Source organism: Folsomia candida, unplaced genomic scaffold (genome assembly GCF_002217175.1).
Source record: "Folsomia candida strain VU population unplaced genomic scaffold, ASM221717v1 Fcan01_Sc030, whole genome shotgun sequence".
Taxonomy (NCBI): Eukaryota; Metazoa; Arthropoda; class Collembola; order Entomobryomorpha; family Isotomidae; genus Folsomia; species Folsomia candida.
Window position 1 is genome coordinate 1,127,292 of NW_019091222.1, and position 70,996 is coordinate 1,198,287.

The 70,996-nt window shown below is 39.3% G+C and overlaps 6 protein-coding genes and 2 long non-coding RNA genes across 9 annotated transcripts; 4 read left to right on the forward strand and 4 right to left on the reverse strand.

Annotated features, from left to right (window-relative positions):
- The first annotated feature begins 11,827 nt into the window (after positions 1-11,827).
- LOC110860239 lies at positions 11,828-14,819 on the forward strand. Of its 2 annotated transcripts, XR_004837210.1 has the most exons (3): positions 11,828-13,415; positions 13,865-14,314; positions 14,379-14,819. It is a non-coding gene; the product is annotated as an uncharacterized LOC110860239 (long non-coding RNA). The 2 variants fall into 2 exon arrangements; XR_004837209.1 differs by lacking the exon at positions 11,828-13,415 and having other exon boundaries at positions 13,437-14,314.
- LOC110860238 lies at positions 14,700-16,159 on the reverse strand. Its single transcript, XM_022109292.2, has 4 exons — positions 15,933-16,159; positions 15,519-15,619; positions 15,188-15,458; positions 14,700-14,960 (listed from the first exon to the last, which is right to left on the reverse strand). Exons 1-4 carry the CDS (start codon positions 16,123-16,125, stop codon positions 14,887-14,889), a joined length of 639 nt encoding a protein of 212 aa, XP_021964984.1. The 5' UTR covers positions 16,126-16,159; the 3' UTR covers positions 14,700-14,886.
- A 3,863-nt stretch (positions 16,160-20,022) lies between these two features.
- Positions 20,023-21,103, forward strand: LOC118439065. Its single transcript, XR_004837211.1, has 2 exons — positions 20,023-20,505; positions 20,783-21,103. It is a non-coding gene; the product is annotated as an uncharacterized LOC118439065 (long non-coding RNA).
- Positions 21,104-23,893: 2,790 nt separating this feature from the next.
- On the reverse strand, positions 23,894-28,676 carry LOC110860220. The gene is made up of 8 exons (XM_022109273.1): positions 28,134-28,676; positions 27,607-28,070; positions 27,202-27,400; positions 26,903-27,127; positions 25,813-26,791; positions 24,453-24,632; positions 24,021-24,138; positions 23,894-23,951 (listed from the first exon to the last, which is right to left on the reverse strand). The coding sequence occupies exons 1-8, from the start codon at positions 28,674-28,676 to the stop codon at positions 23,894-23,896; spliced, it is 2,766 nt and encodes a 921-aa protein (XP_021964965.1).
- A 7,540-nt stretch (positions 28,677-36,216) lies between these two features.
- Positions 36,217-38,028, forward strand: LOC110860221 (insulin-degrading enzyme). The gene is made up of 9 exons (XM_022109274.2): positions 36,217-36,257; positions 36,315-36,484; positions 36,546-36,828; positions 36,921-37,113; positions 37,168-37,305; positions 37,378-37,596; positions 37,680-37,775; positions 37,862-37,954; positions 38,017-38,028. The coding sequence occupies exons 1-9, from the start codon at positions 36,217-36,219 to the stop codon at positions 38,026-38,028; spliced, it is 1,245 nt and encodes a 414-aa protein (XP_021964966.2).
- Positions 38,029-46,644: 8,616 nt separating this feature from the next.
- LOC110860231 lies at positions 46,645-48,336 on the reverse strand. Its single transcript, XM_022109286.2, has 2 exons — positions 47,804-48,336; positions 46,645-47,705 (listed from the first exon to the last, which is right to left on the reverse strand). Exons 1-2 carry the CDS (start codon positions 48,114-48,116, stop codon positions 47,200-47,202), a joined length of 819 nt encoding a protein of 272 aa, XP_021964978.1. The 5' UTR covers positions 48,117-48,336; the 3' UTR covers positions 46,645-47,199.
- Positions 48,337-51,461: 3,125 nt separating this feature from the next.
- On the forward strand, positions 51,462-52,576 carry LOC110860252 (protein D2). Its single transcript, XM_022109306.2, has 5 exons — positions 51,462-51,621; positions 51,692-51,791; positions 51,868-52,023; positions 52,088-52,228; positions 52,314-52,576. Exons 1-5 carry the CDS (start codon positions 51,604-51,606, stop codon positions 52,517-52,519), a joined length of 621 nt encoding a protein of 206 aa, XP_021964998.1. The 5' UTR covers positions 51,462-51,603; the 3' UTR covers positions 52,520-52,576.
- Positions 52,577-67,847: 15,271 nt separating this feature from the next.
- LOC110860222 (synaptotagmin 1) lies at positions 67,848-70,842 on the reverse strand. The gene is made up of 10 exons (XM_022109275.2): positions 70,493-70,842; positions 70,285-70,419; positions 70,113-70,207; positions 69,981-70,050; positions 69,877-69,915; positions 69,242-69,302; positions 69,123-69,175; positions 68,778-68,878; positions 68,387-68,517; positions 67,848-68,309 (listed from the first exon to the last, which is right to left on the reverse strand). The coding sequence occupies exons 1-10, from the start codon at positions 70,559-70,561 to the stop codon at positions 68,233-68,235; spliced, it is 831 nt and encodes a 276-aa protein (XP_021964967.1). The 5' UTR covers positions 70,562-70,842; the 3' UTR covers positions 67,848-68,232.
- Between the last annotated feature and the right edge of the window lie 154 nt (positions 70,843-70,996).

Genomic DNA, 70,996 nt, shown 5'->3' on the forward strand with positions numbered 1-70,996 from the left:
TCCACAGATGATGGCCCTTACAAACAATGAGGGGCCCTCCGACATTGTCATTCTTCGCCCTAAGGACAACCCAAGGGTCGACGCTTGGTTCGAAATTGCCAGGGAGGCGCATGCTGAGGAGGTCAGGAAAGCAGTGGAAAAGGAATTTAATCCCCAGGGTGGCAACGCTGCGGACATGGATAACCAAATAAACTCCAAACTAGAGGAACGGATGAAGAAGTACGATGCAGACATGGAAATTAATCGAGCAACTTACAAAGAAGCTCTTTACCACTCAGAAGTTCAGCAGTTACAGTTTGTCCGAGACTCGGTAATGTCATAAAAGTTCACAATCAACCATTCTCGGGAGTCGTCACTTTGCCCCAATAATAGTTAATTTTGCCCCGTTTTTTTCGAAGGATGGTATCAGGAAATCCACAGTTTTCGGGGTCAATAAGCCTCTTTGTGAAATGTGTCGAGATTACGTAAATTGGAAGACGAAGCCTGACAACGACCTAGTTATTGTTGACCCGCTGGATCAGAGCCTGGTTCGACATCAGGTCACCTTCGAACAGCAGGAGGGGATGGCCGTTACGAAGAAGGCAACGACTACAAACTGGGCAGAAACTTCGGGCGTGACGGCCGTTCGATTGGAAGATTTGGAACGTCGGACGGGATCGAATGTGGGGAACAAGAATAACAATTATGCTTCAAACATTTGCTCGTCACCGGGGAAATCTAGGAAAAGGAGGGGACTTCAAGGGAGCGGTTGTGCATTTAAACCGGTAGACTTGGACGAGAAGCAACCTCACATTTCTGATATAGATGAGGGTTCTTCTTCAAATAAGCGACATAGACCGGGGGAAACCGATATACAGAAGAGGCCGCAAAAATTATCTAAAGTCGACCCTGAAGTGGATGAATCCTTGGTTAAAAAGTTCCAGGACTTTAACCTCTACCGGGAAAAACTAGGTCCGAAAGTAAGGGACGTTGACGTTGTAAGGGCTTCCGTAGGTCATGGCGGAAAATATGCGTCAGTTCAACCCGTAGTTTCTCGGAAATATGTTATTGAGTCCGACCACGCGCCTCACTTTTCCATCCTCAACTACATCGACCCGAACACTCCAGGCCTGCCACCGAAGCTTAGAGACGTACTCCAAAATCGAGCCAAGCTCCAGGCCGACTTGCCCGAAAAGTATCACGAGAATTCGGCGGAGATAAAAAAGCTAAAGGTCGAAATGGACACGATAGATTTACAACGTCCACAACATTTGCCGGTCAGTAAATGGAAAGATGCCGAGATGCAAAAGCAGTACTACAAAAACAAAATGGACATCACCAAGATCAACACCGAGGCAAAGGAATTACTTAAGAAAATAGAAACGTCGACCGACCCTGTCGCAATTGCAGATGTAAAACAAAAGGTTGCCGCTTCGAACGACGCCGTAAACAAATTGATTGAGTCTAACCGCGACTTGAGGGCGAAGGCTAAGGCGGACGCTGGCATCGTTGAACAAACGGGTTTAAAACAGAAAACATTTAACGAAATGCACAAACGGGTCGAGGTTCTCCAAGCTGAGAACAGTGCATGGGGGAAGCAGTTGGCATCCTATGATGCCAAAGTGAAGGGCGCCATGTCGGTTCTGAGTATCCCTTATGGTACCCATCGAAATTTTCCAACGACGGGTTTCAATGGTTTAGATGAGGACATTGTCAAACTTAAGAAGGCTTCTGCCGCCGACGCCATGACAGAAATGGAGTCGAGGCAGAAAGCGTTCGAGTCTAACATGAAGGAAGGTGTGAAGAAGGGTTATATCAAACAATCGGACATTGCTCGAAACCCTGATAACACCGTGGACGTGGAGAAGACGTGGGTGAAGATTGGTAAAAAGACATCCACTGCCAAATCTCCACCAGCTGACTCGGCAAATATTGACCGAAACTACCGTCAGAAAGAATTTTTCGCGAGACTGAAAAAGACACACGCAAATTACTTTATGGCGACAGCAATCTATTATGCCAAGACGCCAACTGCTGGTTACGACCGATTGATGAGTCTCTACATCAAGCAATACAAAGTTGTTATACCTGACTTTGATGCCAACTACAAGGCGGGCGCCGCTTCCTGGGTGAAAGCGAATCAGGACTTTGGGTTCCTTTCGGAAACGGAGGTGAAGAAAATCAGTCACGATTTTGGACTAAATGACCAACTGAAACGAGTCACCGTTCCGGACGAGACCACGTTCAAAATGGTTCAAGGGAAAATCGACGAAAAGGCGGACAAAATAGCGACGCAGAACGAAAAGAAAAAGCAAAGCATTTACACTCCTTTCGTATGCAGTAGCGGAGGCCGTACCCGACGGGCCACTGGGGGAGACTGCATTATCTCCTTCGACAAAAAGACGCCTGCCGTTATCGATGAACCTGACAAGGCGGGTAAACTAACCCCTGGTGAAGGCGACATAGAGGGAAATTGGCGCCCACCCATAATCGACGACGGTGACCAGCGAGCCCCGAGACCACCGCCGGACGTTGATGTGAATCATAAACCCGGGGGAGAATCGGGTGTCGATGTCGAACAAAGGCTAAAAACACATTTAGATATCGATGGCAAATCTTCAACTTCTAAGGTCCCCGATGGTAACACCGATCAGCGGCCGAAGATTCTTTATGACACCGACGACATTGGTCACAAGCCAAAAATCATTAATCCCGCGTCCTCTTGGCAAGGGGCTACCGTGGATAGCAAAAAGCTTATAAACCTTCTGAACAACCCAGATACAGCTGACGTCAAAACACGGGAAGCCGTAATTGACTTTGCAAGGCAGAACAAAAATTCCCTTGTTGGCACCCCAGAGGAGGTCTCGGCAGCAAAGGCATTGCTAAAGCGAGAATCCCTTGAATCTACCGCGAAAACAAAAGACCTTGCAAACGAAGTGGCGTCAACAGCAAAACATAAAACCGTCAGAGGTGGCCCAGAAGGCCATTCCAGCAAACCGCTTTCGAGATATGGAAAGATGAAAGTATCTGCCACTAAAATGTCCCAAAAGGTGGAAAAGTTTGTCGGTGGAAGCGACAAGATTGGAGGAGCCTACGGAAAGATAATGCTGGCAAAAACAGTAGTCACCTCCTTGAGGCATGGAGACTACACAGGGCTCGCCATTGTCGGTGGGAAAATGTCACTAGATTACGGACTGGCGGGCGTTAGGAAGTTTGGGGAGCACTTGGTGAAAAAGGCGGCCATGAAAGCAACCTCAAAGTTGGGAGGAAAATTGCTGGGGAAAATTACCGGTCCAATAGGAGCAATTGTGGATATTGGCCTAAATGTTTGGAGCATCACAAAATCTGTGAACGTTCTCAATGATCCCAATGCGTCCAAGTACGACCGAAACGACGCCATTGCAGATATTGTGGCGGACTCAATCGATATCGCAGTTACGGCCGCTGCTACTGTACTGTCTCTCGTCTTCCCTCCGCTTGCCCCACTCTTTAGTGCTGTCGCCTTTGTTGTAAACGTAGTCGTAACATTGGTCGTGGGCGTCTTCAAAGCGGCTAATCACATAAACCGACTGAACGACCAGATTCCTCTCCTGGACTACGAAAAGGTCAATGAGGTTGGCCGATTCCTCACATTGCAAGACGTCAGTGGTTATCTGCAGGACCTGATTGACACCAAAAAAGCAAACAACATTGAGGTTAACCGAACCGTACAATTTCTAAAGGACAACCCAGACTTCATTGGTAAAGTGGCGCCCTCAAGGACCTTGTATGACCCCGAGGCGCCTTGCTATCTGCAGTCGCGCACCTGCCATAAGGTCTTTTTTATACAGGTCAGTTGACAAATTCCTTCCATTTGACGGATGAGGAAAACACCTTTCTCTCGTAAATTGTAGGTGAAATGTAGCAGTTGGACAGATGTAGTCAAATGTTATGGGGATAACGGTTACTGTCCCGGATATCAGCAAACATGTGGCCACGAAACCGGGGGTTACATACCCTACGGTCTATTTGTTTATGGCAACAACAAAGAGTACAAATGTCGCTGTGGGGACAAACCACCGCCCGAATGGGGTCATGAAATTCTCGACAGTGAAGTTGACTTTTCACGGAAACGGAGTGTCCATCTACAGCGGGCGGCGCCGGATTTTCTACTGCCATCTGGATTCTACTATATGTGCAAACCCTCATCCGAGACCTTCGAAGGAGACCGTGTATCCAGGAGAGATACAGAGAACGACTACCTCTGCAAAGGAGCCTATGGGGTGAGAAGATACTCAGGGAAATTTATGCTTTACGACCTGGGCAACGGGACAGATTCCGTTAAACTGAACGAGGATGACCCAACAAATAACGTCTTCATTGTCAAAAAAGGACACAAACAATTTGAAGGAAACGCGGGTGAGGATACATTCCATGTCGACGCGTCATGCTCAGACATTTCTGGGTCACTGGATGGAGGAGGATACACTGACCAGGGCAACACATTGGTCTTGGGTGACAAATGTGGGGGAGGCGTTATAGTTGACTTTATCCAGGGGGTTTTAACTTCCCCGTGGAGGCAATTGCGAATTAAAAACATAAATCGAATAATCGGCCAAAGAGGAGAGTCCGAAGTAGTATGCGCCTCCTGTTCTACTAAATTCATTTCCGGGGGCGGCGGTGGTGATCAGATTGTTCTTCCCTCCTGTCCCGGCGGTAGGGAAAATCTAGTCGTGCTAGCGGAAGGGACCACAACGGTCGAGACCAAAGCCTTTGATTTCGGAGAAGTTTTTATCGTTGTGCAAAAGCCTGTCAAGTTTAATTTAAGGGCACGTGAAAGACTACGCACGAATGGGAAGCTAATGGTAAAATTCGACGAGGAGTTATCAAATGTTTGGATGGAAAGTGGTAGCTCGACGGTTAGAATGTGGTTTGCGAACGGAGGGGAGGCCCGACTAGACTTTGAAAAAGGTTCAAATCAAAAACGATCATGGGACTCAAAGTGTGGGCAAGTTGATCAACCTAAGAACGCACCTTCTATTGTGCTAGGAGGAACAGATGGAACGACAAAACAGCTTTCGTACGATATCCAAAGTGGTTCCCTCACCTCGGTGATACCAATTACCAAATGCGACGGACTTGCAACAAGGGGATATGACTTTATCAGCAACATTTTTCATATCACCTGTAAATCCACTGAAGTTCGGCTTTTCGGAGGAAGCAAAGATGATCGCTTCATTTTGACAGAAGGTTGGGTCATTGGTAGCATTGATGGGGGTGGTGGGACTAATACACTTGTACTGCCACCTTCAAATTTAGAGTTTGTTGTAAATCTTAATCAAGGAACTACACAAGGCAGACTCTCGGTTAAATCCATACAACAGATCTCGGGGAACGCGAAAAGTAGCGAACATTTTATAGTGGGTTGCGAGACGAAGTTGCTGATTGCAGGTGGCAGTTCCCAATTCGCGGACAGGGTGGACATCGCGAACCAAGTGGTTTGCAGTAATCCGCTAACATTGCAAGTACAGAGCGGAAACGTAGCAATTTTTCAACAGACTGCAAAGAGAGACGTAACAATCCATGCCAGTTTTGGCGGGGGCTGTGATAATACAAATCCCATGCCACCCCTCGACCTCACGCTTTCCACTATCAACGCCACTCTTGTTACCGTGGCGATTAATCATCAGTCGAAGCACATATCTTCGGCAACACTATTGCCAAATTCAGAATTTCGACTGACCTTTGAAGGTGAGCACAAGCTAACGACAACCGCCAACAGGCATAACCATCCAACCATCCGACTCCAAGAATCTAATTCACTTCAGAGCTCTGTAGAAGTTAAGAACGGCACTAAGGTGACGATCAGTCACTTCTTGTCGGCGACAGGCAATAACGGCGATAGGTATGGAGCGAGGATGGTGGCTAACATATTTCATCTAGCCAAGGGGACATGGAATGTACACGGTGGCAACTTGGATGACACTTTTGTATTGCAGTCGATTCAGGATATCAGCGGATCGTTCCTTGATGGAAAAGACGGGGACAATTCGCTTTATCTTCTGCCAGAGATATCTGGACGAATAGAGACAGACTTAAGCTCCATCCCTGGGAAAATCAATAACAATTTGCGGGTGTATAACACTGACACAATTTACGGCCGGGCAAAGGATCAGGACGTCGTTCAGATCAGCTGTAGAACTAAACTCCTTTCATTGGCCGGAGGTTCGCCGGGGTCGCCGGATATTATCCGGTCTCCTCTAAATTTTCGATGCAGCAACAGTCCTTTCCCTACCTTTGTGGCTACAGGTGTCACCACTCTCGAACTGTCCACTTTCTATGGGACGGCCCAAATCTACGTATTTCCTGAAACCGATCGCAGTCTTATACAAACCAGCATGACCCTCGGTCTATCTAACGAAAATACCCGATATGCGGTTCCCATCAGAAGAGACGCATTCAGCTTGAAAAGCTACACCTTCTCACTCGGTCCCACAGATGGCGTTATACAGCTTCGGCTAGAATTGGATGGGGACAATTTTCTGCAATTGGGAACCACGGAAAGAGTTGGAACGAACCTAAATGAGGAAATTAGTATGATGTTCGTCGATCAAGATTTCAATTCCCAGGGAAATGTCATTTTCAATCAAGCGGTGGGAAAAATTTATGTGCTTCATGTACTAGACGACACCGCGAAGTCGCTAAATCGAATGAGGCGAGGGGCCGTAGGAGCAGCGAATATTTTTAGAATCGAAGCGGGTAATTGGGATGCTAAGGGTGGACAGCAAGACGATTCGTTCATAGTTAAGACTGGCACGGGTAGCGGCGGAAGTCTTGATGGGCTCGGAGGCATTGACACTTTGGTACTTGACGAAGGAATTAAATGGAGCATAGACGTGAACCTTAACGAAGGATACATGCTGTTCAAAGAGACCAACACCCGGTTAGGGTTAAGTGGAATTGAAATAATAAAAGGGGCGCCTGACAGGGTGGAATATATCACAACCGGGTGTCATACAAAGTTTATCACTTCCGAGGGAGGTACGTCGGACGTGTGGGATCGAATTGTAATTCCTTACCTTTACTGCACACCGCAAATGGACGTTTTCGTCAGTGCAAATACTCAAGTGCAAAACTTTGCGCAGAGAGGAAACTTTTCATACCACATTCAAACAACTGAGGATTTCACCCTAGTGTATCCCCCAGCTAGTTCTACTTCAGCAGCGCAACACCTCCTTAACTTTTCCATTCCTTTCCAAAGCGTTCAGCGGCTCGTCCAAGTAGACTCAAGGGATGCTTTGAATATGACCTTTGAAACATCTTCTCACATTTTACCCTTCAGCCCTGAGAAGACAAAAATCTACATTCACGAAAGCCCCAACTTGATTGCGGAAATTGTGACAAGAGCTGAGGGAGATATTCAGGCCGAAATTTTTGTGAAAGAAGGACACTCGGGAAGCGTCAATAGGTTGAATGGTGTTCCTAATTTGTTTGTAATTCAATCTCTAAACACTCTTGACACCATCCATGGTGGAGACATGGACGATAACTTTTTACTAAAAAGCAGTTTCCCCAGGGTAACGAAATTAGATGGTGGTGAAGGGGTTAACAAACTGTCCTTACTAAATGGATTCTATCCTCAAAATCATCTTCTGGTCGACCTAAATGTTGGGAAGGTTCAAATAGGTACAAATTCCAATCCATCGGTTACGCTGATAGAGGAAATGAGGAAAATTCAGGAGTTCATCGGAAGGGAGCACCAGACCGATGAGGTAGTTTTAGGCTGCGATACAAAATGGGTGACAAAGGCGGAAGTCATTTTGATTACAAATGCCGTTTGCAAAGATGGGTACCGGGTGAAAATGGAGATTGGTGCGACAACACGTGTTAGGTTTGAAGTGGATGATGAAGTTTTAGAGTTGGAGAGTGGGGTAGAAGAAGGGGAAACGGTTGAGGAGGATATTGAGGAAGACGCAGAGGGTGAAATTCTGGAACCGGAAGGGGATGAAAGTATGGAGAATGCTGTGGATGAAGGGTCTGGAGATCCTATGGGTGAAGGGGCAGAAGATAATTCGACCGACTGGGATGGTGTCAACACATATAGGCACGTGGTTTTGGACGCCGATGAGGATGAAGAATACATCGAGGAAGACGAATATTCCCTACCACCCCCGGAATCTGTAACCATCCTTCCCCCCTCTTCCTTCCACTACCACTTTACCGACGTACGTTCATTTGATGTGGAGGTGGACTTGTGGCACCGCCTGTGGAAAACGCGACACTTCTTTTACCTCAACTTAACCGTTTCTCAATTTACCCTTATGAAGTTTGATCCCGACTCATCGCGGCTGGTTTATCAAGTTGGAGGAAGCTCTTTAGAGTATTCCCATTTGTTGGCACCTCCGCTTCCCGAAGATTTGTACTACTCCACCCCGCAGATATTTACCAAAGACGGGTTCCTCGTAAGGATATCTCGCTACGGGGAAATCGTGCTGGTGTACGGAAATCTCGAGCAAACTGTGGAGCTGCAAACGATGGTTCCCGCGATCGCATATTTTTCCGTCTTACTAAGAGTCCCTTTCTTAATTCAGACTGCTACCGACTTTCTGTATTCCTCGGTGCCAGGAGAGATTGGCGTATTAGAAAATCTCCCAAACACAACTTCACACCTCATTGGGTTCAACCAGACGACGTACTCCATTGTCAGTCTCGATACTGACGTTTTCATCTACACCCAGAAGAACACTGGCGACACCGATGATGAAAACAGACTCCAAGTTGTTGATTTGTCTGAAATTATCACCCAAATAAGAAACCAAACGGGAACAAAATACAAACCACCAGTTGTAGAGGCTGAGGGTGGCGATTTTGTTTTAACAATGACCGGATTTGAGGCCCAGTTTCCAGGGAGGTTGACTATAGTAAACAGTACGGGCACCGGGCTGCGTATACTTTTGGGAAGCGTCGCTATGACGATTGAAGAACAACAAGCCTCCCGAGAAAAACGAAGCGTTGAGGAAGTACAATATGTTCTTACCCCAATACCAATAGAGATACCAAGTGGGCACACCTACCTGCTCTCAAGCGAGGATATGGAGGACGGCCAGGTGATCAAAGATGAGGACTCCTTGACACAATTTTCATACACCCGGGACAATGATGACCTTGTGGTTACGAATATGGTCAACCAGGGTAACGCTTCCGAGTCGGAGGATGAGCCGACCATTCTCATTATTTCGGATTATTTTATTCCACCACCGCCGCCAGAATGGTCCAATAGTGGAAGTATGGGTGCGAATTCTACATCGGCTTTGTCCAGTTTTGACGGCACATTGTTGGCATTTAACAATGCATCCGTGAGGCTCCTTTCTAATGGGACTCTTCTGAACATGTCAAACGCAGAACCCCTCCTTCAGGTGGAATACTACGAAGACATTCTGGAACAAGCCGAAGAGACAATTCTACAACAACATCCCGAAATCCAAAGAATATTCCAAGTCCCTCTAACCAGGAAAATTATGCGTGATCCAATTTTAAAGCAGATATTCTACGTCGCGGTTATCATCCTTGTAACCTTGTCGGCCCTTTTGACGTGGACCTTATGTCGAAGAAAAGCAGCCAAGGGAAAATACGTCATCGTGGGAGACCCAAAGGAGTCTCTAAATAAGCCAAAACTAATGCCGAAGATAACAGGACTGCTGAAAAGGAAAAGAAAAGGGCCGAGACGGCAATCCGCCGTTAGTTTGCCTTTGACAATGTTTGTCTCCTCCACCGATGATAGTTTTAGAGAATGTCGTCCTACAACTAAAACTGATTTGAAGGAGGAAGAACCGCATTTGTCATATACCTACTTTGACGGGACTATGAAATGTATTTGTGACTGCGATGACGATAGTTGTTGTGAGACAAGAAGTACCGTTTCCTGCCAAGATTATTAATTTGTGCCATTTTAGATCTTATTGGGTGCTAGAAGTACGATAGACGCACACTGGTCGACGTATTAGCTGAAGGCAGCTTTTCCCTGTTAATAATTTAATAGACATAAGTAAACTAATTTGTGACTAATATGTAGAATATTCCGCACCCTGATTTTAATTTACATTGAAAGGAGTTATTTGCATAGCAAATTCAAGATTCATTTCACTTAAATTCAATGACTTGACTTAACAGCAGCCTTCCCCCTTAACTTTAATATCGGCATGAATAATATGCATATTTTCAAGAAGGCCGAGGGAAAAGCTGAAGTGCCTCAAAGTCTTCTAAATTAGTTTAATACTTCTTCCAAGTTAAAATGAACCGTCTTGTGTATTTCTGGTTTTGTATTCTCAATTTACATTCACAAGTTACGAGGGGAAATCACTAATAACTTTACCTAGGGTACTTCCAACCATATTTTTCCAACCTTCTTTATTGTTTTTCAATGTAGTCACCCTCAAGGGCTACACACTTAGTCCACTTATGGTATAGGGAACAGGATTCTCGTCCCAACCACGAGCCAGGGTGGTTGTGCATCACTCTCTCTCTGTCTCTCTCTCTCTCACTCTCTGTTTCTCATTTCTGCATTAATTACATACGTATTAATAATTTTGTAATATTTCTGAAGTTCTAAACACTTGTTGTCAAAGAGTTATATATAGTGTTAAAGGTCGGTAATAGCCGACGACTATTTTATATAATTGTGAGTTGTGAAATTTTGAAATTTTGTAAATGTCTGAAAATGTATCGCCCTTACTTGTGATTGTAATAATAGTGAATTTAATCTGCTGTGTGGCTAAATACGGTAAAGAGTTAAATCCAAACCCCTCCTCGCACGACGCTCTTGCCCGACACGATTTCCCCCTTGACAAATGCCCGACAGACGTACAGACAGACGGCTCGCCGGAGGGTTCTGACCCGCCAAGGACCACGTTTGTGGTGCCGCTTAGCATATGGGGGAACCTGAAACGGTAGGATTGGCAGCCTGGAAAATAATCAGAGATTCTTGTAGAACATTTTCGTTATAAAATTGTTACGGATTTGATATTTACAAACTCACCCCCGCAGTTGTACATGTCATTAATCTTTTCCGCGTCCAAGATGGAGAGACCATCTCGTGACTCGCATTGATCCAGAGACACCCCTTCCCTCGTCGGGGCGATGCATGACCAACACCCATATTGCATTATGCTCATATACACTGGAGAGCAAATGTGAACGCCCAAAACCACAAGCACAATTTAAATCATAGTTTCTCAGTAAGTACGGGGAATTTTTGAAAGGTCGTTATCTCATTTTGAAGACAAATTAGTACACAAACATTCACCAAGGAAAATTTGTTGTAAGATTTTTTTTCACTCCGTACGGACCCATAGCGTGAAGTTAAGAAATGAGCACCGGTGCAAAAGTCATCGCCACAAACAATTAAAATGATAGCACTTTTAAAATTACTAAAGTAGGATAACAACTTTTTTAATTTTTAAGTACACCTACTATTGATGTATATATAAAATAATTCCACTTCAATTAAAAAAATATATCCCAGAAGAAAATGCCCAATAATGAAACAACAGTCGCTATTCAAGATTTGGTCATTCATCACTACGAAAATGGGGGGAAGACGCAACAAGAAATTGCTGAGTTGGTCAAAAAATCTCGTCAACTGTCCGTGACATGATTTCACGTTACAAATTAACGGGATCAATTGAAAATAGGCGACGAGCAGGACGTCCACCAAGTTTCATCACAGGCGAGTAGAAAATATTTGCTCGAAAAGTGACCAATAATCCAAAACTTTCGTCTCCCAAAATTTCTGGTGAAGTAGAAAATGATGTTAGAAAAGTATCAAGTGGTTGGGCAAGCTGGGGAATATCGAAACTCAGTGCTCAAAAAATTATAGAGCCAGGAGGAAGCCTACATATCAAAAACGCACCAATAGAAAATATTAAAATTTGCAAGGCAACACACAAATAAAGATTAAAATTTTTGCGAATCACTCTCCTGTGTGTTTAGAGTAAATTTAGTGTTTTATGGTCGGATGGAAGGGTTTGAGTATGGAGAGAAGTCGGAGAATCTGTCAAACTAAAAAATCTCAACACCATCTTAAATTATGGCGGAGGACGCGTCATGATATCTGGGTGTTCAGCTTCGCGGGGGCTGGTACGCACGAATTCATCAATTCTACCAAGCACCAAATTTTGTACCAGAACCTACTAAAGAGAAATGTTTAACAATCAGCAGCAAAACTTCCCTTTGCAGGGTGCTACACCTTTCAGCAGGAGCGCGAACATAAACGGACGGCCAAGTCCACCTGTGAATTCTTGTGGCCAACAAGATTAATGTTCTCGAATCGCATCAGGAAAGACTGAATCTCAATCCTACTGAGCAGAGGTGGGGAGCACATATATTTAGACATCCGAAAACGCTCAATTTCGAGCATAGCTGACGTGAAAGCAGAAATCTAAGCCCCTTTGAGTGACGTCGACCCTGATATCCCTCAGACATTGGTTGCGTCCATGTAACGTCGCTGATAGGCTGTCATATTTTCAAATAGAGGTCCAACAACGTACTAAGTGTTAATGCTTTCATTTAAAACTTAAAATTGTAGAAATATTAAATGTTTTATTCGTTTTGGCGATCACTTTTGCACCTGCCGTTTTTACTTTTTATCTAATCTACTCACTTGTGATGAAAACTATAAACTTTTAAGAAGACTCTTTGATACTTAGTTGGATATTAAATTGTCTACAAAACGCAGAAAAAAATTCTGGAAAATCTGTTATTTTCAAAAAGTTATGAGAAATCAAACGGCAAACTTTCCCTTGGGCGATGACATCTGCTCTCCAGTGTAGTCGTATAAATGACCAAAGTTCAAATGGTCATATTTTTCCGTGCTACAATCATAGATCCACCCCGCTTTGTCATTCCTATTCTGCTCATGGCCAAAACATAGGACGTGGCCCATTTCATGAACCATTTTTTCTCGACTGACACACGTTTCAAATGTCGCAGTCGTTCTCCCCCCTGTGTAACAGCTAGCAGTACACTCTAAAAAATATCGAGTAAAATTCACTCAATTTTGAGCGAAATTGCCACCAAGACAAGTATTGAGTAAAAGTTATCCAATAAAAGTTAAACTTTATCCAACTTTGAAAGATTTTTGCTCAACCTTGACTAAATTTTAACTTTGGCGCGGTAAATTTTACTCAATAGTTGCCTTGGTGGCAATTTGACTCACCTTTTTTTACAGTGTAGAATGGTAGAATTGAATAGAATCTATGTAGATATGTAGATCTTTTTGGCAAAGGTTTCTACTGAATTATTAATTCATAATATAATTTATTTTAAATTAATCAGAAGTGTCATTCTTCACACAAGTTAATTTATTTTATAGTGTGTGACTTAAATTACAGAGAAGAAGATTAAACCGACTTCCGGCCTGGCTTGGTGTGATCATCGTTACAAAACTTCTTTTTTCTTAGGTGAGGCCATAGTTACGAAAAAAACACCTTTTTTGAGTAATACTAGTGTATTACTCAAAATAATACGCAACTATTACGCATGCATAATACGAAGTGTAAAATTTGCATATTACTCAAAATATTACGTAATTATTATGCAAGCGTAATACGCATTGTAAACTGTGCATATTATTTGAGTAAAATATTTTAGTATTCCGTTGTGGAAACGTGGTGTGCTAAAACGCAAGTAAAACGCGTGTGTATGATTTTACTCAAATAATATGCACAGTTTACAATGCGTATTATGCTTGTTTCTGCTTTCGTATTATTTTGAGTAACACATTACAGACAGACAGACAGACTGGACAAATATTATAATTAACGGGTGCCAGTTGCACTCTCCAACTGCCTAGACATGTCATACTCTTCCAATTTTTTTTGTTTTTAATATAATCTCCTCCTCCATATAGTTTATGTAGATCTTTCGTCTTAAACCAAGTTCACCATAATTAAATACGCCATTTTGACCCTCACCAAATAAATGGCAAAACTACGCAAATGATATTAAATGCTTAGCAAACTTGCGGACTCCTTCCCTTTTACGATCCATGTCGGAGTTCCATAAGCCCCGCAAGCAGTCGCGTAATCTCCGTCATGTAATGTATTTAGAAGAATTATTAACGGGACTGGTATCGATGACGTGGAAGGAACATTGTGAGCCATTGCTACAGAATAATAAGATGAACTATTGCCAATCTTGGGGAAGTTAATGGTCCAAATGACGTTATTTTTATGGGACAGGGAAGAGGTGAAGAGGCACTTATTTTCAGATTAGGGATCGTTATCACCACAACTTATTTATTTTGTTGTATTGGAAATGTTCAGTGGAGCAGGGAAATCTATGCAGGAAATCTATGCAGGTATTACGGATATTTGAATAAAATTATCTTAATGAAACTGGTATTTGTGACGAAAACGCACCAGGGGCCACGTCTCCACGCTTTGGAAAGTTACGGATAGGGCGGAGAGGTCAAGTTTGAAAGCTCTCCCAAATACGATTCAATACACCCTAAGTCACCCAATTTAATGGCGGAACCATTTCACATATGGTTACCTTTACTTTTTGGGTGGACCCTCTCGAGGGTGAGACCTTAAGAGCCAATCTTCCATCTTGTCCTGGGATGGGACCCAAGGAACTTATGTTTCAAATATGTATCAAGTCTCAAGGCCCAGCTTTTCGAAACGTATGGACAGGCAGACAGAGAAGACTATCTGATAAAGGGGATTCACCCCTTAATAAATACATATATTTGATTTTGATTTAATTTAATTTTGAAAATTTTGTTTTAACAATTGCGGTTTGTAAGATTTGGCACAACCATATTTCATATTGACGTAAATAACATACTAAATTTACTTCATATATATATGTTTACATATTATTTCATCTCGCCCTGTAACCATTAAGAGTTTAACCAATTAACCACTATTTTCACTGGATGCTAATGTCAGCACAATTCCTGAACACTTGGGCTGGGTTGGGATTAACGGCACACTCATGCCAACCTGTTAATGCACAAATACATAATATTTAGTACTTCAGATTCGGCTCAAACATGGTATTTTTTCATTGACGACAGGGTTTCCCAAAAGTGTCCGTAAATGTCCGATGGGGTAATACGAATTGTATCGGTTTACCCCACTTTTCACTTTTGGACACCTGAGGATTGGTGTCCAAAACCACTTTTGGACAGTGTCCTGTCCAGGGTGGTTTTGTCCCTGATTGACCATACCTGCCCATCCCGGGTAAGCTGTTCGATACGTCCATCTTAACGTGCATCGGTTACATCGCACCCCAGCTGGAAGTTGAAGTCTGGCGGTGAGTATTCTAGTTTCGCTGTTTGGGTATGGGACGCACATTCTTTCTTCTGGAATGATGTCTTCACTTCCTCCAACAATTGCAAGTTTCTGGAAACAACCTGGCGACTCGATGCTCGTTTGGCACAAGTGAAACTCCATGTATCCGTAGTGAGCAGCGCCGAATTCGGTTCGAACATCGATAATCTATCACAGAAAAAAATATGAATTTTTCTTAATTATTCCATCATAGTAGGTCACTCTTACAGAGCCAGCGGTATAGTTCTTGCCAACGGTTGCTTTCCCATAATAGCCTCCATTCTCATTCTCTCTGGGGGCAGGATCGCTAGGAACGTCGCCACACATGCCTAAGCAATAAGGAGTTTGTTCAGCTACGTGTTTAGGATTTCCGTGACGCTCCTTATATCTTGAGAGTGTCAATTTCAAGAACAAATTTGTAAATTGTGGCGGGCTTAGTCTTCACATATTCCATATACACATATTCCATATACACATTCGAAAATTTTGACCAGTCTCAAGTGACACGGAGCGTGACGGAAATCCTAAAAACGTATGTACACAAACTGACTAATATTTAAATTAGGGAAAGCTAGCCAGGTACAAGTGTCAAGCAAAAGCTTAAGCTACATCCAAATTTAAGATGTTCACATATTTAAATACCACAAGTAGATTCCGGGACGTCGATTGCTTGAGGAACGTCGTTACACCAGACAGCTTGCCAATTCCAGTTTGGTGGGGTTCCTTCGAAACCTGCGTGGTACATGTAGTTCCTCCCCGGCGGGTCGATCATTCCACCGTGAGGAACTACCACCCCGACGGCGAAGGCTAGAATAAAGGATAAAATTTGGTACATTGTGTTCAAGTCGCAGAAACCAAGTAATTTTGGCACGGTTTGAGTGGTGACTTTTATACCGAGTTCTTTATTCATGTCCACAATACGTGATACTGATTGCGCAAACAGTTTACGTGACTTGGTTCGTGGTCAATCAGTGTCAATGTCAATGCTGGTTAAGAATAGAAAGATGTGCACCGTGGTTAAAGTGAACGTGTGCAAAGCCCATCAGTCAAGTTTGTCAACAATTGATAAGAGGAGATCAATGCTACAGTAAGTAAAATACAAATATCGACAATGATATCGATTCTGCATTCCAACCATGAGATATGCGACTGTTAATTAATATATGTATGGCAGCACTTCCCTGCATTTGGTATTGTTTGTTTTGCACACAGTGGTTTAAATTTAGGCAAACGGACGTGTGCAAATCCCAACCAGCAAGGTAACCCGTGATAAAGGGAGATCAAATGTGTCGAACCAGTTGATAAATTGAGTGGTGCACGTCTTCTAAAAATGTTGGGTGTAGTTTGAAGCTGCCTTGTGATGTTAATTTAAATGATGAGCTAACCGAAAAATAAAGTCCACCCCCCACCCAAAATAAATATAGAAAAGCAATGCCAGATAACTCCCGGTCACGTCAATCGAATCAGACACCAATGAAAAAATGGAGCAGAAAAAGCATTGACACATGCCCCAAATATATCGCATAAAGCCAACAGGAATAACAAGAGTAGGGAGCCCTGTGAAGGTCACCATGCAAGTGGACGGTCGGAAGTTGTATAGGATTTGATGAGAGAATATTTTTTGTCCAGGACTGCAACGGGACAAGAAAAATTTCCTACACGGAGGACCGAAAAAAATCGCAAACTTTGTATGCCAAAAACCTACAGTGCAGACTTGAGATAGCCAGTTCAATAGATTTTATTTTTCAAATCGCAGCTTTATTTTCACAACAGCTGAAAACTTGCAGTTAAAATCTATTCAACAACTTATAGGACATTATTTGAAAATCGGTGGGAGTAACCAAATAGGATACCTCCGGGTAAAAATTTTCCAAATTTCGCTTCATATTCTTTCAACAGAAGCCGTCAGAGGCCTATATGTCAAATTTCAAAGTCCTAGGACAATATTTGAAAATCGGTGGGGGTCACCCCATAGGATACCTCCGGGGTGAAAATTTTCCTAATTTTAGTTCGTATTCTTTCATTAGAAGCTATTACACACCTCTGTGCAAAGAATTTGTTAATTATTATTTCATATTTAAATTTTTATTCCAGTTGTAATGTCATTCGATTACGAACTTACAACACAATTTCAATATCTTGATGTTGCGATATGTTATCCATTTACTTTGGGGATTTGACTGGACTTTACGTAGTTTTTCAAGCCGAGGTCCAGCTATATTCGGCCAGCGACACACTCTATTTTCCTCGTTCACCCAAGATTGAGGGACAGCTTCAACGTAAATTAATCTGTCGTTATCATCGACAAACTCAACGACACAAAATGGAAATGCCTCAACAGAAATAGTCGACATGTTAAGAAGTAAATTTTATTAGAGCATGGTGATACATATGTTCACGTGCTCACGAGTGAAATACGACTGGAAACCGGGGAATGCCGGAACTGCTAGGCCGAAGAAATCACGGCTGCCGGGTAACCTTATGTGGGCCATCGTTCGGCCGAACGGACTTGGCCCATGCCCGTTACGCTTGACTTGGGCCAAAATCATATGATGACTTGCCAGCGGTTAGTGAGGTTTCGGTTAAATGCCAAATCTGGGCCAAGCCAATACTTCCACAACTCACAATTAGAATTGAACCAATGCTGGCCCATTCATGTTTCGTTACTTTTTTGACGTGGCCGAGGGTGAGCCACATAGCCGGATCCGGGCCAAGTCAATGCCAAGGCACAAATGTTACTTGGGTAGGATATAATAATTATCATAATTAATGTTAACTTAGTCTTAGTTGCTTTATATATTTAGCTGAGTTGTGTCATGGATTGGAAACCAGTTTGTATTAACTGATATTTGTTGACACTTGAATAAAGGATTACTTGACTTGACTTGACTTGAAAGTTCTGGGGATGGGGTTGTAAAACAGGGGCGTACATGCTCAAAGCGAGTCTTCTTCCTCACCCCGAGAATTAAATGTGTGGCGCCGCCCGTGAAAGAAAATTTGAGAATTTGTGGTGTTGCGATGTTCTCTTTTTTCTCAATGTATTGCGCATTGCTCCACTGGCTGAGCAGAGTACATGTGGCAACATCCCTTTTACTCTACCAAACTGATGACTTTGAGAAAATCTCACCCATTCGCATAAACTCGCCCTAAACTTAAATTGCACAGGGGACAATGGGAACGCATTTTGGGCCTCATCCCACCCTCAATATTACGAAAATGTAGAAACTTGACTCAATTTTAGATATTTCACATTCGTCCTCTCAAGTTTACCCGACTCGATTTATATAAGTAACCACACATTTTCATGGTATTCGTACGTATGAACATATTTTTAATGGAATATGTAATTAAAGTTTATTTTTTTCAAACCGAAAATAATGTTATCTAAGCAGGCTGAGTGTGGAAATTATGCTAAGATTGGTTGAAATCCAAGGGTTGAAATGAAAAGTGAAGCCAAAATATTAGACTAGATTAATATTTTTCCAAGCTGATTAACTTGTTTGTAATTAGTAATCAACAATTAGTTCTAAACCGCAAATTACATATTTAGTTGGCTAATTAATTAGCTTAAGAAATTAATTAGAAAGGCCTGATTTTGATTTCTAACTCATTTGAGGAAGATGTAATAAACGTTAATAATGAATTTTGTTATAAAAGAATTGAGATCACGTAAATGTTACTTAATTATTTTTATTTCTAATTTATTTTTTTGGACTTAATCACAAACCAAGAATTGAACGGAGCCTGCATTGCAAGGGACTTCTAATCCACCCCAAGCACCAACAGCTGCACGGGTTGAGTCTTGATACCTTCCAGCCAGCCAGGCCGCCCTACCGTCAACGGTGGCAAGGCATCTAATCGCATAGAGTGGCTCTCCATTTGCCGTCGACCCGCCTTGAATCGCCTCCCCCCATTGGGGAAGGCCCTCGGAGGGCTGAAAGTGAAGATTTGCACTTCCCGCATTGTCGAGAACGAAAACCCCGGCAGTGGCCACGATTTCCCGCCCTGCTACAGCAATCCGGCATGCCCGGGTGCTGAAGGAGTAATGTCCGGGAACTATTTCGTTCCCATTTTGAACTCGACAGCCGTATGCTTTCTCGTTGCTGGCATCAGTCCCGAACTCGAAGGGATTTACCAAATTGGAGTTGCTGCTCGTGTACGCCCAACCGGAACAGGATTGCTTAGCTCCAACTGTAATGTTAGTTTTTACTTTGTAATCAGTGTTTCGGATGCAAGTAACTACTTGCAAGAAACCACTACAAGAAAGTGTTTGTTTCAGTGTTTTTTCAGTTTCTTGCATCTTTTACTGTTTTTTTCAATTTCTTGCACATGAAAAAAACCACTTTGCAGTGCAAAAAATGTTCGAAAAGTGCAAGAAACGAAACACTGTTTGTAATAGTTGCGTCTAGCTATGATTTTTTAGTGGTGTGAGGAAGACTTACGTGAGGAAGAGTGGCCTGCTGCCAATAAGGCAGAAATGAGGATGTAGTACTTCATGTTAAATTTGGGCAAGAATAAATTCCCGCGATGTGGTGGTTGAGACTGTACGGAGGTAAATGTAGTGGCGTGCTTTATATACGTTTGTCTCAAAAGGCATGTTTGACACTATACGTGGCTCACACACTGGCTGCGTGACACAATCATTTCAGTGTTATTAATTTGTTAATAACACACTCCAATCAATTAATAAGTTGTCATGTCAAACCCATTGTTAAGGTGGACAGGGAAAAAGAAGATAATGTCTGATGGATTGTTTGTTTTAGCTAGATAATCCTGACTATGCAAGTTGCACACGACCCACTCATCTGGGCTCGTGTGAAATTGTCAGACGTGAAATTATTTATCTGCGCACGAAACTTATATTGCACACCACAGGAGTATAATATTGATATTTTTAGCGTGGCCTGTATCTGAGGTTTTTTATCATGATATTTATGTCAAAGTCGTAATGTGTTAAGTTTAAATGTTTCGGTCAATCGCAAAAGTGGATTTTTTTAAACACTGCGACAGTGATTGATGCACTTGCTGGCTGGCTTTTACTGGAACAATAGCTGTGCACAAGTTTTCCCTTCATTCATCCTTCATTAATTCGGATTTGAAGATCGCCATCCTTCATTCACCTTCATTCAATTTCCCTCACATCACCTTCATTTATCCATCGTCTCCTGTTCAGATTCTCCATATATGTAGGAATCTGAGTTTGTAACATGGAGAGGTAGGTCTTCAGTTCAGTGGCATGAAGATGCAGATTGAACGCAATCTACATCTTCACATTGGCATTTCCGTCAATGAATGCAAAAGTATATTTATAAACGTTTGGAAGTTATGCAGGTAGAATATTCTACATAACTTCCAGGTTGTAAACTAAATGTATGCATAGTTGCATAATTTGTCTTATGTGCAAAGTACGTATCATGCAATGCATGCATGTAAATATATACTTGCAATGTTGATCAACAATGGTTTACATGCAAGTATTTATGGAATTCTAGGAAGTTGACTTTGTTTGTCTGGACAAACGTTTGTGTATTTAACATACACGAGTTCGAGTCCATCCGACCTGCAGTACAAGAGCAGAGACGGACCGGATACGAAACAACACGTGTTTATTATTTTGTCAAGCAGGCTGTTATGCACTAGCTTGTATAACAATTCTCAATTTGCCTCAAATGAGACTTGAGATTGTAACCGTTGTATTAAATTGCCCTCAATAATTAGTATCAAATTGCCCATAATAATTTAACAAGTATAACGTGTATCGTGTCTGAATTAAGATTAAATAAATAACCCCGTTTCTATTAATGCGAAATTAATCACTTGTAGTTGCGTACATATTATTGAACACCTTAGAGCTTTACGCTCAAAACTAGTGCACAGTGCTTCCAAGTTGTGTTGCATTCAACATACACACTCACACATCATAACCGACGATAAAGTACAACTCATACACTACATAAGAATTACTTACGAATAAAAACATGGTCTCGCGAAAGGTGCAATTATAAATAAAAAATTATAATTGTGAACACCAATATATTCGAAAAAAGTGATTTTTTTGTGTCGTGAAAATTCGTCAAAGGGGTGAATTAAGTCGAGATTACTAGTGTAATTCAGTTTGGTGGTTGTTTATAAATAAGTGATATACGTTCAAAAATTTAGTCAGGATGGAACCTAAAATTGATGACTTGGTGTTGATGCGAGGTGCAATTCAGGACAAATTTTAATTTATTTTGGATCAAGCCAAAAAACAACTCCGAATGGCATGTAACCTAGATTTGCTAATTTTTATTTAAATTTGCCTCAACAAGTGTGAATGTGGCTACAGATTATAAAAATATTATTAATGCTAACTAAATTTTTTTATTCAAACTTATAAGGTTCATAATGATGCTTAACTTGGAGAAATATATTAAACCTTGCTTTAATATTTCACTGCTTTTTATTCTATCTATCATACTTATCAAAACTAAATTCAAATTTTTAAGTATTGAAAAAGTTTGTTAACTAATTGCCACAATATTGAATTTATGTATTTTTTATAAGCCCATACTGATAAGGAAATTTTTTTTACGTCGTTTCGATGTTGGTTTATTTTCAATTATGTTATTGTATTGCTTTCAAATAGAGTTCATAACTCAAGATGCAATAGTTCAAAGTGTCGAATTTTCTAATGGATGTTTTAAGGCAGGTTAAGCAAAATAAAAATAGTAGTACGTAAAACTAAATTATATTTCAAACAAATCCTACAACCCGTGTTGTGGTTAAGTGGGAGAGCCCCTCAAATTAATTAATCCAAGTTGCCTTCGCATCGTATCAACATTTTGATCGGAATCTCACATTACCTCATAGGGGGTGTGGTCAGTCCGAGCACCCCCTTGCGATTTTCAAAATTAGTGGCCAATTTGATACTTGCCTTTCCTTCCTGAAAAATAATTGGTATCACATGATGTGGTTTATTCTATAAATGCCGAAAATGCCAAGACCACACCCACATGTGGGTGTGGTTTTTCATAGTTCGAGAAGCTTTGACACATGGGAAAATATGGATAAGTTCCTTCCCAAGAAAAACTTTTGCGGGGAAATATGCAAAAAAAAACGAAGCGAGCTGACTAGAAGAATACTTAGGTATGTATAAACACAAAAAGTCGCATATTATTAAATATTCTTATTTATTAAAATCTATAACAATACCACATAAGAACTTCACAACACTTGTACTTCGTGGGGTGGCCGTCAAGAGGAATAGCCCAGCCAGTGGCGATACCACATTTATGTATGTAAGGCTAATTACATAAAGACCTAACTGCCATAAACAAAACTTGGTCCAATTAATTAACAAACAATGCATATTTATTAACTGAGAACAATTGAACCGGCAGTAAACAATGAGTTGCTTTAAACACTATATTTTTGCATTACTAAATCGCATCCGTGTTTATTTGATATGGATTGTACGCTTCACGATTCATTCTGAGACACTAATAAATATCTCGTAGTATAAATATAGAATTAACATTATATAAGTAACATACTTTCGATGTCATCCCGAGACTATCTGGTACTGTTCATAATTACTTCTAGGTACAATTAAGGCTTTAATGATATGTATAAACCTTCGAGGTTAATATGTACAAAGGGTGCGCTAAATATTTTATTTTCAACAGCTCGTCGACCTACATGAGAACTGAATTTAATCAGAATACCTTGAACATTCCTGAGGCATCTGGGTATCCACTTTACAACCGAGAGTATAGAGGAGGACACCTAGAAAATGGAATGAAAGTTGTTCTAATTAGTGACAAAACATGGACATACGCGTCGGCCAGCTTGCATGTGGCTGCAGGTAAAGTTTTATTTATGCAGAGACCAGAGATAAAAATACATAATTAGACTGCTGAAGATGGTTGTCAAGTGGGGAAAAGTACAATTTGAACCCTTATCCATGATCGCACTAAAATTTAAAACAATTTTGATTTACAAAAATAATTCTTCCTAGAAGGAGACTAAATTGGTTTATATATTTATGTGGTTTGCAACAGTTGATTACTAGAAGGAGACTAAATTGGTTTATATATTTATGTGGTTTGCAACAGTTGATTACTAGAAGGAGACTAAATTGGTTTATATATTTATGTGGTTTGCAACAGTTGATTAGTAATTTTTCTTGATTAAATTCTTTTGCATAATTGAATATGCAGAGTTAGGTAATTTTATATGTCTATCCCTAGTAGCACAAACCCGGTAAATACACGGGAAAAACGCGAATCGGAGAACACGAAATATCGTGATTAACACGTGGTGATTTGGTATAAACGTTGGTGCTCTTTGGGGGTATTTGTCGCCATTCCGCAGTGTCAGACTCGTATAAAACTCGTGCTATACACGTAACGAAATTAACACCAACACGTGTAACACTCGTGATATTTTTTCGTAAAATTAGGCCGTAATCTCGAGTTTGTATATCCCATAAGCACGTGTTTCATGCTAAATAAACACAAAATTTACACCAATGTTTGACTAGCTCATACCCCAAATTTATTTTTACTATGTTGTAGTTAATTTATAATCAATTAATTTGTTGTAATTAAAAATAGGGGTCACAGCTACATGTCCTGGTTTTGGTTAGCAAAATCTGACCCATTATCTGTCGACGCTCCCACACTAATGATAGGAAACATTTAAAACTTAGCATTCAATCCTTCGACAAATAAGCTAATTTGTTGTATTTACTTGTCAACGGAATTGTTCTGCTTGAGTCGTTTCGCTGCTGCCTTCAAATGCTCCTGAATTACAGCTTCCATCTCGTCGTCCGACACTTGCTTTGGTGATAAACTTAAGTGAACTGCGTCTAAAAATAGCATGACAATTTAAAACCAAATAAAATCCGGAAAAATTTGATGTGAATATTTGAGTTTCGCATGCGTTTTGTAAAAGTGTACTGTTATGAAATTTACCCAAAACTACTTGTTTCATCCAGACATCACGAAAAGCCAATTTTCCTCCTCTCGACCCGATCCAATTGTAGCAGTTTGTCAACTGGTCCCCACAGAGTTTGGATAAAACCCGACGTGCACTTTGCTACGTTACTTCCGTACACTTATACACTTTCTTTGGAGATCTATGGCGTTAACGAATAGTTGCAATAATCAAAGGAGTACATACAAAAGTGGGCACCTATCACTGGTGGGGGCGGCATATTAATGGACTTGACTGAGTCGTTCAAATCGGTATCCGAACTGTCACTTTCACGTCTGGCTCCCCGACATATTCTCCGCTCGCCACTCCCAACGTCTGAATGGTCCATCACTTTTGGAAGTTTTTGCACCGCTTCACGATAAGTGGCTAAAAAACAATGAATATTAACTATGAGCATTAAATGTCACACCGAATATTATATCAAGAACAGAAGCTTTTGAGTTACCAAATTGATGCCCCCCTCCAAGAACTTTGACGTCATGAATTGCTGTTACAATTCTACTAGGATTTTTGTAATTAGGCCACATGCACTGGGTATTATTATTACGTAGCCATGAAGTTGTGACGATCTCAATTTCATCAGTCTCATTAAATTTTACCAGAACGAAATATCTACTCATGGCGAAACTAACAAAATTTCACTTTACTTATACACGTATCTCAATTATTATCCTGATAGATGAATGAGGGGAGCCCCAAAGTAATCTGTTCCGCAGGGCAATAAAATTATTTTTTTCACTATTTGCGAGTAGTGGAACCACTCAAGTGGCCCAAGTTTTGATAACAAGTAAATATTTAGTAGGGATGATGGGCACGGAGTGGCATAAAAGTCAACTTTGTGTTTAAACGTCCGTCCAAGAAATAATTCTCCATTTTTCTTGAAAAATGTGTGTATGACTACAATATTTCCGTTTTGAATTTCACAGGCTGTGTCAGCAGTCACTACTTGTATGTATTGGTGGGGTGACGATCCTGCCATTGTTGGACAGGACCGTCAGCTGCGCAAGCACTGGGCTTATTGCAGTCTCCCCGTATACACCGCTTTACTGTGCTAAATCATGACTCTCACGATTTACAGATCTCACTTGACCTACAAACCGCCCTGATCTGATTATGAATTGAATAAGATCGGGCAGAGACATAGTCGCTATTTGCTCTGGTGGCAACTCATGCCTCCCAAAGAGTTCTAACCTTAGGGCGCAGTACTTGTCACAGGACCCAAGTAAATGAAATACAGTCTCTGGGCCACGGCCGCAAAGACACATGGCCTCATCAACCACTCCCATTGTTCTCAGGTGCCCATTTAAAGTACAGTGCCCGGTTAAGGTTTGTGTTACTGATCGCAGATTCTTCCGATTTAGGGTTAAAAGCTTACTGCTAAGCCCCGGTGAAGGGGCAGAGAGAAAAGCTTTAGAAGTTGAACAACCCTTGCTGCTTTCCCAGGATTTAGTATGCTGCAATCTTGCCCAGTTCGTAATGCTGGAGATTACAGTGCTTCTGGATAGAGGAATGGAGGGCTGCGGGCCAAGGTACCCAGTAAGAGTACCTTCCTTGGCCAACAAGTCAGCCACTTCGTTCCCTTCAAATCCATGGTGAGAAGGGATCCAATGAAGTGTTACCTTCTTAGTCTCCCCAATATGATTAAGCGTTTCAATAGCCTCAGCAGTCAGTGATGAAACTGGCCATGGGCTAGTGAGCGCTTTAATGGCACCCTGACTATCAATGAAGAAGTCAACGGTACCATGGTCATGGGAATTGTCGGTCAACGTTTCAGAAGCCCTGATGATACCCATAATTTCTGCTTGGAAAACTGTGGGTGCCCATCCCAGAGGAATTGAGCACCTCACAGCTTCCTGGGCAGGATTTTTGTAAGTGAGGTAGTAAGCCGCTCCCGAACACTCACCCATCCGTGAACCATCAGTGAAGCAGTTCACGTCGGAGTCAGACGTTGGCACGCTACCATCCTCCCAATCTTTCACCGAGCAGATAGAGCTTACAAAGTTCCTCTCTGCTGGCGGATTTACAAGTTTCTCACACGGCATCCTGAATTCACTGATGCCAGATGCCATGATTTCAACAAACTTGTTATGCTTTAACGCCCTCGTACGATCACCCCCGGTCCATTTTTTCCATTGCCCGTGGTGAGCGAGGCGATGGTATGTACGTAGTGCAACTTGCTGTACCCGGATGTCCACTGGGCCAAGCCCCAGTAAACACTCCGGGGCTGCAGTGGGAGTGCTAGACATTACACCAGTTGTACCAAGCATGGCACACCTCTGTACTCTTTGCAACTGGGCCATGTGGGATTTCACCCCTGAGGCCGTAACCCACAGGAGTGCCCCATATTCCATGGCCGGGCGAATTATGGACTTGTAGATCCAATTTGTGATATTGGGGGAAAGACCCCAAGTCTTACCAATAGCCCTCCTGCACTGGGCCAGGGCACGCAAACCTTTTAGTGCCCTAGCCCTGCACAGTGGGCCCCAGTTCAACTTGTGATCCAATAAGACCCCAAGATATCTTACCTGTTTTTGATAAGGGATGGGAATACCATCCAACTTAATCACAGGAGCAGTAAATTTGTATTTCTTAGTAAATAGTACCAGGGCAAGCTTGTCATTGACTGACAAGCTCACCTCTTTGCACCAATCACTAACGAGATTAATTGCTCTCTGCATATGACTCCCCACTGTACCAAGGTCAATGCCCCGTCCCACAGTTGTGAGATCGTCGGCAAAGCCCTGTGAGTACAGCTGAGGGAACCGATCATGCAGTTTTTCCAGAATTTCACTTACGACCAGATCCCAGAGAAGCGGTGAAAGGACCCCCCCCCCTGAGGGCACCCTCTCTGCACCACCCACCTGATCACAAGATTAGAATCGGGTACCCAAGTGGTTCGTGTCCGAAGCATGTGCTCAATATATCGAACACATACCTCATTGACGCCAAACCTCCTAAGGCTACGGATAATGGTATCAGATCTAACCTCATTAAAAGCGCCCTTGACATCCAGCATTACTGCAATACAATACTCGCCAGAGTCAAGGGCCCCCTCAACAAGGCTGACAATCTGATGAAGGGCAGCCTCCGTGGAGACGCCCTTCATATAGGCGTACTGACTGTGTCTCTGCAGCCTATCAACAAGATCAGGCGTGCGGACCCAGCCATCTACCAGTTTCTCGAGTGTTTTTAGCAGGAAGGAGGTTAAACAGATGGGCCTCCAAGCGGACGCCCTTTCGTAACTCTCCTTTCCTGGCTTTGGTATACCACTCTGGACTCTCTCCACTTCAGAGGTGTGTATCCAAAGGTCAGGCACCCCCTCATTAGAGGAACCAAGTACGGAATTAACTCATCCAGCCCATGCTGTAAAAGGGCTGGAAAGATGCCATCCTTTCCAGCCGCTTTTTGTGGGCCAAACGAGTTAATTATGTTACTGATATTTGAGGATGTAACCATCAAATTAATGGATTCATCATCCACTTTACTGTGGTCAGGTTCCCATGGAACCCGTTGAGGGTCCGTAGGGAACGACTGATCCAGTAGTAATTCATAGGTCTCGGAAAGGGTCCTGGTGTAAACACCATCACCCTTGTCCAGTGATCCCAGTTTGATTGTGCCATCGTTGCGAAGGATGCGCGAGAGTCGGGCAGCAACAGGTGCCTCCTCGACACTCTCGCAAAACCTTCTCCACGAGGCGGTTTTTCTCCTCCTCAATTCAAGGGAGTAGTAGTTACGAGCAGCCTTGTAATCCGCCCATGCCTCTTCTCCTCCGAAGCGGGCAACCCGATAAAGCCTGCGAGCCTCCTTTCGAAGAAAAGTCAGCTCACGGCTCCACCAAGGTACCCTCCTTCACGTGGGTTTGAGTACTTTTTCAGGGCACGCCACATCGTATGCTTTATGGATAAAGTCACTGACCCTACTAGCACCCGCCTCAATGTCCTCCGTGGATGACATTGGGCATGCCCCAGCAGGGTCGAGTTCCGTTAATCCTTTTAATACTGATTTGTATAAGTCCCACCTTGTTCTCTTCCTGTCTCTATAGGTGATAGGGTCAGGGGGGCCAAGGCTTAAGCTGGTCCGAATATACCTGTGGTCGGAACAACTTTCGTTGTCATCAACCCACCAGGCTTTTATCCGGTCCAGCAAATGGGAGGATACAAATGTGACATCTAAAACTTCTTTCCTACTCGATACAACAAAGGTGGCTCTGTGTCCCCTGTTAATGGGGTGCAGATCCACCTGTGCAATGTACTCCAATAGTTGTGCATCCCTGCTGTTGATATTGGTGCTCCCCCACATGGTGTGGTGTGCGTTGGTGTCACTACCTATCACCAGGGGTAGACCGTTGGTCTCACAGTATGAAACCAATCGATGCATCTCCTCTGGGGGACATGTATATTTGCTATCCATGTATACTGAGGCTATAACTACCTCTCCAATACCCCCCCACTGGGTACGGATGGCTGTGACATCTCTACAGCATAAGTCCAGCAGGGGCCACACTTTGATGTCCCTGCTTGTAATAATACAAGATCTACTGGAGTGGGCATCCCGACAAAAATAATGTAGGTTGCCACAACCCCCCAGACCTCGTATTTTGCCTTTATACCAGTACGGTTCTTGTATTAGGCATATGTATGTCTGCAACTCTGCTAGGGTACGACATAGAGAAGTCGTACCCTGTTTTGAGTGTTGCAAGTTAATTTGCACCAAGTTCACACTTTTGGTTGTCATATTAAAAGATGACAACCCATTTTGAAGAGATGTAGATGAGTGTGATGGTGTATTGATGTTATTGTTAGTCATGTTGATGAGCGTTATGACGCGAGGTTAATTTTGAAGGGGTGTTTCAGTTACCCGAAACACCAACTCATCAAAATAGTAATTAAATTCTGCGGGCGGTTTTGAGGCCGCCACACAGGATTTAGGAATGCGACAAAAACAGACAAAGCCTTGACCTGACCTTATCGAATGAGTCATTCTCCAAGTGGTCGTGTCCATACCCCTGTTGAGTCGAGAGATGGTAGGGAAGAGTACCTTGGCCAAAGGTGGTGTTGCCTCCCTGACCCAAAAGCTCACCTTTACTACCCCTTCAGGTGGTCCGGGTTCACTGGTGGCGAATTTCCCCCCTTCCAGCTTGTCCACCTCCCCTTCAGCCCAAAGTTTGGTGGTAGGGTCACGGCATGTGAGAACTATGCCCCACCCCGGATCACAAGTCCACCAAACTTGAGCAGTGTCGTTGTTGCTGCCGCGTCGATGGCAGAGCGAACCCAACTTGGATGGCCTCTTGATCTTTTTTGGAAAGAGGGCGGTGAGGGTCATCTTTATAAGTGATGACCACTTCACTGCCCTCCATCACGGCCTCCCTGTAGGTGGAGGGCCTCTTCTTCTCCCTCGGATTGTTGGAGGTAGGGGTCTCCCTGCCTCTCTTGTTGTTGGTAGTGGTGGAGGAAGAAGACCCATTACCTTCTTTTTTGAGTGTAGGGTCAATCTCAAGATTGACCCTCTTCACTCTTTCCCCACCTCTCCGAGTGGTTGGGGTGGAGGGGAAGACCATGCTCCCAGTCGCAGTGGCACTGGTGGCCGTTGTGACTGGAGCCGTGATGGTGGTGGTGGTGGTGGTGGTGGTCGCGGTGGCAGTGACGTCATTCGAACTGGGGGCAGGAGGCGCACCCCCAGCCCGCAGTTCCCTCGCCCGGCGTTGCCTCCTCGCCCTCCTCCTTTTTGTGCGGTTGTTGGAGCCGGTGGCAATTGGTGGTGGTGGTGGTGATGTTGGTGGCAACGTTCCACCAACTCCATCGCCCCCCATCTCCATCGCCTCCCCCTGGCCTCCACTCACTGCATCATCCGAGGGGGGATGCACCTCATCCTGGAGGAGCGAATTCTCAACCTCGGAGGGGAGATGTAAATCTCCCTCTTCGCCCTCAGGTTTGAGGATCTCCTCCTCCATTTCCTCTTCTTTCCTGGAAAGAAGATTTTTTGAGATAATGTAGAACAGCCATAAGCCCACAAAATTTGGGCTCATGGCTGTCCACATAATTATTAAAATAATAATATTTAAATAGGGGTTGCAGTGGGAAGGAGGTCGAAGGTGAGGACTCTCTCCACACATTAAGTGTGGAGAAAGCACTTTCACGCTCCCACTCCCCCTCCCCCACAACCCAGCACTTCCCTGGGAGCGGCCTCTTCCTCCCATGTCGGGGTGGGTGTAGCACTCACTCACCTTGACATGGTAAACCAGATTTTTTGATAAAATTTTATATCAAAAATAATAGAGCAAAAAGTGGGCGGAATTCCAGATGCTGCTCCTTCAAGCTTCGCGGTGCTTCCCAGCAGTCACTACACTTAGCTTAAATAATGTATGATGGAACTTTTTATAAAACACAGAGGAATTAGAAATGAAGGCAGGAGGGTTACGATAAACCCATGGAGAGACGAGTCATGGCAAAGGTTGACTGGAAGCGTGTGAAGGGATTTGGTTTTCCCTCTCGATCAGTCGTCTGTGCACTTGTTGTAGGGGGCAATTTGTTGACCTCACCAGATTTTTAATATGTTGAAGTTTATTTTCAAATTTGAATGCACTAAATTTGTCAAGTTGCCCGTGATTAATACAATCACTTGCTAAATGCAGAAGTACATGGACATTAAATGACATATTTTCGTGGCCATAAAGTGTGCCGAAATATTTTACAAAATAATGTAGCAACTCATTTGCATAATTGTTGTTTGTGAGATGAAGAGTTTTACCAGCTAGAATAGATATTGCAACATGGAGCGACATAAAATGTTGGCATAATTCCTTGGAAATTATGCTTTTCAAAACCACGGGTCCAGTGTACAGGATGAATTGACGAAATTCGGTGGCTTTCCAATGGTCGAGATCCTTTAATTTGCGTGGCTTACGTGCAAATTCTTGAGGAATGAACTTCTTAAGTTTTAATAGAGCCTTTGAAATTTCCTCGATTTGATAAGGCCGCAATCTAGCCGGACATTTTTTACCCTTGTCAACAGGTGTAAAATTTTTCGTACCACTCCAAGACATACCAAATGCATATATTCCCCTGGTGTGTCCTTCGCCAAGTCCATGTCGGTTTTCTCCATAATTCTTGATTCGTTGTGATGCTGTGGGTCATTTTTTGCACGAAATGATAAATTTGTTCTTTCGGGATTTATGCTATACTAGCTTAGAAGCCCGTCTTAAAGACGGGCAAAAAATGAGGTTCCACCAACATTCCACAATTAGTACATAACTGAGGATCTGCACTAATTCATATGGAAATTACATTTTCAGACTAAACTAACATTAAGTAGAATTCAGTAATATGATCTTACGCTTGTTTTGGAAACTATCCATTGTTATGTAATTTTTAACTTTATATAGATTTTTTAGCGTTGGTAAGGGATTTATTAAGATTGCTAGGGAATCCTTTTGATGTTACTAAGAAATTTTTTTAACGTTGCTACGGAATTTTTTTAACGTTGCTAAGAAATTTTTCTAACGTTGCTAAGGAATTTTTTTAACGTTGCTAAGGAATTTTTTTAACGTTGCTAAGGAATTTTTTTAACGTTGCTAAGGAATTTTTTTAACGTTGCTAAGGAATTTTTTTAACGTTGCTAGGGAATTTTTTTAACTTTGCTAAGGAATTTTTTTAACGTTGCTAAGGAATTTTTTTAACGTTGCTAGGGAATTTTTTTAACGTTGCTAAGAAATTTTTTTAACGTTGCTAGGGAATTTTTTTAACGTTGCTAAGAAATTTTTTTAACGTTGCTAAGGAATTTTTTTAACGTTGCTAGGGAATTTTTTTAACGTTGCTAAGAAATTTTTTTAACGTTGCTAGGGAATTTTTTTAACGTTGCTAAGGAATTTTTTTAACGTTGCTAGGGAATTTTTTTAACGTTGCTAAGAAATTTTTTTAACGTTGCTAGGGAATTTTTTTAACGTTGCTAAGAAATTTTTTTAACGTTGCTAAGGAATTTTTTTAACGTTGCTAAGGAATTTTTTAAACGTTGCTAAGAAATTTTTTTTAACGTTGCTTGGGAATTTTTTTAACGTTGCTAGGGAATTTTTTTAACGTTGCTAGGGAATTTTTTTAACGTTGCTAGGGAATTTTTTTAACGTTGCTAGGGAATTTTTTTAACGTTGCTAAGAAATTTTTTTAACGTTGCTAGGGAATTTTTTTAACGTTGCTAGGGAATTTTTTTAACGTTGCTAAGGAATTTTTTTAACGTTGCTAGGGAATTTTTTTAACGTTGCTAAGAAATTTTTTTAACGTTGCTAGGGAATTTTTTAACGTTGCTAAGAAATTTTTTTAACGTTGCTAGGGAATTTTTTTAACGTTGCTAGGGAATTTTTTAAACGTTGCTAAGGAATTTTTTTAACGTTGCTAAGAAATTTTTTTAACGTTGCTAGGGAATTTTTTTAACGTTGCTAAGGAATTTTTTTAACGTTGCTAGGGAATTTTTTTAACGTTGCTAAGAAATTTTTTTAACGTTGCTAGGGAATTTTTTTAACGTTGCTAAGAAATTTTTTTAACGTTGCTAAGGAATTTTTTTAACGTTGCTAAGGAATTTTTTTAAACGTTGCTAAGAAATTTTTTTTAACGTTGCTGGGAATTTTTTTAACGTTGCTAGGGAATTTTTTTAACGTTGCTAGGGAATTTTTTTAACGTTGCTAGGGAATTTTTTTAACGTTGCTAGGGAATTTTTTTAACGTTGCTAAGAAATTTTTTTAACGTTGCTAGGGAATTTTTTTAACGTTGCTAGGGAATTTTTTTAACGTTGCTAAGGAATTTTTTTAACGTTGCTAGGGAATTTTTTTAACGTTGCTAAGAAATTTTTTTAACGTTGCTAGGGAATTTTTTTAACGTTGCTAAGAAATTTTTTTAACGTTGCTAGGGAATTTTTTTAACGTTGCTAGGGAATTTTTTAAACGTTGCTAAGGAATTTTTTTAACGTTGCTAAGGAATTTTCTTAACGTTGCTAAGGAATTTTTTTAACGTTGCTAAGGAATTTTTTTAACGTTGCTAGGGAATTTTTTTAACGTTGCTAAGAAATTTTTTTAACGTTGCTAGGGAATTTTTTTAACGTTGCTAAGAAATTTTTTTAACGTTGCTAGGGAATTTTTTTAACGTTGCTAAGGAATTTTTTTAACGTTGCTAGGGAATTTTTTTAACGTTGCTAAGAAATTTTTTTAACGTTGCTAGGGAATTTTTTTAACGTTGCTAAGAAATTTTTTTAACGTTGCTTGGGAATTTTTTTAACGTTGCTAGGGAATTTTTTTAACGTTGCTAGGGAATTTTTTTAACGTTGCTAGGGAATTTTTTTAACGTTGCTAGGGAATTTTTTTAACGTTGCTAAGGAATTTTTTTAACGTTGCTAGGGAATTTTTTAAACGTTGCTAAGGAATTTTTTTAACGTTGCTAAGGAATTTTCTTAACGTTGCTAAGGAATTTTTTTAACGTTGCTAAGAAAGTTTTTTAACGTTGCTAAGGAATTTTTTTAACGTTGCTAAGGAATTTTTTTTTGGATACCAATAATTTTTTATAATCATAATGATACTGAAAATTATACTGAAAATGATACTGAAAATGATACTGAAAATGATACTGAAAATGATACTGAAAATGATACTGAAAATGATACTGAAAATGATACTGAAAATGATACTGAAAATGATACTGAAAATGATACTGAAAATGATACTGAAAATGATACTGAAAATGATACTGAAAATGATACTGAAAATGATACTGAAAATGATACTGAAAATGATACTGAAAATGATACTGAAAATGATACTGAAAATGATACTGAAAATGATACTGAAAATGATACTGAAAATGATACTGAAAATGATACTGAAAATGATACTGAAAATGATACTGAAAATGATACTGAAAATGATACTTAAAATAATTATAGTCAAAATCCGTATCCCTTCCCTGATTGGTTGAGCCAGAACGCCGGCAACCAATCAGAAAGCTGGGATGTCACGGAAAATTCCACGGGACGGACTTTTCGAAATTATAGTATAGATGGAAATATAACTCTCTTTTTATAATATACCCCTTTTATAGTATACTTTAAACATGAACTATATCCACTATGACACTTTGTTCCAAGCACAAATGCACGTGCTGGTGCGTCACAAATTAGAGCACTCAACTTGATTTTATATTGAGTGCCATTAATTAATAGTTGGGGGGATTCTTCGAACAGCCGAATAAATGTTGTCAAGAAGATGTTTACTGAATTTGGTTTCCCGTGGCCTGAGTAAATTCCGATAACGAAGACATTGTCATTAATTGCGCCCAAGATTGGCCAGAATTGATATGATGAACTGTGGTATAATGGTATCCCGTCTATGTTTATTTGAACTTTCACTGTTTTATATATTAACTCATTTTGTGAAATTATTTTTCGAATAGAGGTAATCCAGTCAAATGTGGCGTATTGTCCTGGAGGAACATTAGAAATTGTTGTTGCCCTGGGTGTTTGTAATAACGTCCTACTATCAAGAGGAAGATGTTCGAAACAATGGTGACCACGAAGAAGTTTTAGCAGGTCACTAGTTGCGGTGGCGGTGATGTTATGAACTATAGCCCAATTTCTTATCTTATCACTAAATTTGATATCCGATTCATACTCAATTTCGCTACATGAACTAGTACCAACACTTGACGAAGATTGAACACTCGACCCACCTGTACTTTCAGTTTCAAAAGAGTCGACTGCTTCTAAATTTTCCTCAACTGTCGAGTACACCATTAAATTCGGCGACAAAACTTCCGGCACTGTTCTCATAACCAAATTAAAATCAGCTACAGCACTTCGAACCTGTCTCTGCACTTGTCTGTCTCGGGATTTCTTCATTTTCAAAAATAACTCAATTTAACGAGTTTGTTTTTAAATGAATCAGCAGGGGCAAATGTGTTTGATTAAAATTAGCGGCGGAAGTAGAATTCGCAAATTCGCAGCTAATAACTAAACACGTGCTAAACACGAGTATTTCCTTGCTTTCGGAACGAGAAATACACGTGTACGAAACACGTGTATTAATGTGTAGAAATACGTGTTACATAATCCGAATACATTTTGGTATTTTCTGACCGAGAAAAGCCCGAGTATTTCCAAAAAATACACACGGGTTGAACACGGATACCAGATTGCCACGACTTTACCTCAAAATCACACGTGTATTTCTGGGTTTGCGCTGCTAGGGAATATTTGCAAGTATATTATGTATGTATGTAAAGGTATTCAAAATATAATACATATACTTTTCGTGTATTTTATCTAAAAACTTTCTGAAAAAAGTATATTTTATGTAGGACATACATTAATCAAAAACTAGTACTCTAAATATACAATATACATAAATATGTAAAATTTGTTTTTTTTAAACATTAACGTTGTGTTTTGTTGGTAAATTCAAATTCTGGATTCAACAGGATTCAGGAATTGCAATACTTGACTAGTTTACATATTTAGAATTACATTTACAAATTAGTAATTGACACAGGCCCGATATAATCATAAATAGTCGTTTTTCAAATTTGTGTTTCTAATGTGTTCGGTGGTCGATAGAACCCGATAGTGCTCGGACCGTTTCGGATCATACATGAAACGGAAACGCGTTTCGTCTCTGTTTCGTTTCTCAAATTTTGGAAAGGGTTGATTTCGTTTCCGTTTCTTGGAGGGAACGAAACGAAACGAGAAACGGTTGTCGTGTGATATTTATGGTCCATTTTGAAATCGGTTTAACTCAAAGTATTTTTATTTAGGGCATATGAACAACCCTAGCCAGATACCTGGGTTAGCCCACTTACTTGAACATATGTTATTCACCCGAAACCAAAAGAACCCTACACCCTATGGATTTTCAAATTTCGCGATCAGTCATGCAGGCTCATTCTTGGCGGAAACTGAGCTATCCTACACCCGTTACTATATGACTGTTCAAGAAAACATGCTGAAGGAAGGGTTGGAACAGTAAGTTACTTAGGTAAACTTAAGATTGGTGTAAGTTGCATACTTATAATTTTGTAGATTGTTCGACACCGTTGCATCGCCAATTTTAAGTGAAGAATTTGTCGAGGGAGAAGCTGCCATTGTGGAGTCTGAATTTATCAAAGGCCTTAGTCAAGACTCTGTTAGATACAATTCTATTCAGAGAATGACGTCAAGAAAAGGGGATCCGTATGGATATTTTGCGACCGGTTGGTCCGACACCAAGGCGAGGTAGGTTTTTCTATTGCCATTAATGTTTTCAACTTTCAGGGAACCAAAATTCTGTCTGGGAACAACCAACAAAGTTTGGAATAAACATTACTCAGGCTTTGCAGACGTTCTATGAAACCTTCTATTCTGCAAACCTCATGGTGATAGCTGTGGCCGGACCACAACCTCTAGATGAGTTGGAGGACAGTGTGGCAAGATTTTTTAGCGATGTTCCAAACAAAGGGACGCTTTTCCCTGTTTGGGATACGTCTCCGTACGGAAGAGAGGAATTAGGAACAATATTAGAAGTTGTGCCTGTTAGTGACGTTAGAGAACTGGACATGTACTTTCCCATATTAGTGGAGCACTGGGAACATAGTGTAAGTTAAAGAAGTATTTGTAAATGTAGATTAATAAATGTTAATGAATCCGCAGTTGTACTATGTCGGAATTTTTGAACACGAAAGCAAAAACGTTGGCTGAGCATCTCGAAAAATTAAGCTACATTTCGTACCTTACCTGCGAAAGATCAAAGCCTTTTCGAGACTATCGCATGATCCTAATTTCCGCAGTACTTACTCCATTTGGACTCGAACGTCAAGATCACATTGTTCAACTAGTTTTCGAGGTTATTTCCTATTTTAATTAATGTTTCGAAATTTTAATAAAGTGTAAATTTTAGTATATTTCAATGTTGAAATTGGTTGGACCACAAGAATGGTTTTGGGATGAGATGCAGCAGATTGCTGATGTTAGACGGCGCTGGCGGGACCCGCAACTAACAGAAGAATTGGTTACAAGCATTGGAGCCGACCTACTGGTAACGGCTTGGAAACCCCATTAATATTTTTGATGAATGGCTAAATCTATTTAGAAACACAATACTAAATAGGAGCTTTCAATTGAAGAATCCATTTTGGAAGCAGTTTTTCAAAATCGGAGTGTGGTTAGCTATTCCGAAGAAATTTTAACCAACATTGCCGAACTTTTAACTCCAGATAATATGAGGCTCACCATATTGTCTCCGAAGGCAGTGAACAAAACGAAATTTTACGAACCAATTTATAAGATTCACTACAACTATGCTAAAATAGAGAGTGAAAAATTAACGGTACAATCATATCAATCAATAATTAGGCAAATCAATCGATAATTATGCAAATCAAATAATTCTTATAGTTACATATTTCTTAGGGATATGCGAACTCTTCCTCTAATATTTTTAGGCAGCTGCCCCCACCGAATGCTTATATTCCGGAATTATTCCAGATTAAGTCCCAAAACGTCGGGGTAAGTAAGCTTTAATATAATTTAGGCATAGCATATAACGTATGTATACATAAGAACTTGACTGAACCTTGATTTCATTTGAGTAGAAACAATACATCCATTGCATACTTGTCACAGAATATTCCCTCGTGTGGAATCTGGAAGACACAATCTTCAAGGTTCCAAAGGTCATGGTGCGGGTGAAAATAATTAAGTAAATCAAGTTCCTAATAATTTTGACATGTTTAACATTGTTATTCAGCAATATGCTTAATACTCGAACTTACAATGCGGGGTGCCCACCGGGGTCACGCCAAATTAAATAAGACCTGTACTAATTTATTGGTGAGGTCATATGAATACAAGGTTCAATAGGTCACTTTCTTGAATAGGCAGGTTTAGCGAAGGTAGAGAAGGTCAAAGTTTGAAAAAATGCAAGTTTTCTATGTGAGTGGAGAAATGGGTTGTTGCCCGCAGGCTGCCCTTTTCCAAAAAAACTCTTGCATTTTTGTCAAACTTTGACCTTCCCTAGTTCCTACAAAACTGCCTATTCAAGAAAGTGACCTATTGAACCTTGTATTGGTATGACCTCACTCATAAATTAGTGCAGGTCTTATTTAATTTGGCGTGACCCCGTTGGGGTCCACGCATTGTTAGAAACTATTACATCTTTTGCTTGCAGTCCACATTCATCTGTGACAGCCTTTGATGCTGCGCTTAACGCAATATTTGTGAAAATGCTGGTGCAATATTTCCAGGCAGAACTCCACGGAGCGATGAGGATAGGGTTTGAAATTTCTTTTGACAATTTGCCCTTCGGTATTGAGGCATGTCGGCATATTTAAATTACCATTGATCCGCTCGATTTTACGTGGAAAATGCCTAGGTTGCTGTGGACGGATTCAGTCATCGCATTGATGACATACTAGTGACGATTTTCAATAAGATGTCGAACTTTCCGGTTAACAATGACGCATTTAATATTGCAAAAGATATTTATCGCCGTACCTTGGTGGGAGAATTAGTTACGCAACCATGCGGCCTAGCTGATGTAGAGCTAATCCTGTTCGAAACAAAGTATTCACCAGCACTACTTTTGGATGTGGTGGAAGGTATGGAGAACATTACAACTTTTTAGATTTAATTTTATTATGAAATTGCAATTGTGAAAAATTTTGTAACCCATGGGGGAATCAAACACACGTCGTCTGAATACATATCAGCCGCTTTTCCATTAAACTACCAAGGCACCGCCTTCTGCACATTGCAATTTTACCCATATTTATGTGGTCGTTCTGTGAATTTCTACTTTTTAGATATTTTAGATTCAGATTTGGTTTGTTAACACAGGGCTGGAGCTAAACGACTTTGTGATGTTTTACTCTCAGTTTCTTTCCCATCCCAGATTTGAGTGGTTCATATATGGGAACCTTCTGCCATTGGTAAATCAGAAATATGTATATCTTACCACTATTTCGGGAACGTTAACCAGTTTCGGTGGTTAGGAAGCCAAAGCGCTAGTACGCCTTGTAGAAGATTTGCTTCGCATGCGCGGCGTGCATCCAGGACTGGCATCTGACTACGAGAGGATGCTTCGCGAAGTAGAAATTCCTTCTGATTAGAATTCCAATTTGGTACACGTAATGAACTGTAATCCTGAACACGTTAATTAAATTGTAGGAACCGTCATTAAATACAAAATTCGGACAGATGATACAAAAAACACATGTTCAAAAGTTCTTCTTCAAGCAGATGTGACATCATTCCGGAGTAAAATTAAGGCTCAAATCTGCTCTTGCAGATTTGATGAAGGCGCCAATTATGACGCAACTTCGGACAAATGAACAATTAGGTTATATCGTGGAAACAGAGTGCTCTCCACTAGTTGGTCGCACCTCCAGTATCCTGGCCGTTTCTGTGCAAGGAGTGCTACCTCCTAACACTGTGGAACGAGGGATTAATCGATTCCTTGATAGTTTCGAGGTAAGACGCAACCATGGAAAGTAGGACATTATTAGTAATTTTAGTAAACAAAGATTTTTTTCGTACTTAGAACGATTTGAGGACAATGTCTGAAGATGTATTTGTTCAAAAACGTTCAAGTATGGTGGATATGTTTCAATCTGAATTCACTGACTTGTTTAAAAATGGGGCGTATTACTGGAAGGAAATAAAATTTGGGAAATACAACTTCAACAGAAAAGCGAATGGAGCTAGGCTTGCGTCAACAATAACGTTAAAAGAGCTACAAGGGTTTTACAAAGTTTGTACAATTGTTAAATTCAAGTCGTTTTAATTGTTATGAATTCTCACAATCAATTTTTTTGACTGTAGAAACTGATAGGGAAAATGAGAAGAAGTGTGACGATACATGTCACAAACAGCACTGACTGGGTTGAAGATCCGGATCCGGAAATAATTCATGTATGTTACTGCCGTTGCATATTCCGGCAGTATATAACATCAATGCTAAGGATTTTTTGAAATATGTACATTTAAAACCGGCCAGCGGAGGTGATTTGTTTATGGTTCGAAAGATTTAATACTTGATAAAATTGCATCTCGGTAATATTTTGCTTTCGCTAAGCCAAAACCTCTCAGTACAGCTTTGCATAGCCCGAACCAAGGAATTTGTTCGATTATTAAATTTCAAGGTTCTAGCACAATATTTTAAAATCCGTTGGAGCCAAGCCCATAGGGTACCCTGAAAACAGAATTTTTCAAATTTCACCTTACAATCTTTTATTTTAAGCTAAAATGGACCTTCACAATTTAAAGGTCCACATCAAATTTCAAGCTAATTGGATAATATTTCAAAATCTGTGGGGGTCAGGTTAATGATCTATATACCGAATTTCCGCTTTGTATGACCATTTCCAAAGTTTGGTGCATAATACCCCTACTTCCAACATGACTTCCACCGGTTAACAACTGAACCGATTTTGAGCATCTTGACATTGCCCCAGCGGTAATTTTAGGCCCATGTTGATCAAAATCGGTTCGCGTGTTCGTCCGCTAGCGTGTCACAAACAGACAGACGGACACGATGGATACATTCCACTCGCCATGAAGGCTCTTATAACTGTCGAAAATGTGTCGGGACCTGCGGGATAGAGCTGTAGTTTTTGCCGATTCTAACCCGTTTGTTTCCCGATGCTCTATTTTGAGTCGGCAAAGTGCAATTATGGCCGGATCAAAAAAGATTGCTCGCCGTAGATGGGCCGTTTCAGTGGAGAACAGCGACATCTAACTACGATTATTTTCATTAGTCGGCAGAGCAGTGGGGAATTGACTTAAAACCGAACTCTTTATATCTACGGCCCGGACTCTTGCCGTTTACTGTAATGTTTAAGTAAAAGAGCGGCAGTAAAAAGTGAGCATGCCTCACATCCTTTATTGGAACATTTGGTGAGAACCAAAGTCGTGAAATATTTTAAAATGGGAAAATATTCTCTAGTGGTATTTCCGGACGAAGAAAATGCAATGGACGTAATTTCTTCTTCATGCATACTACCACCAGCCAATCCAGATCATAAGTGGAAATAAAATTGTGTAAAGGGTGGTCACAATTCATACGAACTTTCTGCAAATGCATATATAAAAATAATGAGTACATTAATTTTGCATTAGTTTTGAATAAGTTTTAGGTTTACCATTCTTCTACTTATGTTTTGCATCATAAGGGGCAAATACCCCCTTCCTACCAATGTGGAGAATTTTTGCCTGACGCTCCCCATGAGTGCTCGGCCACTCTTTTTCGCTACCTTTTTTGAGATGTACGTCCAGATTTGGCGAAATGAATTCAAACTTTTTGCAGGAGTCTTTCTCTTACGATATTCCTTCTTGCATAATTCCCAGAGTTTTTCGATTGGACGTGCCTGGGGTACATTGGGGCCGTTATCCTTTTTCTCCACAAAGTCGATTTTTTTGGAACGCAGGTAGTCGACAACGGGACGGGCATAATGACAAGATGCCATATCCGGCCAGAAAAGGACATCACGGTTATTGATAAAGGGGACCAATATCTTCTTTACGCAATTGTTCAAATAGCGCTCAGTGTTCATAGTTTCGGTGGTGACGTAGGGTTTTGAAACATTACCATCAGAGTCAAGAATTTGGGAAATTAAATATTTCTTGGCAAATTTTGCCTTAGGCTTATATTTAAATTTTTCTGACACGGTCACCTTATCAGAGGAAGAGTAGAACTTCAAGCCAGGAACGTCATATGGGTCAATTGGGCAGTATGTCTCGTCATCCATGACGAGAATCTTGGTCGAGATTGGGTCGAGGCGTTTCTCCGCAATTTTGCGACAGTTAGTTTTAGCCCTTGCTTTTTGATTTTTTTCGTATTTTGGAGTAGTTGTAACCCTATAGATTTGATCCCCAACTTGTCAGCTTTAATTAAATGCAGGGTTGTCTTTGATATTTTCAATTTTAGGGCTAAATTTCGTTCTGACCATGATGGGTCTTTTTTATACGCAGTGTCAATAGCATTAATCACTTTAGGGGTCATCACACGAGCACGGCGTCAAGTAGATTTTTTGTATTCAGCTGTTCCTGATTCCTCAAACCTATCCAGAACTTGGTAAATTGTCGAGTTTGCGATTCCTTCGCTTTTGAAATGACTATAAGTCAACTTCCGCGAGCGTCCGCACACATTTTCGTGGTAGTGGCAGACGCGTTTGGCAACTTGCTGTGAATTTTATGTCCTCATTTTTGAACCATGTGACCTAGCGACTTCTGGTTTTCGGATACTAGCAGCCAGTTAAATTTCCAACAAAAATATGACACTGTCAATGGTGAGACTTATCGTGTCATGTATATATATGCATTTGCAGAAAGTTCGTATGAATTGTGACCACCCTTTAGATATCCGCCCTCTAAAATGAAAAGTGTACAATTAGCAAAATTTGTTAGCAATTATCAACCACCCTCGTCAGACTGGCTTATCTGTCCATGCAGAGTCTTGTGTGAGTATGGTAAGCATTAAAATAATTAAGTGCAAAATTTTGATAATCTTGAATTAATTAACTTTTTTTAAACAGACGATTTGATTGTGGCAAGAGAGGCTTCCATACTTGCAGAAGAGACATCCGACCTTGAAACCAGCAAAATCGATGAAAAAGATTCACGAAGAATTAAGCGGAAACAAGTGACGAAGAATTAAGCGGAAACAAGTGATGAAGAATAAAAAAAAACAATCTTGCCAGCACGAGCAGTAAGTGTCCGACGTTTCGTGATCATCATTCCAGTGACGAGTCAAATACTGACGACATTTTCGTGCCACCAACAACAATTGCACCAGTGACTTTCCACCAATTATTTCCTGTCTCGAATATCGTAACACCAGGTAAATGTGTCACAAACTAAATTCTAAAATAGTTTTTATAACAATGCAGTACATGTTTACCAATTGTACTTTTTAGCCCGAGCCAGGGCTTATGTACCCGTTATGTCTGTCTGTCCGTCCGTCCGTCTGTCTTCGCGATAAGTCTTTTTAAACTCAACCGATCGACTTGAAATTTTTACCACATCTATATCTACCCAAAAGACAAATCAAGTTCGAAGATGAGCCGAATCGGTCCAGTGGTTGACCGGTGGGGGTCATGTAGGTGGTGGGGTTATTATGCATCAAATTTTCAAAATTGTCGTAGAAAGCTGAAATTTGGTACATAGGTAACTAATGGCTTATAATGAAAATCTATGAAGTGAATTTGCGAAAATTTTTATCTGGAGGGACCCTATGGGGTCACCCAAACTGATTTTTCAAACTCGTTCAATTAAGCCGAAATTTGGTATGGAAGTCGATAACAGCTTATAATGAGAGTTTATGATACAATTTTGGCAATTTTGACCCAGAGGTACCCGGTGGGGTGACCCATACTGATTTTGCAAAATCACTCAATTAAGCTGAATTTTGGCATAAAGATTGGTAATGACTTCTAATGAAAGAATACGAAGTTAAATTTAACAAATTCAAGTTGCACCCACCCTGGCTCGGGCTAAGCAAAGCTGCACTGTAGGTTTTTTTGATAGACGCAGAAATAGTGCAAGAGGCTCCATTTGTAAACACTATAGAAGTCCCAAGTGAAAATACTCTCCTACTCGACATCAATCAAGTAAGTACGAACTTTCCAGCGCAATCTAATCAAGTAAACTTTGCAGAGAACCAAGATTTAGCAAACCTTCTGAAAGAGTTACTGGAGGAGAATCGAAGTAATTATTAAAATCTTAAAACTAATAAATTTAAAAATTTCATGAAACTTCAGGCAGCAATGTGTATACTCCTCACTCCTCGTTCAAGTGTGAAATATTGGAATGATTTAGCTAGGTCTTTAATTGTACAGTTTGTAGAGGAAGCAGAAATAATTTATGGAGCAGAATTTATAATTTATAATGTGCACTCATTAATTCACATCTGCGACCATGCCATAAATTTTGGAAATCTATCTGGTATAAGTGCTTTTCCTTTTGAGAATCATATGCAAAAAATTAAAAGAATGTTACACAGTAAAACTTATCACTTAAATCAAATAGCAAAAAGATTGATCGAAATTTAGGCAATTATTGTCGAAGCCGAAAACAGGGATATCACATGCAGACTTACAGTTTCAAGTAATAATAAGTACGATAAAGGCTTCTGTTTAAGGGATTGCTCACATGTTTTGTTAAAGTACTGTAATAGCTCAGATTCTGCAGTTATAAAATTAAGATTGACCATAAATTTCCTAACTATCCATTTAATAGCATATCCCTTGGCATTTTCTGTGCTAAAATTTTTGTAGATGTAATTAAAATTAATATTACGGATGTAATTTATAAATGTTTGTTACTACCATTTAGAAATATGTTTGTATGTATACCTCTTCTTCATACAATGTAAAATAAATTGTTATAAAAAATAAATTTGTCTATTTTTCGATGGATTTTAGCATTAACTGTGCATTTTCCCGAACCTTCGCCGCATACTTGCCGGCTGTGGGGCGTAGCGTAAAAATGGAGGGCATGCACTGAGCCGACGGTTGCCCGCTGCAGCCTAACCGCAGGTCGCCCGATTATGGCCAAGTGGCCAAATTCGGCAATTTGCCGACACATTTTCTCCTGCAGCCAGCCAACTGTGGTCCAGCTATTTTGGCGAGTTGGGATAAGTCGTTGGTTAGGGCTAAAACCTATTTGTAATGCGGAATGAGCATTTTGTAAAAATGTGGAAGTCCACGAATATTTTGTTATCATTATGTCAAGCCTTAATTACGTGGGTGTTATATACTGTCGCATGTACAATGGACATATTGTCCATGAGTATGTATATACATATAAAACGAAAAACTTAATATAAATATTTTACTAAAATTTAGGAAGAAATAACTAACTTGAGTATTTAGAAGAGGACGCTGAACTTGAGACCCTAGCCAGAATTACTCCTGTACCCCAATTGTAAAAATGTATCTATGTAAGTACACAAATTTGCCTGTCCTTATTATCTGAAAGATGATGAAAAAAATATAACTCCAAAATATTTTAAAATTTCATTACTTTGTGTATTTTAAGGTTTTTTTAAAATATTTTAAATATATAACTTGAAAAATTAAAATTTCTATCCCAAGAATTGGTTTCCAATAAATCGAGCCCCGAAAAAGCAAATGACTTTGATATCCTCCTTTGCTACATAGTATATATGTAGTACATACTACTACGATAATAAATCACTAGAAATTTTCTGGCTCTGAATTTAGTTTTTGTAAATAATCCGGTTCAGCTGAAACTTACATAATCCAGTAGTCAATAATTGGTAATATTTAGAGGATGAAAATAAATTGATGCCAGGAAATTTACATAACGACATATATTTTTCAGGATCGTCCAATCGAGCTAAATTTAAGCATGGGGTTGTTACCGAATTTTGTCAGAACAACTTTTTTCAAATCAGCCTACCAGTCAGTGATTCTATTTATTTATACTTTTTTACTACAATATTTACATCAAAGTACGGCCCGAATTCTAACCAACTCAAATTAATTAGTGAAATGAATTAAATTGTTCGACTATTTGTTTTTAAAGGTGAAATACAATTTTTGCAATTATATGATAAAAATTGGAATCTAGCGAGGAATCGAACCCACGCCTCTTCAGTTTTCATGACTGATGCTCTACCACTGAGCTATAGAAACGATTCCTACCATATATTCCAACTTTAACTTGTATTTCTTTTTGCAAGTCTTTCTGTGAATTTCTACTTTCCTTTTTGTTTAAATTAATTAATTATCAAAATCGCCGGCTTTTAGCCTACTCTTGCACAGTTTTCAGCGCAAACCAAAACAGTCAAATGTTAGCGCCGGAATCATATACTGAATAAAATTCTCCTCCGTCAACACAAGTTTAGCTGTGACTCGCCTCACGCCAAAAAATACGTCTTTAACCTTCACCACCTTGAATGTCATTAAGGGATGGATGTCAGGGAACATCTGCCATCGCCATAGTAATTCCATTACACATTATGCTCAGTTTTCCCGATAATATTATTTAATAAATATCCATTTTTTTCTTCATGGGATAGTTGGTGTTTCCCGCTCTTAACATAATCAAACGTTATAATGCAATGAAAAGGCTGCCTGTTTGAGAAGTGTTTGGGTCGTGTTTTAATTCGTAAATTGGATTTATATACTCCCGACTTATATAAATACTTATGATAAGAATTGTTAATCATATCCATCAAGTTTCCGAGTTAAAAATATTTCTTTAGCTCAACATTTCGCAAAGCGTTGCCTGAAATTTAAAGTTGATTGATTTCATGTGAATGTGGTCTGATTAACTTTTAAAATATCGGCAGAAGACGAGTAGCCTGTGTATGGATTTACATAAGTATTTCATTGCTAATAATAAACCCCTTAATTTCGATAGATTGATGAGTTGCATAATTTATTACCGGATGGGATTCATCGCCGTAATACTTATCCTATAATATGTAAGATCTGCTGCGTAAGTTAGATATGTATTTTTCTGGATTTGTACCATTCTATTACACATATAGAATTTATTTAGCAACAGGCAATCAAATAATTATAATGTTATCATAAACGTGACGGCAATAAATATTTGTCTAATGGTTCAGAGCTGAGGACATTACTGAATTATCTACTCGTATTTTTGAAAACAACATTTATAATATAAAACAACATTAATATTTAATTTAAACTGCATTAAATACATAAGACTAAATCTTAAGACTATTTCTTACTGCAACATTTGTATGAATTGTTGTTGTTATCGTTTCCATGGGCGAATACCCGTAAGGAAACAGTGAAATAAATCCATTCATATTAAATACCGAATGAGTGATCAATAATAATAACAGATTGCTGTACAATATACTACATTCTTTGTCGACCCAGGTGATACTGAGCGACTAAATATTTCTGGGCTCAATCTGTTTCAATTGTTAGTAACCCTACTGGGAACCGTTTTCACAAGGTATGGCTGCAGTGGAGATAATTTTGTACTCCCTGACATGATCCGGTCTCTCAATATTTATTCTTGGGACTGCCACTGTCAGTATCCCTTCGGCATTAACTGTACAATGAACATTATCCTTGTCCGCATTGAGTGGGAGGTGGTACTTGCGCCTAAATGATCGAGAGATAAACCCTTGTGTATCTTCTTTCTCCTCATGTTCACCTTCGACAACGAGAAAGTCGTCCATCGTCTTAACACTAATTTCCTCTGGGGAAAAATGAGGTAGTTCAAGACGAACGGTAAATTGGTGTTTCGTTTTGTGTACTCCAATAATTGTAGGAAGATCTTCGTGGGACGTTAATACAGCCGACATAATTTTTCCTAAGAACCCCTTAGAATGACCGGGGTGTTTTCCTGGAGAAATAATGGTGTGAACTTTCCCACTTTTATTCACATCTGGTTTCTCTCGTGGCACGGTTACGGTGAGGATGCCATCGACATCTGCATACAAAATCAAGCAATGTCATTATTAATGCTATTTATTAGTGCAATAATTAATTAATTATTGGTAAGTGTAGAATAAGGAAAATTAAATTTACCAACGTCGCAACGAAGTCCGTCCTCAGTTGCATTACTTGGAAGGTGGAAGCGTCTCGTGAAGGATCGGGAGAGGAATCCGTACTCGTCTTCCTTATCTTCGTGCTCTCCCTTTATTACGAGTTCTCCATCTTCAGTGGTCACAAGGATTTCATCCACGGTAAAATTAACAACGTCCACTTTCACTTGTGTTTTATAGTCATCTTCAAAAACTTCTGCGAATCCCAACTCATTAGGGAGAAGAGAGTGTGAATAATTTGGCACCTTGTGGTAGTACCGGTCGCAGTAGGCATCGCTTGGATACGATAACCACATATTCCTTAGTAGAGTCTTAAAATGGCAGTGAAAATTAATGTTAGTGAAATAACGGTGTAAATGTGTGCAACAAATGTCAAGGAGAATTCTGCACAGATATTTAAGTTTATCGACTCGAGTGTGAGAGAAATAATGTGCATGAAATGTCTACTCTGCAGGTTTTTATTTCAGCCTCGGTATTTATTGTTTTGCTTGGGAGCCTCAAATTCACTCAAATTATGAGACTACGTGTGGATACAAACGTACAAACAATACGTGTGGATACAAACATGCTTCGCTTTATAAAATGCATTTGATACATGATAAAATCTGGAAAGGCAGGTAACGTGACTGAAGCGTGTTGGCCAGTCGCACAGTGTTAGTAATATGTAGTGTGGTATAGGATACTAAATATTCATGTGGGAGAATGCATTAACACGAGTTTGTTATTCGGAGGTTTCCCTCAGGGCATACGTGACGAGGTGATGGGATCTGGTTCAGCTTACATGATGACTACGTGCACCTGTGCATGGTTGGCTTTAGGGTGTTCATGTCGAGTTAACATGTTTATGGCAAAACAAAATAAATAAAATAAAATAAAATAAAATAAAATAAAATAAAATAAAATAAAATAAAATAAAATAAAATAAAATAAAATAAAAATTATTTTGTGAACTAGAACTAATCTACGCAAACGGACTATTTTACAAGCCATCTTAAACAAACATGTCGGGCAAAATTTGCGAACCTAAATTTTTATTATTTGTTTTTATTCAGTCTGTTTACGTCTAGTATTTTGTACAGACTCCATCATGGGGGCTAGGGTTTGCAATATCGGAATTAATACCGCGGTATTCACCGGTATTACCGAATGCCGAATCCCGGTTTTGGAAAGTTTAATACCGGTATGCGAATTAAAATTCTAAATATTTAATACCATCATTTCAGCCAAAAATTCTAGTCCAAATTTAAGTACAGCCCTTTCAGATAATATATAAAACGTATAAAAATCATAATCCATCACTCAAACTAAAACTTTATTGCAATTGCAATTTACTCGTAAAATTGAACATAGAATAAAACTTTATCCAAAATCTTCGGCGAATATCGGAAAAAAATTTGATAAAGCTCGCCTTTCGGATAAATTATTTCCGGTATAATATACCAGATATGGAAAACTGTTTAATCATTTAACAAAATACAAATTTCAATAATTGACTCAATTCTGCCAAAAAAAAGTGCCCACCACAAAAAATCAGTCACCGATAACATAATTTGATAAATAAGTGTTCCGTTAAGTGTAGACAATTGGAACGATACAAAGAAACATTTTTAGATACAATGAAGATTCTACTCGTGTTTAAATCCAAGCAGATTAGAAAATTTTTGCTTTTTGTTTACTTTTATATACGTTAGTATATGTTTAGCATAAGGTATCGGTAATACTGGAGGTCGCAATACCGAAAATACCGAATACCGGTTTTGAAAAAAGGCACCGGTTTGAATTTGAATTGAATTTAATTTGAATTTAAGCCTTTATTCACGTGTTAAAAGTTATCAGTTTACAAAACTGGTTTACAAACCATGACACGAGCAGCTATATCTATATGATTAACCTAATATACGCTAATAAACTTAATAATAAAATAGATCTTTGCGAGCATTTACAATGTGTTCGCGAACAGATTGTACAAACTTGTTGTAACTCATGCTTAGGTCCCAATCGCGTGGGAGTTTATTCCATAACTTAGTAGCACGATAGCTTACTGAGTTTTGAGCAAAATTGCACAATTTTACTGATAAGAGTGGCCAAGTGCGTCTAGTTGCAGAGGTACTCTTATTTTCCTGGAGGAATTTGAAGGCATGTTTATACAGAAACAGATCACGATGCTCGGAAAATGTCAGGAGATTAAATTTACTTAATAGATCGTTTACTTTGATGTTTTGCTTATTGATCTTGAAACGAGAATGTTTCTTGTGTAAAAATTTTTTTGCAAGTGAAGGGTACAGGTATTTTACTAGGAAAGAGTTGACTTTATGTTGTACAGAGTCAAGTTGCGCGTCAGTCTGTATAGCCCAAACCTCAATACAAAAGTCCATGATTGAGTGAATGTGACTATTAATCATGATGGCCATGACTTTCTCAGTAAGGTGACGTTTCAACCCATGTAAATATCCTAAACTACTTGAAACTTTCTTAGAAACAGTGGAAAACCGGTATTGCAAACCCTAATGGGGTCTGCGAAAATTCAACTGTTAACCTGAGTAAAATTTGGATAAATAAATAGGATAAAATTGCGACTTAACTTGTTGGAGAACGTAGTATGTTTTTAGCCCGACCAAGGGCTTATGTGCCTTTGTTGTCTGTCTGTTCGTCCGTCCGTCGGTCTTGTGATAACTCTGGTAAAACTCATCCGATCGACTTGAAATTTGGAACACACTAAAAACGTGGTAAATTAGGAACCAAGTTCGAAGATGAGCCAAATTCTTCACATAATAATATTAAATAATATTAAATATTATTATTTAATATTGCTTCACAGCCATGAATCTTACCAACATACCTTCCCTTATTTATTTATACAATCAATCAAAAATTTATTTAATTATTTACTGCATCAATTATTCATTCTATTATGTATTCAATCATTTATTTATCCAATCATTCAAAAATATATGTGAATATGTTATTTTTTTATGTAAAAAATAAAAAAAAACAATGTGAAATATCTTAAAAGTTAAGTACACTTAAGTATGCAAATTAAACAAGATAACAAATCGAGCAAAGTGAAGGTCATAAGTATTTATTACTACTTTATGTAATATCTATAACACCAAGTATTACATTTAAATAATCAGTAGTATTAAAAGTTTAATTGGCAAGAGGTAAAAAATATCTAAATTTTTACATCGCCATATTAATTTCTTGATGATTTGGATTTCTCAAACCAATTGCAAATATCGAACGTATATATAATTTATAGCATTGGATTTTATTTGTTAATAAAACATTTGAGCTTTGCACGAATTTTATTATTTAGTTAGAAACAAACTCCATTCTGCGATAACGTAAAATGTGAAAGGTAATACATCATAATTAAAATCTCTGCTGAATAACCAAATGCTGTCTAAGTGAGCTAAATATTTAATAGTTTGACCTAAATAAAGTTTAGTGCTGTAGAAGTACTCCAAAAGTTCGACTATTAAGTTTAGCAATTATACCTAAAATTTTGATGAATTGCAAACAAGAATTAAGGTTGATTACATTACTAAACTTGTTTACGTGTACCTAATAAATAATTCACCAGTAAAGCTCACCAGTAAAGCTTACGCTTTGCTTTACAGTAATTATAAAAGTTCAACTATTTATGCTAGAAACATTGGATATTGTTTTCAGTTTACGGTGGAGTTTGAAGAAGGAATATCCTTCCATTTAATAGCGCAACGATTCTGATACCTCAGCTGTATCTTGCCAATTTCACTACCCTCCATTACCAAAGATATCAACATGGAGAAGCTTTCAGTAGTAAGTTTCAGTTTTTTATTTCGATTTCTTGATCCAAGTATATTTAAAATGAAGTTTGTTTATGTTAAAGCGAACCTTTCAATGGGGGCTATTAACCATTCTCATCCTTCGTGTAAGAAGTGAAAAGGAAAAGTCGAACCCTTTGTTGCCCCTTATCCCTGATGTGATTGGTAAGTACAACATGAACATGTGATAACCTGAAGGAAATTGGTGCATTGCAAAAAATCCGTTATGGTCTGGCGTTAGATCAACTACCACCTCACAAAATATGGGGTGAATATGAGGGTGGGATTCCCATTAATTTTGGAAACTCAATCACGCCCCTCCAGGCAAACGACACTCCAATATCTATTCGTTGGATAGACGATCAGCCGGGGAGGTTATATGTACTGATGATGCTGGGTAGCTTATTTTATATGCGACACTTCGGAAGTAGGGTAATTAAAGACGATTATTGAAATTCTAGACATGGACGGACCAACGTCAGAAAATCCGGTAAACAGCCCCGTTAATCACTGGCTCGTTGGAAACATTGAGGTTGGGAAGGGCAACTCTTGGCGTCGTGGAACAGTTTTGGCCGTATATTCCAGACCACGTCCAGAGGAAGGTAGGTGCAGTTTAAGTTATGTTGGTTTAGGTTTAAGTATGTAGAATTTGCGAAAGAACTTGTCGAATAATATAATAAATTTCAGGAAGTGGTCTCCATCGGTATGTATTCCTCGTGTATGAGCAACCCGGAGGAGGAATGATCTCCTTCTCGGAGACGTTAATTCCCAGTGGACCGAGTTTGGCACGGCGAAATTTTGATTATCGCCAGTTTGCAAAGAAATATCGTCTTGGAGAACCTTTTGCTGCAAACTATTTTCAATCCTTCTTTGTTGATGGGGAATTTAATTAAAAATTGGTGTCATGAAGACGATGTCTCGAATAAAACTTTTTCGTTTTTGATCTACCCGATTTCTAATACACTTTTTACTCAGAGTCGAATTAATATATGCCCATCCCTGCTATGATAGTTAGAGTTAGCAAGTATGACATTCAAAGTTAGATACAGATATTTCTGTATTAGTTATGTATCGCAAATTGTTCATTAATTTATGTACATATAGAAACTTTTTATTAATCATCGCACTAACATAACAGCATAAACAGAAATTGATATTGAAATTAATCATGTCTCTTTTCATTCTTCTGCCTCGCCCTTCATCTGCCTAGCTGGAATCAATTCGCTGGTTTTTTACAGTTTTTCAATTTAACTACGGCTTTCAAAATTATCTGTAAATAATTAATTTAAAACGTAACTTATAATGTCTGCGTATTGGTCTATGTTTTTTTTAATTTAACATACCTGAATTTTTAACACATTGAACTTCATCGTTTTTTCCAAGTTGAACTTATTAGATTGAACTTTTGCCGAGTAGGGTCCGGATGACGGCAGTATTTCTTATCATTTAAGTCAAACACCCAACATATTGGAACCACTGCTACGCCTTTATCAATCGCGAACTCTACTATGGTAAAATCTTGGCTTGATCGAACATAATTTGTAATTACAAAATTAAGTACTGTTGAATAGAACCAAGAGAATCCGACTCAATCACAAAAATATGTTGAAATTGTGGGAATGAGTTGACCCCCACGTCGTCTGACGTAGCATGCTTTGCTCATTTATCTGTACAGATTTAATACAGATTTATTGCACACAAATTTCGGAATCAGTGCCCAATATTTTAGTGCGTATTGAATGCACATTTACACTCAAAATAAACTGGTGTCAATCCAGCGCGGTGTAGTCACATATAGACACCACGCGGTGTTAATTCCCGTATTAACACCGCGCGGTGTCTATATGTGACTACACCGCGCTGGATTGACACCAGTTTATTTTGAGTGTAGTGCCAAAAAGTCAACATTGAGATAATGAAGAATTATTTGTATCTTATTTATGCAAAATTGATGGTGCCTTTTTAATGATCGTAACTTGACGTATAGGAAGTTAGCCCAGCCCAGAACTGACATTTAGCCGACCACCGTCAGCCGCCTTCCGCCCAATTCCGTTCAACCCCTATTCCTTGAAGGAGTATTGCGTAAAAGTTTCAGGGGGTGTGCCGGCCACACCCCCCATGGGGCGAAGTGAGAAAATTGGGGCAAAGTGAGATTCTTGGCCAAATCATCGCTAAAGTGGTTTGCATCATGTGCAAACGTCCTGTGGGCGTGCCCACCACACCCCCTCGTTGGGGTAAATTGAGATTTTGGGACAAAACTCCCTCCACTTGTTACCCATCATGTGTGGGTGTGTAAATACGTCACCACACCCACCCCTTGGGGCGACATGAGATTTTGGGGTAAATCCTCGCCAAAGAGTTCTGCATCATGTTCATACGTCCTATGGGCGTGTCTACATACCCCCAGTCCCCTCGGGGTATGTTTTTAGGGTCAAAACCCCTCCAAGTGTTCCCCATCACGGTTAAAAGCCACCTGTGGTATCCCGCGGAACAACAAGTTATCTGGTGATGTACGGATGTGTTCCAAGCCCGGCGAAATCCATGGACATTCCATATAGGTAACCACACCCGCCATTGCGCCGCTTGTCACGCTTTGTTTACATGAATGCAGGACACATTATCTCCTCCTCCGAAGTAAGTTGGAGAGGCGCTGAAGGATTTGGGGGATTCATGACCAGTATAGAAAAGTTAATTTCAGGAGGATCCATTACGTGGAACTCGACAAATTCATAATTCCTTCTATATTACCCAAATTACCGGGAATTTTGCTTGAAGGGCCGCCAGTAGGATTTGTGACAATTATAGATGAGTTTGTCATGTGAGTTAAAGTCTCGTTGCAATTTTACTTGAAGAGGCACCGCCGAAATTTCGACAGATTTGTGACGAGTATACATGAGTTTGTCATGTGAGTCAATTTCATGAGTATTCGTCGCGTGGAACTCTGGAAATTCAAAATTCTTCCAGCGGGACTCACTACTCAGAATCCTAGGATTTTCAAAGTTCCGTGGGAATTTTATTTGAAGAGGCGCCGGCGGGATTTCGACAGATTTGTGACGAGTATACATGAGTTTGGCATGTGACTTAATTCCATGAGTATTCATTGCGTGGAACTCTGGAAATTCAAAATTCTTCCAGCGGGACTCACTACTCAGAATCCAAGGATTTTCAAAATTCCCTGGGAATTTTATTTGAAGAGGCGCCGGCGGGATTTCGACAGATTTGTGACGAGTATACCTGGGTTTGTCATGTTAGTCAATTTCATGAGTATTCGTCGCGTGGAACTCTGGAAATTCAAAATTCTTCCAGCGGGACTCACTACTCAGAATCCTAGGATTTTCAAAGTTCCCTGGGAATTTTATTTGAAGAGGCGCCGGCGGGATTTCGACAGATTTGTGACTTATTTGTGATTTATCCTATTACATCGACAGGACTATAATTGCAGGTTCGATGGGTCCATCTTTTTAATTTTGATAAGTTTCGTGTTAATGCCTCGTCCCGAATGAATTTTTGCACAGAAGTATCAAATCTGTATTTTCATAATTTTTGAAATTCATTTTTGAAATTTCTTCGAAAATGAAACTTGGGAATTACGTTAATCTAGGACCACTGATGAGTTGAGTTGCTGACTAAATCAACTGAAGATAAATATTTGTCTACTCCTAATTCTACACGACTTTAATTCGTCTCAACAAAAATGTTAACAACCCAAACTCATATCATATGGGACAATTCATTTTTGAAGTAACGTATTTATAGTTTCAAATATAAAAAAATTCGATGTTTGTAAATGTTAGACCAAACTGTTAATTTATCGTAAATGGGCCGTAAATGAACTGTTAATGGGTTGGCCCATACAAATTGGCCCACTCAATTACTAAAGTATAATTTTGCTATCCGTATAAATTTATATATTTATTTCACGTTATGAAAAACGGTATTGCTGTGAAGTACAAGCACTCTAGGCTGAAGTACGAGTCATGCATTTTATTAGTTTACAAGCTTTAACTATAATACTATCTCTTTGTACCCCGGGCAGTTGTGCGAAAAGCAGTCACAAGGCAAAAACGCTGACATCCAAATGTGGGCAAGATTTTGTTCGAGGGTGCTTTTGTTCAATTTCTTATTTTTTCCGAAGTCTTATTATTTAATTAAGGTAAATCGTGGTACTAAATTTTATACAAAATTCAGCAAGCTTGTGTAATTAGTTGCATAATTTCTGACTATTATTTGTATCTGTTTAGTGTCGTCATGTCGGAAAAGGAGGTGGATGAGTTTTGCAGGCTAAGGAAACTCGGACGAAACCATGTGGTCGAGTCAAATGGTGAGTAACTCAGATTACAATGACAAGATTTATTTATTTGTAATCATTTATATTAAAATTCAATTATTTTCTGTATAACTCTTAGTTATTGCCCGCCTAGTCCGATTTTCTCGTCTTTTAGAGAACACTTGTCGACACGAAAATGCGCTACTGATTGTAACAAGTGTCGAGGCCCTGCGCAAAATTGATCCGTTATTTGGAAAAATTACCCCTTCCGGCTTCAAAAAATTTCTTGCGCATCTAAACGAAGAAATATACACAAGTTTTATGACTCATTTTTTCGACAACCGGGAAGACCTTGCACCGCTACGAACTAAAATCTTCTCTGAATTTTGGCATTTTTCATGTCGTTTCAAACTGAAGAAAAAAAGTATGCGAAGTATTTGGTTTGAAATCTTTACTAATATTACTTATGCATATAAATCATGGATATCGGATGACGGTGTACTTTATTCTAGATGGACATTTTCAAGGATGTCCTAAAGAAGTTTTCGATTCTTCAGCGACCGGTGACCTAAGTGGTATTAATAATATGAACTTAAGTATAGAACAAGAACACCACGCCGAAGAATTTATCGGTTAGTTTTTTCGTTTGAAGTATGCATAAAAAATGTATTAAATATGCAAATCAGCAATCCTTAAATATGTTTGCTGCCATAATTTTTCAGTGGATAACGATGCACATTCCGAACAATGGTGCTCATCGTCAAGTACATATTCTGGTAAGTGAAATTGAACCGGTTCTTAAAGTTCGCAACATAAATCAAATTCAATTTGCATATAGGGACTACATTGTCAATGACGCCTCAATTTCATTCTGAGCTGGGGGTACTATCCTGTGGCATAGGAGTTGTAGAAGGTCAGTCTTCCTTGTGAACACAAATTGTGACGGATATAAACCAGCAAATATTAAACTTCTTATAGGTGGCCCCACGACAGCCTCATTATCCCCAAGATTTAGTGGTAAGGTTGTCAAAGAAGTTATTAATCATGGCGATAATAATCCGAACGAACGTATAATTATTTGCTCCGCTCAGGCGTTGAAAATCTTTGGCTTACGATGGAACCTCTTTTCAAGCTACACCGGGATTGTCTAACGAGTTATATCGAAAAATCAAGCCAATAATTAGGAATATCATGGCGCTTATCATTCCGTTGAATGGCCCCTTTGAAGAAAAATATTCTCAGAAAAATACGCAAAGTCCAATTTTAGAGTTAATTTTCTTTTGGTTTCTCCGCCACGGGGCGAAAACCTTGGCGCTCGTGGGTACTTAGAACCCCAATATTTTCTTCAAAGGGGCCATTGAACGGAATGATAAGCGCCATGATATTCCTAATTTTTGGCTTGATTTTTCGATATAACCCGTTACACAATCCTGGTGTAGCTTGAGAAAAGGTTCAATTGTTAGTTGAATTTTTCTACAAAATGCAATTTTTTTTATATTCAGGGACAACCATATCGATGACTCCAACTTCTCCGTTCCATAAGGAAAACGTAAATTACAACTCGTCTGGTAAATACACTTTTACTTCACCTAAATCTCCAACCAAAAATACCAATTTTGTCTGATTTAAACAAATAGGTCAAGAACGCCGAGAAGTCAAGGAAATGCTACCCGGGGATTCTTTTTCGAATTTTCAAAATCATTGTGCAGAATCTGGATCTGAATCATACGAAGTGGACGTCAAGCTACCAAATCCAGACAATCATTCGGAAGAGAGCAACGCGATTACACCCACAGAACTATGTCAAATTAAAGGAATCGACCCCAGCTTGCTCAATTATAAACTTCCAGAAAATGTTACAATTTTTATTCCAAGGACGGAGTGGGAAAAGTTTTATGATCCTAACAAGAGAATTCCAATCAATAATTATGGACAACTAATTCACGAAACTTTGCAAAAACAACACGGCATTCCTTGTTCTTTCATAGCTCGTGGGACGACTCCTATTTCAATGAGGAACTCAAAATTTTGTGCATCCTTTCGTGGCGTTTGTGGAAGCAGCCGCTATCATCACAAAGATCCCGATGTGTGCAAAACAACGTACCAATGTCACGTGCGAAAATTTGACACTGAAGATATGGACGTCATTATTGAAGTGAAACTTGGCGGACAATTTCTGCTTTTCCAAAAAATGCGTACTGGAAGACCATGCAAAGGTGCTGATCGTGACTCGCGTCGGAAGGATTTGCAACACGTTACCGCGCTTTCTTCCAAACTCTCGGAATACTCGACACTTCAGCATCTTCAATTTCTACACAAAAATCTACCCACAAGAAGCTTAAGCGTATTGAGAAAAATTAAGAGCGAAGGAAACCTTCAAGGTGGTCACAGGGGAAAAATCATGGCGGTTGCATTAGACGACGTGGAGAATAAGCTGAAGTTGGACACACGTTTCCAGGATTTGCGATTTCCCGAGCTATCCGGTTATATAAAGTCCAATGTGGTCAGCCCCCATAGAATGACCTTGTTGTACTCACCGGAACAACTGCGTTTTGCAAAGAGATGTGATGAAATTTATTTCGACGCTACAGGAAAAATTGTTCCAGCGGAAATAATCGACATAATCACCGGAGAAAGAAGACAATTGCTGTTGCACTCAGCGGTTGCAAAATTATCAAAATCTAATGTTCCAGCCGTCCCAATAATGGAAGCTCTCTCCACAAAAGGAGATGTTCCCACAATCGCCAACTTTTTGCTTCAGTTCATAGCTGATGTCAGGAAGTACAAATTAAAGTGGCAGCCAAGATTATTTGTTGTCGACATGTGCCTTGCATACCTTCACGCCAGTGTCCTCGCATTAAATAAGGAATCTTTGAGCGATTATATCAACCGAATTTACGATTGCAAAGAGAAAATTCGAAATTTTTTCTCTATTTTCGAAATAGACGGGATCAGCTTCGTGAGCAGAGGATCAATGTGAACCAAGATGAGCAAAATTTTGTCCCGAATAAATTTTAACTCGATAACCGTAATTCAAACGTTTGAGCGATGGATTACGTACTACCCATTTTGGGGGAAAGTTGGCTTCACCTTGACTGGGGTCGTACCAAATGAAACAATTACCACCGCCTGCTGTGAATCGTATTTCAAGGACCAAAAACATTCCATTCATACCACCAAGAAATTTAAGGCTGACTTTATTGAGGAACATGCACTCATCGTCGCTAATATGGTCGATAGAGCACTCCTGAATGGACTAAAATCAAAAAAGCCACAGCAGACAAAATCCAAAAATAAGGAATCAATTGTTCGTGCTCGAAAGTCTCAAATGGAAAAGTCAGGATCCTTAGAGTTTTCTACCGCAAAATGGAAACGAAGGACTGGGAATTCCAAAATAAGTTACAAAACAAAAATTCAACTATCCCAACAACCTGATGAGGCGACAACTTCAAAACTAATTGAATCCACCCAGCGATTCATGAAGGAATCAGAGTCGTCCCGAAGAACCACTTCTTCAAATCACCTGAACGGCCGGCAACTAAGATCACAATCCAATCTTACAAAAACTAGCGGTCAGACGAAGAAAATTGAAGCCCAAGTAGTTGATCTCACCCAGACAGAAGGTGAGAGAATTCGACGCAACTCTTTTCAAACTTGAAATCTTTGCCAAATTTAACACATAACTTGGTTAATTCGGGGCCGTACATATATTACGTCATTAAAAATGTGACAATTAAATCATTAAAGGTTTATGACGTAACACTTGCACGTTCCTTCGAGTGATCCACCAGTAGTTAATATGAGGATATTTAGCTCTTAATCTGTGGCAAACTATTCAGACTTTTTATTTTATCAGTTTTCGTTTCTTCCGCAGTTTTGTTTTTAAAGTTGCACGTGCCAGTTTTCCTGCCACATTTCGCACAGTCTAAACTTTAATGTTAGGGTTCAAAAAAGGGACAGTTGTTCTATTTCATGGACTCGAATAACATGTAAGAATCACCGCGAGGACAGGATAAGAATGACAAATAATAGAGTAGAATTGGGGAAGCTGTCCTTTCCAGGTGTTCTTGTACAAAGCCCAAGACAACTCTTGGCCAATATTGTTCTTCAAGTTGAGCACAATTTGAGCCGGCACCCAGACTTGAAACAGTTTACGATTAATCGCATCTCAAAGGAGGTGATGGTCGCGAAGGAAATAGTTAAGGAGAATGCGAGTGACCCTGACATGATTCAAGATAAGATTAAGCTGTTGGAAAAGTCGATGCCGCTTTGGTTTAGAAACATTCCCGTGTAGGCGAAGTATGTAAATTGTATTTTATTTTATAATACAGCTTGTATTATTGTCAAATTTTTTAAACCGAAGGCGTCTCCACTAATGAATTATCTTCTTTAAAAAATCTCACCATATATTCTGTTCTTGGTGAGATTTTTTAAGTACAACATCTTAGTGAAAAATTTATACTAATAGATAAATATACTTTAATATATTATGTTAGGTTAAAAAATGTCGATCATCTATGAAATTAAGTCACTAATTACTTATACTCGTATTTGCAAATCCAGTAATTCAAGATTACATTTATAAATAAAGGATGCACATATGCACTCGCAAAATGCGTTTTATAACGTATTTATGCCAACGTATTTTGACCAAGGTTTGGTCAACAAACTAGTGTCAATCGATTACAAATTTAGTAAGTCTGAAATTTGGAAAAACTTGCGTACTTATCCGCAAATGTTCAGGTTTTGGCAGGGATAATTGCAAGCGAAGATCAGAAAACGCGCGAAAAATTTGGAAAGTATAAAATCCGTAAACTTTAGGGCACGGTTTATCCTATTTCGACGCTAAATCTGGAGATTGGGAGATGGTGTATTTTGTAAATTCTAAACTGACTTAATTTGTGATCGATTAACACTGGTTTGACCAAGATCTGTGAGCATACGTTATACGACCTACATTTTTTTAATATTTTCTTAATTTTTTAAAATGAAGGCTGCGAAGTTTTTTAAGGTTAGGGAATTTCACTTTTCGACTCTTAAATTTGCAGTTAGCTTTTCCAATGTGTAATGTATGTGAAAAAAATAAGTAATGTAAGAGAAATGTGTCAGTAAAAATAATCATTTACCTTCATTCTTCGTTTACATGTTAATATAGCAACAGAGGACGTATTTATGTAGTAATGCGTATAAATAAATATGAAAATGAAATGAAATTCAGTCCAGAAAAAGTCCCATTGAAGGACAACAATTTCAATTCTATTATATTAATCAGAGCATAAGTTGTATTCGCAGAGTATGTATGTATATTGTTACATTTCGTATTTTTAAAAAAGCCTAAACGACCAGCGTTGTACACAAATTATCCCTATCTGAAAAACGTAGAAAAATCACAGAATAAAACGCAGAATAGTCGTCAAAAATATGGGTAAAAGGCCGGGGGTACTACAAATAATACACCGCCTCCAGCTTCCCTCCTGGAGGAAGTCCCGAAATCGAGGCATCATTTCCTCGTTGCGCGGCGAGGGAAACTCGTTGGCGGAGGAAATTGACCGCATTCGGTTGGCCAATGGCGGAGGCAATCCTCTGCCCAATTTGGTCGACGAGGGCGAGCCCATCCTGCCCCCAAACTCCCGTCGTTTCCATGGCAACCGGGACGAAAATGTACCGGTCCATCAGGAACGCATATTTCTTCTTCTTCTGCCTTGCTGGCGGCAGCGTCCTGCTGGCGCACAGTGTCGGGAAGGTAACTTGGAGCGCAGGTGTCGACGCAAGTAAAATCCCAAACAAGTGACCTCCCTCGCGCCCAAGGTACGAGCGTCATCCCATCCGGGTGTCTATTATGCTCCGTCGAGCACCCGGGCGGTTCCCTAATGCAGGGCACTTCTGCTATGTGGAGGGCCCTCGCGATAACGTCGTTGGCGGAAATTGCTGGAAGGCATTGAATTGCTGGAAGGCATGATATTATCATGGGAACAATTCTTTCTGTGATGTAGGCGTTAAACGATTTCTCCAAATTTTGAATGCAGCGGTATAGGTGGATGCTGTTGGTGGTATCATTTTCAATTTTGGAGATTTCCCTAAAATACAGAAAATCGTGTCAGACATTGCCGGACAGTAAGTTGTAAAGTTTCTGCCAAAGAGGTAAAGGTACCACTTTCTTTTCACGATCCAAATATTTAACCAAATGCTATTTGTTTAAATAATAAGAGATAATGCGATTGTTTGTTGGAAAACTGTATTTTCAATGATGGATATTTCGAGTTTAGAAATTCATGTTCAATTGCTGTCTTATGTATATGGTCCCTTACAACTTCAGTGTACAAAACTAATTGCATTATCAAATTAACTCAATTAGTATTATTTTCCTGTCAATTAAGTTACAATTAGAGCAGTCGGAAGCAATTAAGGAGGAAAACTATTCCCACAAAGAGCACATAAAGCACCCACGTAGTTCCGGAAAACATAATATGGTAGCTCATCCAAGTTTCGAACATTTGTACGTCCAGCCTCACTCCACACATTTGTAACGAAACATCAGCAGCATCCTTCTCACACGACGCAAACATTGAGAGAATGGTGGTGTGCATGGGAAGAATCGCAATAGCAGAAATACTAGAATTGGGTACACGAATAGGCCAACCTCCACAAGGCAGACAAACGCCTTTTTGGCCTTAGCTACCAATGATGGCGGTAATTCTGGGAGCTCTGTAAACAATCATAGTTGTTAAGGGATCAAAAATTCTGAATTTTACAAACTTGAACAAATTTTGAAAGAAATTGTATAAAAAAATTGATTTTTTTGAAAATTTACATTTATGCAAAGATTTATTATTTCATACATAATATCAAATTTAATCTTGATCTAAGACAAAAATATACTTAAATTGTTAATACATTAACTTACCTGACATTATTCCTCCCTCAAAATCCAGAAATGTATTCACAATTTGAATCGGGGCGATATTCGGCGAATAATTCCCTCGAGGAATCGAAGCTGCCAGAAACGCGAGGAATATCGTCAGCCCTTGCAATCTTTCCGTCATCGTTAACGGACCAATGCAAACGTTCAGAAACATTGCCGATAAGTACGCCACTGTGAGGACCCATTGTACATGGTTGGATCTACTTTCTACGAGATTTTGCGACTCGGCACTAAATTTAAAGGGGACACATGCCAACTTTTCAGAAATTTTTAAATGAAGTTTCATAAGAGGGAGGAATTCTGTTTTAAACATTTATCGCTCCAGTCCACCTCGGCGGTGGAAACATAACTGGGGGACCGTGCACCGAATTATGCGTAGGCCGTATGACGCTTTTTCACGGATGCGGAGGCGGCCATAGCGGTCGAAATTATGCACCATGGATTGATTAGCGAAACAAGTAATCTGGATATGTAATGCTAATTCTGTATCGTACAAGGTAGTAACAAGACGGTAAATAGTAAAAAAAATTCACAAATCTGCAAATTCTTTTGTTTTCTAGAAGTACAATTTTTTTAGTTTCGAAATATGTCAAAATAAATATTTCCCCATGTTTAATCCGCCACTGTTAAAGTGAAAGTCGTAGTTATTCTTTGCAAAAACCAAAACACGGCCTCATGATTTGACCAGTATCCCGTTTCAGACTCATTATTCACCTCCTCGTGCCTTCCTCCAATGTAATCAGTTCATATAATCTAAGTGAAATCAATACTGACACAACACCTTTAAATGCACATTCATCTCCAATACTGTTTGCTTGGCCTTATCCTTAGTAATACAGATATATATATTACTGTAATATAGATAATCAAGAAAGCACTTAATTAAAATATCTAATAATTATAAAACAGGCGAGTGAGTCGCTGTGTGGTGTCGTTTCTGAGTGCATGTGCATTGACACACTCCACAACGATTGAGACTGGGACTTTGACACTGGGACTGGAGCTTATCGGATTGGAACTGGTGAGGCTAAGAGTATGTGCTTAGCTTAGGGCGCTTGGGGGGGGGGATAAACTTCACCAAAAGGAAAGAGGATTTCAGTTCGTGGGTCTCGCTATGATGGGAAATCCGGGTTCGAATCTTGTCATGACCGATTTGCACTTATTCCCATTGCACAAACAGACAAACCTAGCCCAACTAGTTTATCTAGGCCTTTTGATCGACAGGCTTCTGTCCTAGTTACTAATAAAGGAGAAGAAGATTCATTTCTATGTATAAATGAATTGACATAGGTGGTTGCCTTATTATTTGCATTAAATATTTGTTTTGGCAAACACGAGCTTGATCAAGATTTGGTGATTCTATTTATTTAACACCTGAATAGTAATGTTAATATACATATAGATAAATATATATGTGACCTGTATACAGATAGTTAAAAATTTAATTTGTGAATAACTAATAGTATAAAAAAGAAATTTTTGTGCTAATTCTCCATTATGAGATAGGTCTCCATAAGGGAGGACCTGAGTTAGGATTTCCAGTTCTATTTCGTTTAATTTTATGCTTCTATTGGATTTCCGGAAATATATACATATAAACTTAATTAGTCAGATAAATTTCGCCAATCCCCTAACTTTAGTCTGGAATGGTGTAAATATGTATCTAATGCACACTTTAAAAGCCTGGTTAAATGGATGCTTAACGATGTACTTTGTGGGGTGACGAGACTACTCATTAAAAGAGATAGCACGGTCAGCGTCGGTAGCGCATTAAAGGCTAATTGCCGACAAGAAACTCTTCTACTAATCACTACCCCGATATGCCAAAAACCTACCTGGGGGAGTCCCTCCAAGGCGTAGATCCTCCTGTGCACTGGGTCCGGTGAATCCATCTTCGCCTGATGGCTCAGCTTGTCGTTGCTGGTGTGGTAGGGGGTTTCACCAGGTTCGCAGGTGGGATTGTGAGTGGACGAGGCTCACATGGCGAAAAGGCCTTGAGACACACTTTGCGTGCCCTTGCACACCCGGGACCCAGATGGAAGAGGATCCAGATGCAGAGCGAGGAGAGATACGTGTTGCACAAGAGGAAGCCAAAGAAGAACTAGGAAATCTATAATACCCTTTCCATATATGAAATGAAATTGGATTAATTAAAACATCGCATGATGGTATACAATTAAAATAATTATATTTTTCACTCAAACTTATTGCCATGTCCGGTGTCCAAAAGTACAGGTATATGAGGCATATCATCGCGCTGATTGCGCGAAACCTAGAAAAAAGCTGTTTTAAAATTTTAGAGAAACCCAAGGTAAATGCTTGTAAATAATTACCTTTGAAACACTACGATACGAATCTAACCACGACAAACTTGTTATAGAATTACTTAAACTAATTCTATATTGCTTGTAGGGGCTTATTTTTTCAAACAATATGAATAGCTAACTAATTTACCCGAAATTTACCAGAAACCCTATTTCATGCTGAATACCTGTTTCTATCAGCGGACTCCTACTGCTTCAAAATGTTGACGCAAAAAATCCTGCTCTTAATTATTGCAACGCTAGTAAAGTCCGAGCTAAACCGTTTGTCAATTTCCCAAGCCCATATAGCTCACTTACTGAAAAATATATGCAATTGCGATTTGCAAATTGTCCACGACGGTATTGACTTTGCTAATTACATAATGCCCTCTAAGGTTACTAGCTTTCCTGTTAGTCTTAAAGTAAATGAGTCAACTTCCCCTGCTATAAATATACTACGGTCACGAACTGTCCTACCGCAATTGATTTTTCTCCTGTATGAAGATCTGATTATGTCAAATGCTGATCATAAATTGTCAATATCAAGTATAGACTTATCCGAATGGATTACCAGGGAAGTTAGCAGACATAATTATCATTTGTACAGAAAGGAAAACATCGGCTCAGAGCGACGAACGTATGAAAAAAAGTATTTCCAGTATGGCAACGACGCATTTGTGATGATTATTACAACAAAGAGGAAAAACGAGTTTAACTTTCCTGTGACATTTGACCGGATACCGGATTTATTCAACACTTACCGCCTCGCTGTATCGTACCTTGCAGAAGACAACTATACCAACAGTGTTTGCGTTATGGCCCACACTAACGGGACTTGGTTAGACTGCCGTCAAATTACTAATTGGGGATCAACGCATGTCTACTATCGCCACTTGGCCAACTGTATTGTGTCTCAGAATGCCCCGATCTTTGTTTGTACAGAAATTATTAATTCTGTCAAGCTAAAAATGGATAACGTAAATCTGTTTGATCGCAAAGATAATTACACGATGGCTGACTGGACTGAGGCAGCGCTATCAAAATTGCATAATCTAACTCAATTAATGAAGGTGGAGGAGTGGACCCAGTGGAGGCCAGGGATTTGGGAAAACCTAGAAAACTTGAGGAAGTAGAGGACAGATTGACTGACTCACAAAGTATGGCGAATGAAAAATAGCTCGAAAGTTGGAAAAACTAAAAATTTGAAAAAAATTTCATGAGATATATCTCGGAAAAAAAGTCCCCTGTGTACTCTGTAATTGTGGGCGCCGAATTATTAAAGTCCTTTTTTTACAAAAATGACTTTTACATGATTTTCCACAGCGAGGCGGTTTTCTCGCAAACTTTCAATTTGCAGGGTACCAAATCCTGCTTTAGGTAGATGTTGGATCCATTTACGAGAAGCTTAACGTGAAACCATACCTAGCACACCTTTTGATCTAACGGAGAAAGACCAGGACAATAAGGGAGGAAGTACACCCGATGACGAATCAATCTGGCGGAAGCGGTTTCACATGTTTTCACATTTTCAAGAGATTTATTTAATAAAAAATGTAAATGTACGGAAAATAATTTGAGAAAAAGTAGTCAAGAGATTTATGTAAACATAGATGCTAATAGACAAAGTAGAATACTAATGTGTCTGTATCGTAAATATGTGTTTTGAGATGACTAACTCCTTGCAATTTATGTAAAAATAACCATCACCTTTTATGGTGATGGAAGGGTTTGAGCTTTCAGTAGATTTGAGATATTTTAGTGATTTAGGTAACTGCTTATAAAATAGATAAAAAAGTGAGAAATTGATTATGAATTGTTGACGATTTTATTCATCTTTGTGAGGAGTTAAGACAAAATTGCACCCTGTGCTTTCGTCCTCCGAAAAGATGGGCATGGATGAAGACAGAATTACACGGGAGCTGTTGTGTTTGATGCTTAATGACTTTTTAGCAACAACACAAACTATTAACAATTAACAAACTAATTTATTGGAACTCAAAAAATTAGTAACAGACTTGACTCATTCGTACACGCACACACACACAGAACCATGATTTCATACATTCATACATAACCGCATTAACCATGGTGAAAGTCCCAACCTGTAAAGTACATACTGAGACACATATACAACAGGAGCCTTGTCATGCTAAATTGCATTTTTATTCTTCACTTGTACACAAACAGGTTACAGGTTGCTCACTACCTGAAGTCCTTTTATTGTATTGTATTGTTCCCTTTTTACGTACTAACTTTTATCTACTTAACATCTACTAAATTTTGTTATATCATTTTTAACTCTATTTTCAATACTAGTCCCACGAGTTCTTTGGAATTGGACATATTGGCGTTGTCGTAACAAAATACAGTTTGTTCTTCATAGAAATATCCTAATTCGCACTTTGACAGGATGAGATTTCTTTATCTTTTATATTTAATTTGATTCATGTTTTTCTATTCTTTTTTAATTTTTATGCATGTCTTCCTTACATGGACTACTTTTTGCTATTTTATTATTATTTTATATTACATTGGTAATCGGCTGTGTACTTTTGGCTAATCAATTTGTAGCCCTCAAAGTTCCAAATTTTAGTTAAATTACCTCGTCATACAAAAATACGACTGGCATTGCCACTAATTATGTATCCCGCTGTTATGTAGTTAATCCACTTTTCTACTATGTAATACTTAAGACACAAACCTTGTTCCTCATTTCTTGCCTAATTTTAGAATTAAATTGAACCCTCTACCTAATTCGGACATTATCAAGCTTTGTTGCATTGATCGCTACATTGTTATCTAAATCCGCAATTCACATAATTCAAAAATTTTTACCTTTGAAATTGCAAAACGACTATACAATTTATATGAACGTGTCAACCCATTGTTAATTAATTTGCTAAGAATATTTCCTACTCAGTCACTACTGCTAATCCTTGGAACAAAATGTTGTGAGCAAGTTGATGGAGATGATAATGGGTGGATACACATATAGAAATACATCCGACCGAAGTGTGGAATACCTGTAGTGAGCTATGAAGATAATTTTAATGATAACGATTTTTGATGGAGACGATTTTTGATGATGACCAGAATAGAATGACTTTTTTTAAGTTAAGAGACTTTGGAAGCTTTTAGAAACTCGTCTGGATCTATGAGAGTGTTGACCATCTCCATCCAGTGTTGGAGCCCTTGCAGAATTACAATTACTTTATGAGGAGCCTAATTTTGGGAAATATAATAATTATGCAAATTCGAGCATATGTACCTTTCCCTTCCTGCTTGGGTCCAACTGCCACCTTTCCGATAGGGTCACAAGTCCCGATGCGGTCGTAATCCAAGCACGTCAAGATCAAATGGGCGTTGGGAAGCTGTTCAGGTTTGAGTTCGAAGGTAAATCTGCGTGTGAAAAGAAATCAAATCGGAAAAAAGTGCATTAATGACAAAGCATGAAGTCATGAACAAACTAATATCAGTCCCATCAAGATCGGATTGTAACACTTGATGCCTTCGCATTGTAAGTCTAACACACCACTTGTCAACAATCTATATCTAACCGTCACTTTCTCACGATTATGCCGAGAGCGAAAATCTGACGCAATATTTCTTCACCGCGACAGACAAAAATACAGGGAAAAATGACAACGATAAAAACTTACGATTCATTAAAATACGGATTTAGTGTGTTCTTTTTCACCGAAGTCTTCTTCTTGGTTAGCTTTTTGCCGTTCAGGAATAAATTAATTTTGACAAATGGATCCTGTTAGAGAGGTTAGCGTAAAAGTTCGGTGAACAATTGGGCCACGTCAGGCGGACTCACGGCAACCTCGCATTGCAACATAATTTGCAGAGATTTTGCAAAAATTTTACTCTGAAACCGTGGGGTTTTTGTTAGCAAATTTACTATCCTACTCAAGTTTTTAAATATTTGGCAAAATACCCTTTCAAAACTTGTAACGATGCAATGCTGTCGTGAGTCCCCCCTGTATCTACATATTGCTTACAGATAATCCACCAAAGTCCATCTTTCTCAAGTTTTTGCATTCCAAAATGCACACTGAAAATATTTAAATTTGTACATTTATATGAATACCATAACGAAACGTTTAATTAATATTGATACCCGTAAATTTTCCAGAAGTTGGGACGTATCGTAGTGAAAAGCACACGTCTCCAGGTGACTCCTAAATAAATAAACAAGACAATGAAAATCAAACCGGGTAAAATTACTTCAACCTCGAATTACAATTATTAATGCGAGATATTTAAAATTAGAATTACATGAAATTTTTTCAAGCACTTCCAGTTACATATTACATCCAATTTTTTAAAGTAATTGAAATTACAAATTACGTCATTGCATTATGGGAGAAATTATTTCATCTTAAAGTTCCCTACTTGTTGACGATAAATAATTTTAAGTACGATTCCTCAGCTTACATGATTTTTATTTTTTCTACAAAATGACCCAGGAATGTAAAAAACCCAATTATAATTAACAAATACATTCAATTATGTAAAGCAACTCAATTTCAAATTACAATTATTAATTGGTAATTGAATTGCAAATTACTTTAAACAATTAGTGGTAATTTGTCACGCCTGATTAGTAATTTCGCCATGCCTGACAAAATCATAGAAATCTGGCGAGCAACAAGATCCCTCAGACTTTTTCACATTATCAAACAGTGGTTAAGTTAGGTAACCATTAGGTTAGTTAACCATTCATGTTAAGAAATGACAATATTTTTTAATTACCTCCGTATCATCGGGTGGGTCCAAATCCTTCCATCCTTCCTGAATTGGCATTAATTTACAATTCCAAGACAAGCAAGTTGCATACATAAAATAATGTTCCCTACCCAACAAACTGCCAAATCAATTTGACACATTGGCAAACGGATCTCTCCAATCTGATCATGTTTCCCAAATCTGGGAGAAAGTCAAAAACACAAAGTTTTAAATATTCCAGAGAGTGAAAGTATCTTCCCTGCCTGTCAAAATCAAAGCATTGAATCATCAACGTCTTTGCCATCATATCCCCAAAAGGAATGTTTTTGAAGACAAATGTCTCATTGAAAGTGGGATTCTGCAATAAAAGTAGGGAAAAATAAATAAAGTTATTTTTACCTTTATCCCAAGTAGTACAACAAATAATTAATTTACCAAGGTTTTCGGATGCACTTTGGTTTTGAATTTCTTTTTCTTATCCCCAGCGAAAAACACTTTCACGTACGGGTCAGAAGTTCCCCCGGAGTCCATCGCGACCAGGTCGGCGGCTTGCATAATGCTCACGGTTAACTGGGGAACGTGTGCAAATTTTGAACAACAGAATTCTCCTGAGATTTTGATACGCCATTTTTGCACTACTTACATTCGTTGTTTTGAAATCGTACTCTAATTTGTAGTTAAGTCTCCCCATTTTATTTGCTTTCGCCGTCATGTTGAATGTGTTGTAAGTTTTCTACTGCAGTTCAAATTATGGAAAACTAAGGCTTCTGGGTACGCAGTATTTAAAAATTGTTGCAAATAAAATAAGCCCCATTAATCGGGTGGTAACTAGTTGGGTGGGATTGTTAACTTAAACGAAACGACGTGGATTTTGGTAACGTGCCAAAACCTTGGTGGTGTCCTAAGTTTTATAGATTTTCTAACAGCTGGAGCACTTTCACCTACTCTTGTGGAGGGTGGAACGTATTTTCAAAATATGCGTTGCTCCGGTATCGATTCCTCATGACATTGAGCGGAGAAAATGGGTAACGGATGTGTAGGGATGACTCGTTCCCAAAAAGGTCCACTCGGACTTTCTCCGATTGGAGAAACTGATGCCAGCCAGCACTCCACTTCACGCCACAAAGTATTTCTCAACATCAACATC

Excerpts from the sequence above, each read along its gene's own strand:
- LOC110860238 (XM_022109292.2), bottom strand. The coding sequence starts at position 16,125 with ATGTACCAAATTTTATCCTTTATTCTAGCCTTCGCCGTCGGGGTGGTA. Across the intron at positions 15,620-15,932 it reads CGTCCCGGAATCTACTTGTG|GCATGTGTGGCGACGTTCCT; the intron begins GTATTTAAATAT and ends CTTATTGCTTAG. Across the intron at positions 15,459-15,518 it reads AGAACTATACCGCTGGCTCT|ATTATCGATGTTCGAACCGA; the intron begins GTAAGAGTGACC and ends TTTCTGTGATAG.
- LOC110860220 (XM_022109273.1), bottom strand. The coding sequence starts at position 28,676 with ATGGATAGCAAATATACATGTCCCCCAGAGGAGATGCATCGATTGGTT. Across the intron at positions 27,401-27,606 it reads GGGCTGGATGAGTTAATTCC|GCTGCAGAGACACAGTCAGT; the intron begins GTACTTGGTTCC and ends TCTTGTTGATAG. Across the intron at positions 24,633-25,812 it reads TGACTTGTTGGCCAAGGAAG|CCACTTATCGTGAAGCGGTG; the intron begins GTACTCTTACTG and ends ATTGTTTTTTAG.
- LOC110860221 (XM_022109274.2), top strand. The coding sequence starts at position 36,217 with ATGACTGTTCAAGAAAACATGCTGAAGGAAGGGTTGGAACA. Across the intron at positions 36,829-36,920 it reads GACGTTAGAGAACTGGACAT|TTGTACTATGTCGGAATTTT; the intron begins GTACTTTCCCAT and ends ATGAATCCGCAG. Across the intron at positions 37,114-37,167 it reads TTGTTCAACTAGTTTTCGAG|TATATTTCAATGTTGAAATT; the intron begins GTTATTTCCTAT and ends TGTAAATTTTAG.
- LOC110860231 (XM_022109286.2), bottom strand. The coding sequence starts at position 48,116 with ATGTGGTTATCGTATCCAAGCGATGCCTACTGCGACCGGTACTACCAC. Across the intron at positions 47,706-47,803 it reads CGGACTTCGTTGCGACGTTG|ATGTCGATGGCATCCTCACC; the intron begins GTAAATTTAATT and ends TTTTGTATGCAG.
- LOC110860252 (XM_022109306.2), top strand. Across the intron at positions 52,024-52,087 it reads ATATGTACTGATGATGCTGG|ACATGGACGGACCAACGTCA; the intron begins GTAGCTTATTTT and ends TTGAAATTCTAG. Across the intron at positions 52,229-52,313 it reads CAGACCACGTCCAGAGGAAG|GAAGTGGTCTCCATCGGTAT; the intron begins GTAGGTGCAGTT and ends AATAAATTTCAG.
- LOC110860222 (XM_022109275.2), bottom strand. The coding sequence starts at position 70,561 with ATGACGGCGAAAGCAAATAAAATGGGGAGACTTAACTACAAATTAGAG. Across the intron at positions 70,051-70,112 it reads CAATGCTTTGATTTTGACAG|ATTTGGGAAACATGATCAGA; the intron begins GCAGGGAAGATA and ends ACTTTCTCCCAG. Across the intron at positions 68,518-68,777 it reads AATCCGTATTTTAATGAATC|ATTTACCTTCGAACTCAAAC; the intron begins GTAAGTTTTTAT and ends TTTCACACGCAG.